This window comes from Camelus ferus, chromosome 4 (assembly GCF_009834535.1).
Source record: "Camelus ferus isolate YT-003-E chromosome 4, BCGSAC_Cfer_1.0, whole genome shotgun sequence".
In the NCBI taxonomy this organism is placed as follows: Eukaryota; Metazoa; Chordata; class Mammalia; order Artiodactyla; family Camelidae; genus Camelus; species Camelus ferus.
This window is the reverse complement of record NC_045699.1, coordinates 24,352,471-24,424,559: the sequence shown is the minus strand read 5'-3', so window position 1 is coordinate 24,424,559 and position 72,089 is coordinate 24,352,471.

Below are 72,089 nucleotides of genomic sequence, written 5' to 3'. Positions count from 1 at the left end.
AGTTCTCGACTCTACAGTTTTGCCAACTCTTCATATACATTAACATTTGCATTTCTGTAAGAAATTAAATATTTAAACTTGTGTTTTTAATTTGCTCATTATTCATTAATTGCTAATAACTTATCTTTTTTTGAATATTCTTATTTCCTACTTTTTTAAATGTCTTTCATGAATTTTGCCCCTCTTTTCTGTTGGAATATTTGTCTTCTTAATATTTTGTTGGAATTCATACATTTTCTGGACACTGATATTTTGCTAGTTAGATGTGTAGGAAAATCATTCCAAGGTGTAACTTATGTTTTTTTGTCTCTTAGTTTTTCCATCAATAAATTTTTTAAGTGAACATACATAAACATTATCTTTTCTTTAAAGCCACAAGTATAATTTCTCGTTATTATTTTCCAACCACTTACAGGACTGTTTTTAAGTTGAATTTTTTATCTACTTGGGATACATAAATGCACGTTTGTTTCTGTTTTGTCTATTTTGATCCAAGTGTCTTAGGTGTGTATCAGCATATTAATTGCCCTAGCTTTGACTATGTCATATCTGGACAGGTAGATTTACTCTCCTCATATTCTTTATAAGAAAAAGTTGAAATTTATTTGACATTTAATTGAATCCATTGGTATTTTACAAATAGTCAATATTTTATGATATAGATTCTTTAATCCAAGAACATGCTATTTATTTTTAGGTTCCATGTATTTTTATAGTCTTACAGAGTATTTTCATTCTTTTATAACTTCTCCATGAAAAGTTCATATAACATTTATTAATAGTTTGCGCTTCATTTCTTCTATTTTATTTTCTGCTTAATCTATTAACGTTGACAGATTTGTCAATTTCTCCATATAGTTCTATACTTTTTCATTATATTTAATGCTTTAGTGACACACTGTTTTGAAACTGTCATATCTTTTCACAAAACCTTTATTATTTCATAGTGATCATCTTTTTCAGTGTTTTGTTTTGTTTTTGCCTTAAATTATATTTGGCTGTTAGTAATATAATGGCATCAGATTCATACTGATTGCGCTTTGGGATGGGGTATCTTAAATACAATTTACTCTAATTGTTTTAGGTTTTTTATGTTTAGGTGTATTTCTCGTATGGACATCTTTTTAGTTTGCTTGTAGAGCTTATATGTATCATAATTGTATCTCTTGTGTTTTGGATGCAGTTCTTGTAAAAAGGCAAAGTTCAACTGCGTAAATTTGAAGAGCTAACTTATCGGGCAGTTCATGAATCTAGCAACTTTAAGGGGCTCTGAGACTGTACAAAACGGGAGTTTTTTTACAGGGAGGAGGTGGGGCAAGAAGGTATTAGCCAAAGAATGAAAAGGGCTACTTTGTGCCAGGACATCTCCTTTCGGGGGAGAAGGGAACTGGCATGGGTTTTACCATGCAGGCCACATTAGTACAACTCAGGAAATTTCAGAGTAACTGTTTAAAGGGTACATCCCTGGGAGAGGTTGGAAACTACAATTAGGTTTTGTTTTGCTGTTGTGGTGGCCACCTGGGGCCTGTTACTTATATTTTTAACTGTCTCATCAAGAAAAATTATTCAATACATTAACCAGATTTTTTCTTAGTGTATTATATAGAACAGTTTTAGGTTTACAATAAAATGAGGGGAACATACAGAGATTTCCCATACACCCCCTGCCTCCATATTTGCATAAGCTCTTCCATGATCAAAATCACTCACCAGAATGGCCATTTTGCACCAAGAATGAGCTAACTGTGACACATCATAATCACCCTAAGTCCATAGTTTACCTAGAAGTGTACTTTGGTTGTACATTAATTGGGATTGGACAAAAGTATATTGGCATATATCCATCATTGTATATAGAGTATTTTCATGGTCCTAATAATCTCTGCTTTGCCAGCTCACTTACTTCCCTCACCCCACCCCTAGCAACCACTGGTCATTTTGTTGTCTGTATAGTTTTGCCTTTTCCAGAGTGTCAAATAGTTAGAATCATTCAGTTTGGTTTCTTTCACTTATTAGTATACATTTAAGTTTCCTCTCTGTCTTTTCATGGCTTTGTACCTCCTCACTTTTAGCACCTAATAATATTCCATTGTCTGGATGTACCACAGTTTATTTCTGCATATACCTGGAGAAGCACATCCAGGTTGCTTCATAGTTTTGGCAATTATTTAAAAAGCTGTTTAAAACCATCTTGTGCCGGCATATGCACCACCGTAAGTTTTCAACTCCTTTGGTTAAATACTAGGGGCACCACTGACACATCATACATTAGGAGTATATTTAGTTTTGTAAGAAACCCTCTTCCAGTGTGGCTGTACTATTTTGCATTTCCACCAGCCATGAATGAGAGTTCTGTTGCTTTACATCCTCAGCAGATTTTGGTGTTATCAGTGTTCCAGATTTTGGCCATTCTAATGGTTATATAATGGTATCTCATTGTTGTCTTAATTTGCATTTCCAAATGTCATATATGCAGCATCTTTTCATATGTTTATTTTCCACCTACGTATATTTTCTGATGAGTAGTCTGTTGAGTCTTTGACCCATTTTTCAATCAGGTTGTTTTCTTACTGTTAAGTTTTTGAAGTTCTTTGTATGTATTAGTTATCAGTCCTTTATCATATGTGTCTTTTGGAAATATTTTCTTCCATTCTGTGCCTTGTCCTCTCATTCTTTTAATGTATTTTGCAAAGAAGAAGCCTTTAATTATGATGAAGTAGAGCCTATCACTATTTCCTCCGCGGAAATACTAGGTCTTTGGTTATTTCTAAAAAGCTATCCTCATACTCAGAGTCACTTAATTTTCTCCTATGTTATCATCTGGAAGTTTTATAGTTTTGCATTTTAAATTTAGGTCTATATTTTATTATGAGTTTTTTTTTTTTTTTTTTTTTTTGGAAAGGTGTAAGATCTATATCAGGGTTCTTTCTTCTTCCTTCTCCTTCCTTCCTTTTACTTCTTCGTCTCTTTTCCTCTCTCCTCCATGTGGATGTTCAGTCATAGTCTCCTATGTATTCCTTTTATTTATGTGGGTCTACTTGGGGCTATATATTCTACTTATAGATCTGTTTATTCATTTGTCAATACAATGAGGTCTTGATTAGCTTTTTAGTAAGTCTTGACATTGGGTAGTATCATTCCTCCAATTTTGTTCTATTCCTTCAATATTGCTTTCAGTATCTGGGTCTTGTGCCTTTCCATATAAACTTTAGAAACAGTTTGCTGATATCCATGTAATAACATGCAGTGATTTAATTGGGATTGCATTGATCTATACATCAATTTGGAAAGAACTAACATCTTGACAATATTGAGTCTTCATATTTATAAACGTGGAATATTGCTCCATTTATTTGTTCTCCGATTTTATTCATCATAGTTTTACAGTTTTCCTCATATAGAACTTGTACATATTTTATTGATTTTTATACCTAAGTATGTTATTTTTGGGTGCTGATACAAAAAGAATTTTGTTTGCAATTTCAAGTTCTACTTGTTCACTCTTGGTATACAGGAAGACAGTTGAATTGTATATATTAACCTTCTCCTCTGCAACCTTGTTATAATCACTTACTAATTCCAAGAGTTTTTTTGTTGATTCTTTCATGTTTTCTATACAGACAGTCATGTTACCTGTGAACAAGATAGTTTTAGATCTTCCTTCTCAATCTGTGTAACCTTTTTTCCTTTTCTTGTCTTACTGTATTATGAAGGATTTCCAGTATGATGTTGCAAATGAGTGATGAGAGAAGACATCTTTGTCTTGTATCTGACCTTAATGGAAAAACTTTTGAGTTGCTCACTATTATGTGTGATGGTAACTGTAGGTTTTTTGACAATAGTCTTTATCAAGTTGTGAATGTTCCACTCTATTTTTACTTCTCTGATAGTTTTTAAAATTATGAATAGGTGTTTGATTTTTGTCAGATGCTTTTTCTGCATCTACTGATAAGATTGTGTGATTTTTCTATTCTTGTCTGCTGTTGTGTGGTGGATCACGTAAATTTATTTTCACAGGTTGAGCCAATCTTGCATACTTGGAATAAATCCCAGTTGGTTGTGGTGTATAATTCTTCTTACCTTTTCAAGATTTGATTTGCTAATATTTTGTTGAGCATTTTTGTATCTATGTTCATGAGAAATAATGGTCTATAGTTTTCTTGTAGTATCTTTGTAGGTTTGTTTTTTGTTGTTGTTGTTGTTGTTGTTTTTTTTGTATTAGGATAATATGGGCCTCATTGAATGAGACAGGAAGTATTCCTTCTACTTTTACCTTGTGAAAGAGACTGGAGAGATTTGGTAGGATTTCTTCCTTAAAATATTGTTAGAATTCACCAGTGAACCCATCTGGGCTTGGTGCTTTCTGTTTTGGAAAGTTGTTTTTGATTCAGTTTCTTTAATGGATACAGTCCTATTCAGATTGTCTATTTCCTCTTCTGTGAGTTTTAGCAGATTGTGTTTTTCAAGGAATTGGTCAGTTCATCTACGTTGTCAAATTTGTGACATAGAGTTGTATATAGTATTCTGTTATTACTATTTTTTTCATCATGGGACCTATAGTTATTTACCTTTTTAAATTTATAATTATAGTAATTTTTGTCCTCTTTTTAAAATTTAGTCTGGCTAAATAAAGTGTTACTCATTTTATTGATCTTTTTTAAAGAGCAAACATTTGCTTTATTTTTCTGTTATGATTTCCTATTTTCAGTTTCATTGATTTCTGTTCTAATTCTTATCATTAATTTTCTTGTGCATGCTTTGTGTTTAATTTGCTTTTCTTTTTCTAGTTCTAAGGTGAAAACTTTGATTATTTATATTATCTCTTTCTTCTTTTCTAATATATGAATCTAATGCTATAAATTTCCCTGTAAGCACTGCTTTTGCTGAACTCTATAAATTTGGATAAATCATATATTAAATTTCTTTTAAATTAGTATATTTTTAAATTTTTCTTGAGACTTCTTTGATACATGTGTTACTTAGAACTGTATTGTTTAATCTCCATGTATTTGAGGATTTTCCAGTTGTCCTTCTGTTACTGCTTTCTACTTTAATTCCATGGTTGTGTGAGAGCAGGCAATGTATTGTATTCTTTTAAATGTGTTAAAGTGTGTTTTATGGCCCAAAATGTGGTCTATGTTGATTATTATTCCAAGTGAACTTGAGAAGAATGTGTGTTCTACTGTTCTTGGATGAAGTAATCTGTAGATATTAATTATACCCAGTCAACTGATGGTGGTGGTGTTCAAATACGTCCTTAATGATTTTCTACCTGCAGAATCTGTCCATTTATGAGGGAAGGCTTGTAAATTCTTCAATTAGAGTTGGTTTACCTATTTCTCCTTATAGTTGTATCAGTTTTTGCCTCACATAGGATTTCCTCTGTTCTTATGCGCATCCACATTAAGAATTAACATTTCTTCTAAAAAGAAAATGATTATGTAATGCCGCTCCTTTGCCTCGATGATGTTCCTTACTTCAAAGTATGATCTGTCTGAAATTAGTATAGCTACTACTGCTTTCTTTTGATTACTATTAGCAGGGTCTGCTTTCCCTCATCCATTTACGTTAATCTATTACTGTCATTATATATTAAAATGTGTTTCTCATAGTTGAGTCATGCTTTTTTATCTACACTGACAATCTTGGTCTTCTAATTGGTATACTTAGACCAATGACATTCTAGAGAGTATTGATATAGTGGGAATAATATTTACCATATTTATTGCTGTTTTTTTGTTACCCTTGTTATTTGTTCCTATATTCGCCTTGCAATGTTTTTCCATATTTTGTGGTTTTAATTGAGCACTTTATGTGATTCCATTTTCTCTCCTTTCTTAGCACACCAGTTATATTTCTTGATAATAATTTTTTTAGTGGTTGTCCTAGAGTTTGCAATATACACTTACGACTAAACCAAGACCACTTGCAAATAACACTGTACCTTGCACAGGTAGGTTGAGTACCTTATAATAACAGTATTTCTAATTCCTTCATTTCAGTCCTTGTGTCACTGCTCTCATTCAGTTCACTTATACATAAGCATGCATAAATATATCTATGATACATACATAAGCATATGTAGTTGTATGCATGATTTCAATTATTGAAAAAATTACCTGAGATCAGTTAAAAATAAGGAAAAAATTAAAACTTTTTTTTACTTTGTTGTTGAGGAGGATTGCAGTAAAAGATACAATAAAAGTCAATAAAACAGGAATAAAAGGGTAGGAAAATGGAATTGAGAAGGAAAAAATACACCACATTTCAGTCAGACTTCTTTATAGGTCCTATTTTGAAAAAGCACTGTGATTTATATTTTTTTTGCATTTCAGAGCAGCGTTTGATTAAGGACATGGATTTTGTAACCATACTGACTATATTTAAGTTATGATTGTAATTTATGTTACCTTGGAAATCACTTTAACTACTTAGAACTTAACTTCTTTATCTGCTATAAAAAATAATAATCTATGAGAAAACTGATCTCAAGGAGGGGATGGTAAAAAAATGCTATCTGACTCCTAGAATCACCTTGAGTTTGTAAAGGTTAAATTGATTAATTCATGTACAACACTTAGAATAGTTGTTGGCATACCGAAGTAACTGGCATTAGATAACATTATTGCTATTTAATTAAAGAAAATTTTATTTTTATCCTCTCAGTTTATCCTGAGTTAGTAGATAAATTAATGTTAGGGAAAGTCAGTTTACAAACATATTATGTAACACATAGGTTCTGTGAACTTGAGCATTTAACATAAGCTTTTATGAAAAATAATAAAAAATAAAGCATCAACTTGGGTGCATTTTGCAAAAAAGCGAGTAAAGTCGCAACCCCCTCTTACCCTTAATCTCCCCTACCAAATTATGCTCAATGCTCAATACCCAGGGGTTCTCTGTTGGGGTGGATGAGGTTAGAAATGGTGTTTCTTCTCTGATTGCTATTTGATGGCTACCACAGGTACCAAGTTGAAGACCTAAATACAGCATTTTAACTAACAGACTACATGCCTCAGCTTCCTGGGCTCAATTTTCTTGTCATTGATTTTATAATCAGATGTGGGTCTGTTCTTTATTTATCCTTCTGAAGGACTTTATAAGCATGAAGAAATATTAATTGGATTATTTAAACCTTAAGCCGACTCATTAGTAGCAGCACAATACTTAATATGGCTGAATTATTTATTTTGCTTAGAAAATGAAGTTAGTTAACAGCAAATATTCCTGCGTCTCTATTTTCTTAGTCTATAACTATTAATATTTTATTTTTAAATTTTTATAGTTAAAAAATAAACTTTCCATTTATTTTCTTTTATTATTATCAAAAGCACAATGTTTATAAAAATACTTAAACATTAGAGGTAAATTCCCAAAGACATTTGTCATGTTAACTTGGTGTAAAGGATATCATGTGGCACTTTCAGAATCTAAGCAAAGGCAAATTACACATGGAAGGTTCTGTGCATTCATTTATCTGTAGTGCAGTCATGGATGGAACTCATGCCAAGAGCAAGAACAGATCTATTCATATCCTGATGTGAGTTTTTCACAAATGATTGTTTATCAAAATAAGTATAAGATCAGTCATAAATGAAAACAGCCAAGAAACAACCGTGGCCATACCAAAACAACTTCTGAGAGATACAATACATCCAAATATTACTTTCTAACAATTTACTTTGGATGGATAATAAAAAGTCTTTTAAATAAAATCCACCGATCTATAGAAAAAAAACTGCATTGAAATTAATGCATGATGCTCATGATGCTCAGATTCATGAAAAACGTCACTAGAACTAGAAAATGACAAAAAGGGCCGAGAACAGTCTCAAAGGAGCACGTATCTACTTGCTTTGGTGTGTAACAATTTTGAGCGTATTCTGTATCAGATAACCTAAAACTCCACCACTAAAAATTTTTATTTTGGATTTTGAAAAATTTTGCTTTCAACTTTCTATTAAAAAATAAATGTCAGTAGTAAAATCAATACCCTAATTTGAAACAGGCTTTACATTAAAAACTGTATATGATAGTAGCTTTAATCACTTTAAATCAATATAAAAATTTTTACAGGAAAAATCTCCTTCATTTTCATGCACATAGAGAAAAGTACAAATAGGGCAAAACCCCTACAGTCCACTAGGCATCATCTTACTGTTTTGTTTGCTATGACTAAAACAGATTTTACAGTAAATGATTCATTTTTATATTTGTTTTTTCCAGAAGCAGTCATCTTTATTAAAAAAAAAAAACCTTTTAAATCAAAATAACATTGCCAGTGGCAACATTACAGTGTAAAATTTCAGTTTTCCCATGATAAAATGAAAAAGGAGTATGAGATGATACTTTTGAATTCATAATTTACTATATAATACAGAGCATGTATTGATAGTTAAATTTAGAAAAATTTAAAAAGAAAAAAAGTTTTCGTATTATCTCAGTGCTTAGATATAGTCTATTGATTTTCTTAATAAAAAAGTATTACATACACGTCTTTTAAAATCAAAAGCAGAATAGACATGTGTAGAATGAAGAGAAAAAAGTAATCTTCCTTTTCAAAAGCAGAATAGACATGTGTAGAATGAAGAGAAAAAAGAAACCTTCCTTTTCCCAAGGTCCTCTCCTCAAATGCAAGCCTGTTAAGTCTCTTGTATTCATTCTTTAAAACTATTCTAATGCTTATGTCAATACTGTCACTTAATGGTATTATTTTCTGTAACAGAATAATTACATTTCATGCTTAAAAAAGCACTTCATTATATTGTATGGATGCATCATAGCTTTTTTTAACCAGTTTATTATAAAATCAACTAATTTCTGTTACAAGTTTATATTTAAAATTTTGACCACATATTTTCAACAAAAGGAAAACTTACATGCTAAAAATCATATTATATTTTTCTTATTGTTTCTTACAATTTTGAGACTATTTTGTAATAGAGTAAAATTTACTGGATTATAATTTAGGGAGGTTGCTTGCCAGTCACATATCCTATATTATAAAAATGTATAGAGCAATATTTTATTTAGACTTTTCTATCCTGAGGTTTATATTTGAGGAATCTGATGGCTTATGAGCACAAGTATGTGAACATTTCTCCCTCCATGTTTTGATGTCACATCTTAATATGAATGCAAAACAAAATAGGCATCTCTTGTGACAGATGATCCACTTCTACATCTAAGGTCCTGGTCTTCTGTCACTCAGAGGAGCAAGGTCAAAGAGGTTGACAGTGGTTCACCTCAGATACAGACTTTACCATCAAAATGCAAGGTGTTACACAATGCTGGACATTTGTCACGAGCTGGCAAACATGTGTGCCACATTCACATTTAAATGTGCATATGAAGCATATAAAAATTGGTGAAATTTAATAAACTAATACACTGAAGAGCAAAATGATGGTAATTAGTAAAAGTGGGCGAGCTACTTATTTAGCAAAGACTTTGAGACATCAGTGATCCAGGTGATAGAGATGGAATATTAGCACACCCATTTCCAGAATTATAATTTTAAGAAAATGAATTAATAAATGCTTCAGCTTATTCTTAAGCAACATTTTAAGATTGTTCTCTTTTTCTGCCACTGAGGGTAAAATCGCCAAATAGAAAAAAATTAAAGCCTCGTCAGGAAGTGGTTTGACTCAGTAACGCATAGTTCCCTGTGATGGGGAAAACTGCAGTGCAGTCACTCGGTGCTGAAGCCGGTGAACTGGGAAGAAAGTGATACAATTTGTATCAGTAAAATTGGTATTGACTTTAACGTATGAAAAAAGTAAACTCAGACATGAGAGCATAAGCAGAGACCATTCTGGGAGCTTTTATTTTCCAAGTATCTGTAAGATTGTAAATACTGTCTTTTCCTTTTCTTAACTAGCAAATGGTGTTTTGGTTTTTTTTTTTTGCAAAACTCATTTGCAAATATAATTAATAGTCTTTCCTTTCACCAAAATATTAATAAACTAACAAAACAATTTTGAAAAGTGGAAAAATGCAAAGACTATAAATAATGTTAAAGTTTAGAGTTGATAATTAGGAACAAACTTTTCAAAGTTTCTGTCTGTTTACCTTTATATAAAATAAGTATTTTCAAATATTTATTATTATATTTTGGAATATATTACTTTTGTTTCTCAAATTTCACTAATTTAATATAATTGCTTTGTCTTATAATATGGGATATATATTTTAGGAACAGCAAAGTTCTTATTAATATTTAACTGGATCAGCTCGTAATAAGCATTGAAAAGGCAGCAGCTGCTCTCATTTTTACAACTTCTTAATTGAGATTTAGTTTAAATTGTGAACTAAGATATTTTTAGGAAAATGGAAAATTGGGAAGAGTGTTCAAGTGTTCAATTTCCCTGCTTTCTAAAATGTCAAATTAAATCATTGAGAACATAGTCAGCATCGTCTTGTATTAAAAAATCTCGTTTAAAAGGTCGTTGACTTGGAGTCCAAAGAGAGCTGTGTTTGCTGTACAATATAGTTTATAGACTAACCATATTTTGCCGTCCAAATGAACATCCCTAATTCTAAATATTCCTAATACAAATACTAAGAAAACCTAAGCAACTGGTTATATTGGTATTATTACAGCAGATTTTCTCTTACTCATGTTTCAATTATGTCCTGTACGTGGGACATGAGCTTCTTCTGGGAACAAAAGCTTCATTAACTAATTGAGAAAAAACTCCCAGATTTGTATGCTCAGAAATGTTCAAGTCAATCAATCACAGACAAACTGAAAGCGTTTTTAGTGTGATGAATGATATAACTGTAAAAGACCATGTGCAAAAGTAGTCTATATTAAAATATGGGATTTGTTCAGTATTTAAACTTAATGAACTGTACAACTGCAAGGTGGAAGGAAATCTGTACTTTCAACAAATTTTCTCACGTCAAATTGATCTTGTCTTACATGGCTTTTGTCAGGAGAACTAGAGCACTTACTGTAAACGCATTCTGAATTTCTGCCACTGAAAAAGAGAAATAATGTTAAAAAGATACATCATTTTTTCCTGTCCATTTGGTGCTTACCTCTAGATTGTTTTCTAGTGTAATTCTTGCTTTTCTCACTACAGATGGGTCTTTTCCACCCAATTGCAGCTACACTGACTAATAATGAACCTGCTCAATCTACTTAATAGAGATTATCTCTCACCAAAGCTTCAGTACACAGGATTAGCTCTTATAAATAGCCATTTACCATGGGCCTTTCTCAGAAACAAGCAGTAATTTTAATACCAGTAAATGTCCAGTATTGGAAGGTGGCAAAGAGTTAAACACTTCTCCAATGCTCAGTGTTTTTGTTTCACTCTGGTGAAATCACTAACCTTCCAAACCTGAAGGGTTTCTCTAACATCAGATCAAAATCTCTCAGTGTTAGTTCCAAGAATCTACGTTTAATCTCTCCACATACAATGTTGCTCATTATTTCCAAAATTATTTTTATATGGAATATACTCCTTAGTGGCACATCAATTATCTGGTGTTATCCTTACAAATAAGCTCTTTCTCCCTTTCCACTGTGCAGCTTTTGAAATACCGTTGTCACTTCTTTCTTCTTTCATAAACTGCACTCAACTTTCTTTCTCTAGTTGCTTTTTTCACCTCTCTTGTCTTTCCTGATAAACCCTTTATCTTTTTTCAATTTAAATTTAACTTCTGTGGAATATATTATCTTATTTTATGACATGTTAATACTTCCAAACCACCAAAATTAGGCCCTTTGTTGGACTCTCTGTCTCCTGTCATTTTTTAATGTTTTAAAACCTTGAAAGTACTCGATAAATTTATTCATGAAATGGTGATATGAGTTAATTTATTTGAAATTTTTCTTAACTTACTTGACAGTAAGATAGCATCTCCATGATATTTATTTTTAGAAATCAAAGAATGATTATTCTTACTTTTAAGAGCTCTCAACTACAAGGTTCAATCTCTTTTCATAGCAAATAGACAATTTACTCTTCCATGTTAATTAACATTCATTTAACAAGTGTTTATTTTGCTAACAGTTCTAGGTTTGGGGAATATAAAGAATAATAGAGTATTTGCTGAAAAGAAGATTATAGAAAACAGAGTAATTGAGAAAGTAGAGACAAACAAAAAATTAAATACCATTTTATAATTAAGCACAGTGTGCTTCCTTGGTATCTAGAAATTAATAGTAATCCAAACTGAGTTTTGTTTTAGACAAAGACAGGGGAAAATAAGCTTCCAGGCTAGGGAACATAGAAAAAGACATAAATGAGATTTCCAGTGCCATCCTTTAATAAACTATGTATATTTAGTGCTAAGAGAGCAAAACAGAATATGCATCTATATTTCTATGCATGTATAGAATGTGTGCATGTACAATGATATAATCAAGTTTCTAATCAAAATATATACAATACAGTATCACTTAAGATAACAAGTATCTGAGACTTTCCAGTGGTTTTTAAGAGATAACTCCGGGATATAAAGTACTATTTTATACATAGTAAGCATATACATAAGCAATAATGATACATTGTACAACACAGGAAATTATAGCCATTATTTTGTAATAACTTGTAATTGAGTTTAATCTATAAAAATACTGAATCACTATATTGAATGAGGGTATTAATTAGATGTATTTTGGATTGGTTTTAATTAGGTATATTTACATTTGGGAATGTTAAATATCCTTATTGACCCTTTTTTCATTATAAAATGAACCTCTTTATGTCTGCTAATATTCTCATTTTGAATTCTACTCTGTGATTAATAAAGACATACCAGCTATCTATACTTTTCTTCTAATCTTTTACTTTCAAGATGCTAGTGTCTTTATACTGAAAATTCATTTCTACAGCTTCATCTTGCCTTTTTAATCCTGTTAAGCTATCTCTGCTTTTAACTGGTGGTTTTATTTCTCTTATATTTGACGTAATTCTTGATAAGTTTGGTTTCCTGTTTGCCAGTATATTACATGTTTTCCATTTTTCTCCCTTCTTTCTTCCTTTATCTTTTCCTTTCTGTCACCTTTAAAATCAAAGGAATTTTCTTGTTACGCCATTCTGTCTCTTCTGTTGACGTTTCAGCTATATTGCTTTTTTTGTTATTTTTAAGGATTTCTTTAGGGAGCAAAATATATAGTCTTAATTTATCACTCTTTAGCTTGAATTGATATTTACCACCTATGTAGGAGTCTTAAAACAGTCATTTCAAATAAAAAGTTATATTTTCTTGATGGCTAAATATTTTTACAAATATACTTGTTATAAACCCTCACAAGTTCCCTTAAAATCTCATGTAGTGCAGACATATTGGTATATCTTATTTAACTGTACTTCACAGATTGCATTTTTTACAACCTGCATCTAGCAAGTTTATCGGTTCCGTTTTTCCAACAGCATTTGCTCACAATATTTTAAACTGTGTTATTATTACCATATTTGTTATAGTGATCTGTGATCTTTAATGTTACTACTATGACTTGTTGAAGGCTCATATGATTAAAGTATGTACTTTGTGTTATAGACACAATGCTGTAGCACACATGATAAACTACAATGTAGTGTAAACATAACTTTTATATGCACCAGGAAACCAAAAACTTGTGCGACTCTCTTTATTGAGGTACTCACTTTATTTCAGTGTGGTCTGAAACCAAAGCTGCAATATCTCCAATATATGCGTGTGAACTAGAGACAAAGAACCCCTACTTACGTTTGAACAATGTATATTTCAACTTCAGTAATTTTTACTACAAAGTTACATTTACAGAGATTATGCAGAGAGAGTAGAAGCAGTTTCCATAAACTTGGCAGCCAGTTTCCCATATATTTAAAATCTTACATTAGTATGATATACTTGTTATAATTAAAAATCAGTATTGATTAGTAAGTAAAGTGTATATTTTACACAGATTTTCTTAACATGAATTTGATGCCCTTTTTTGGTTCCAGGATCTCATCCAAGATAGCATAGTGAATTTAACTGTCTTGTATCCTTAGGTAACCCTAGGCTGTAACAGTTGCCCAGACATTCCTTGTTTTCAGTGAACTTGAAAGTCTCAAGGAGTCAAGTATTTTGTAGAAAATACTTCAGTTATAATTGAATGTTTTTTCTCATTTTTGGACTGGGGTTATTCAAGAAAAACCACTGAAGTGCCTCTTTCAGCACATGTATAACTGATCACTGCTGGTGTGGACCTTAATCACCTGCCTGAGTTAGTGTTGGTCAGGTTTCTCTAAAGTTGTTCTTTATCACCATTTTTTCATACTAGGCTATCTGAAAGGAGTTCAGTATTTACAGCCTATACCTGAACAGTGAGGAATTTTGCTTGACCTCCATGATAGTGGAGTATCTGCATAAATTATTTGTAATCTGCATGGGACATAAGTCTCTTACCCACTTCCCCATTTATTTATTTAAAGATCTAATTGTATCAGTATGGACTCATGAATACTTACCTTTTACTTTGGTTAGAATCCCATACTATTTTATTGATTTTATGGTTCAGAATGTTCCAGCTTTTTGCCATTAGAAACTCTTTAATTTTGTTCCTGTAATCCTATTTATTTACCCCCCCCACCCCCCCCCCCCATCATTGTGGATGTTTTGCAGAGTTTTATCTTGCTTTTTTTTAGCACTTACTTTGTGGCTCTATGAGTCGACTCAGGAACATCTGGTAGGTTTCCTGCTCCGTCCTAGAACCAGCCATTTCTCCAGGAGTTCAGTTTCATTTTATTTGAGGATCTTATCTGAAACCAAGATCTGGATGCTAGATGTGTTTGTCATTTCTGGAGTATCATTGTTTCTAGGGCATCTCAGCTAATAGAGCAAGGAGATACATGTGTGTGTGTACTAACCCATAAATAGACATGTATCTGTAAATATTTCTCTATCAAACCAGCTTAGCTATACTAAACTAGACACGATGCATACTAATATCTCCAACTCTGATTCACTGCTGTGTGGATCATCCTACCCTCTTCCTCCTGGTTTTCTGTAAAACCCCCTTCCAAAAGTGATACAGTAGCATCAAAAACTTTCACTCATGTCCCCATAGGAGAGAAAAGCCATCAGCTAGAATTCAGTGCCTATGTGTAGTTGGTTTTTTGGTTTTGTTTTGTTTTTTGTTTTTTTCGTTTTGTTTTGTTTTTGGCGTTTAGTCTTGCCTATTCCGTTCACTTTCAAAGTTACTTAGGTTAGCCATTTTCTCTTCCACCCACATCAGTGAGATAGTTTCATACATTTATAATATAGTTAAATTCTTTTATAATAGTTCACATTCCTTCATGGGATTTCTCAACATCCTAAATTATTTTTGTTTTAGTTGCATACATAAAGTTCAGTCTTTGTATTGTAAGTTCTGTGGATTCTGAAAAATTCAAGAGTGTAATGTATTGACCATGACAGTGTCATATAGAATAGCTTACCCACCAAAAAAAATTCCTGTATTTCACATATGTAGTCCTATCCCTCCCACTCCCAAAATAGCTGGATGCAACTGATTCATTTATTGTTTCAATAGCCATGCCTTTTCCAGAATGCTGTATAATTGAGATCATATAGCACGTAGATTTTTTTAGACTGGTTTATTTTTGCTCATCAGTACACATTTAAAGTCCATTAGTGTCTTTGCATAGCTTGATGGCACATTCCTTTTTATTGCTGAATTGTATTCCATTGGATAGATTAAAACATTGTTAGTTTAGCCATTCACTTATTGAAGGTCATCTTAGTGGCTTCCAGTGTTTTTGTTTCCAAAGTTGCTATGAACATTTGTTTGCAGGTTTCTGCATGGACATAAATTTTCATATAAGTTGGATAAATACTTAGGAGTGATAATGTTTTCTCATATGCTGCCAAACTGTTTTCCAAAGTGCCTGTAGCATTTGACTCTCTCAGCAGCAATGAATGAGAATTTTGTTGTTTTTCATCTATACCAGCTATTGGTATTATCAGTGTTTTGGATTTTAGCCATTTTAATAAGCATATAGTGATACTTCAGTGTTCTTTTAGTTTAAAATTTCCTAATACCATATGTTGTTAAGCATCTTTTCATATGCTTACTTGCATATGCTATGAATATTGTGTATATTCTTTGGTGAGATGTCTGTCAGATACTTTGTCCATATTTTAATGGGGTTGTTTTTATTACTGAGTTTTAAGAGTTACATATTTGTATAGTTTTATGTATTTTATAAAGGTTTTTTCTACATAAGTGGCTTATCTTTCAAGTCTCATAATACTATATTCACAGAGCAGAAGTTTTTAATTTTAATCAAGCTGAAGTTATTATTTTTTCTTTTATATAGTTCATGGTTTTGTATTGTAACAAAATTTCAGTATTTAACTCAAGGTCACATAGATTGGCCCCTATGTTTTCTTCTAGAATTTTTGTTTGTTTTATGTTGTATATCAAAGTGTGTGACCCAGTTTTATAAAAATTATCTCAAAAGTGTAAGATCAGTGTCTGTCACTTTTTTCCTTTTTTGTACCTTTGAGTTTTGTGTATGTGTGTAGTTTTTGTTTTTGCTTTTTGCATATGGACATACTTGTTCCTGCAGCATTTATTGAAAAGCCTATCATTTCTACTTTGAATTGTCTTGGGTCCTTTGTCAAAGATCTGTTGATTATGTTTGCATAGGGTTTTTTTCTGGCCTCTCTATTTTACTCTATTGACCTATGGGTCTATTCTTTCAACAGAACCATAAAGTTTTCATAATTTCCTGCTCAGACAGTCATGTGATGGGCAAATAAATATGGACTAATTTCTTCTTTTCATATCTGTATATGCTGTATTTTCTGTTCTTGTTCTGTTACACAACTGGAAAATCCAGTGTGATGCTGAAAAGGATTACAAGAGGTAACTGCCTTGCCTTCTTTCTGATCTTGAGAAAAATGTCCAGTTTCTTACCATTAAGTATACTGCTTGATTTTGTTGTTCTTAATCAAGTTGAGGAGGTTCTTCTTTATTTCTAGTTTGCTGAGAGTTTTTATGATGAATGGGTGTTGGAATTTGTCAAATGCTTTTTATGCCTGAATTGATAATATCATATGATTTTTCTTCCTTAGCCCATTATGTGGGCTATAGATTTAAAAATTTTGAACCACCCTTACATACCTGGAAGAAATTCCAACTTGATTGAGATACAATTTTTTTCAGTCACTTTTGAACTAGATTTAATACTTTGTGTGGATTTTGAGTATAAGTTTATGAGAGATACTGGTCTATAGTTTTACTTTTTTCAATGTCTTTATCAAGTTTTGGTATTTGAGTAATGCTAATCTCACAAAATGAGTTTGAAAGTGGAAGCTATTATCTCTGCTTCTGTGTTCTGGAAGATAATTATAGCTTTATTTTTGAAGGTTATTAATCATTAATTTATTTAATCAATAAAGTCCTAGTTTTATCATGCACTTATCTTAATTTCAGCATAGGTAGTTTGTGTCTTTCAAGGAACAGATCCAAGTTAAAGTAGTTTGATTTAAGTTACCAAATTTGTGGACATAGAGTTGTTCATAGTAAGTTTTTATTACTCTCTTAGTGCCCATGGGAACACTATTGATAACCTTCTTTCATTTCTGTTAATAGTATCATCTTCATTTCTCTCTTAATTAAGCTGGCTGATTTTTATCAGTTGCAATGATATTTTTGAAGAAATAGTTTTTGATTTTGTTCATCATGCCAGTTGTTTCCTGCATGTAATTTCATGGTTTCTGCTCCAGTTTTTATTATTTTTCTTCTACTTGCTTGGATTTAATTTGTGGTTCTTTCTCTAGATTCCTAAAGTAGAATCTTGATTGATTTTAAATAATTTAAAGATACATTCAATCAATGCTATAAATTTCCTTCTAAGCACTGCTTTTACTGCAGCCTACACATCTTTATAAGTTGCGTATTAATTTTAATATACTTAAAATATTTTTATTTGTCTTAAGATTTCTTTAAACCATATGTCATAACAAATAATATTGCTTAATTTCCAAATATTTGAGGACTTTCCAACTATCTGTTCTTCATTCTGGTTGAATTCAACTATGACCTGAAAAAATATTTTGTATGAATTTCTATTATTTTATATTTATTATGGTGTATATATAGTCTCTCTGGGTGAGTGTCACATATAGACTTTAGAAGTATATATATTCTGCAGCCTTTTGAAATATTCTCTAAATATCTATTGAATCACTTTTATAATGCTGTTTGTCAACTACATTCTAAGTAAGTTTATGACTGCTTGATTTATCAACTACTAAAATTAGAATATTAAAATGTCCAACTATAATAGCAGATTTGTCTGTTTCTCCATGTAGTTCTAGCAGTTTTGCTTTATGAATTTTGAAATTTTGTTGTTAAGTACATATGCATTTAGGATTGTTATGGCTTCTTGAAGAATTTATCCCTTAATCATTAAGTAATTTTCATGTTGATCCCCATAATTGTCCTTGTTCTTTTTTTTTTAAATGATTGCTTTTTTTTTTTTAACTCCTTTATTATTGTATTATTTATTTTATTTGGGGGAGGAGGTAATTAGGTTTATTTATTCTTAGAGGAAGTACTGGGGATTGAACCCAGACCTCGTGCATACTAAGCATGTGCTCTACCACTTGAGCTATACCCCCCCCCCATAATTGTCCTTGTTCTCAAGTCAGATTTGTCTGAAATTAATATAGCTACTTCATCATTCTTTGATTGGTATTAGCATTGTACATCTTTTTCCATCCCTTTAATATGTGAGTCTTTAAAATTAAAGTGAGTTTCTTTAGACAGTAGATAAGGGTTGAATCTTGATTTTTGTCTTCTGGGACAGTCTCTGCATTTAATCAGTTTATGTAGATCATTCAGATTTAAAGTGGTAGTTGCTGCAGTTGGATTAATGTCTACCATGTTTGTAACTGCTTTCTCTTTGTTAGTTTGTTCTTCGTTTCTTTTATTTCTACTCTTCTGCTTTCTTCGGTTTTTAATTGAATAATTTGATGATTCTATTTACCTCTTTTTTTGATCATTCCAGTTATGTATTACTTTTAGCTGTTGCCCTAGATTTTGCAGTATACATTTTTAACTACTCTAAGTCTGTCTTAAAATAACAAAACACTACTTCACCAGTAGTGTAAGTACTCTACAACAGGTCATTCCTAATCTTACCGTCATGCCCCTTGTAACACCGCTGCCATTGATTTTATTTATTCACGTGCTATGGATACCCAATGTATTTTTGTCACTCTCTAAACAAATAGTTATTTTGGATAAATTAAGAGTAAGGGAAATAAAAGACTTTATCTGCATTTATTTCTTTTCCAGTGCTATTTTTTTAAATGTAGATACAGATTTCTGATCTATATCATTTTTCTTCTCCATTGGCTTTAAAAATATTCTTTCTGGGCAGATCTGCTAGCTTTAAATATCCATTTTTGTTTCTGAGAAAGGATTTATTTCTTTAATTTTTGAAAAATATTTCTGGACATAGAGTTCTAAATTGCTGGGTGTTTTTCTTCCAACATTTTCAATATTTTACTCTCCTCTCTTTTTCCTTGCATGGTTTTGACTTGAAGTCTACTGTGATTCTTAACTTTTTTGCTGTATAGATAGGGTGGTTTTTGTTACCTCTCTGGCTTCTTTCAAGACCTTCCCTTTGTCTTTTGTTTTCTGCAATTTGACCATGGTATGCCTAATGCAGTTTTTTTTTTTTTGGTATTTATTTTCCCTGATGTTCTTTGTAGACCTGTAGTTTGATGCCTGTTGTTAATTTTGGAAAATCTTGCAGGACATTTGGTTCTGTCCAAGACATTAATAAAACATTCAGTCCACACCGAAAGGTCCTTAATATTTAATCACATTTGGTCCTGTCCAAAATGTCCATGGAGATACTTGATTCACCCAAAAAGGTCCCTAATGATTGGTTCTTTCCAAAACCATTTGGCATGGACCTACTATGCTCATGGGTGTTTTAGATAGGACCAAACTTCAAGGTCTTTTTCACGTGGAGCAGTATGTCTTATTGAAGTGGGAGGAAAGAGGACAGAGCACAACCACTGAAGGAATGACACAGCAGTTGAGGACAGGACAAACTGGTTAGAACCAAGACAGCGGAAGACTTGACTTCCAGTAGACCTTGAGCCTCATGGAGCACCCACAGATGCCATGACAGTTCCTAGGCTGACCATAAAAGGTCAAAAATGGTGCGGGGGGTGTTTCCTGGAAATCCTCGCCCCCTCCTCAAAGTAGTTGGAGTCATCCTCCCATTAGCATATGAAATTTCTGAGCCCATAAAACCTAACAGCTCCACACCTCCTGGTCGCTCTCACTCTGGCTCTGTCACTCTCTGTTGCACTTCATCTTCTGAGATGGCCCGCACTCTGTCTATGGAGTGTGTGTCTACTTTTACTTTAAACACCCCACACCTCTCAGCTTCTCTCCCTCTCCCCTTTCTGAGATGGCCCATGTTCTGCCTATGGAGTGCATATCTCCTAAGCCATTTTCCTTTCTGAGAGAGACAGACTGCACTCTGTCCAGGGACTGTGTATCTCTCTAAATAAACTTTTTTTCACTTTACCATGCCTTCTTGCTCTTGAATTCTTTCCTGTGCGAGCCAAGAACCTATTTCCCCCAACATCTTTGGCTCAGCCAGCCAGGAGGATTTGTCAGTTCTCAGCCTCTCACCTCCCTTGTGCTTGAGAAGCCCATGTCTCTGTCTCATGCAAGAGCGCTGCACGCACATCTCCTCTCTGCACCCCTAGCTCATTCCTACTTGTCACCTTACTCTACTGGAAGTGGGGAAGAGAAATTTGCTGGGCATTTCCCAACCATGCAGCTGGGTCTTGCATTTCTCATTGTTGCATATGTGTGGGGATTGTTAGGAAATGTCAGGAGAGGTTACCAGCCAGTCTCACACGCAGCTAAGAACCCGAACCATAGGAGCTTTACTTAGACTGTAAGGGTTTTCGCCATGGCCATGGCCACTGAGATCCCTTTGGGAGCTCCTTTGCACCGCAAGCAGTCTGTGGGCATACTTGGGTGTTGGGAGAGGGGATGTCTCTGGGCCATGTTGTTGGGCTGCCGTCTTGTAGGGGCTGCCATCCTTTGCCACCATGTGGTGTCCTGGCATCCAGCCTGCCCCCTCTGTACATCTGGGTCCATCCATGCTGCACCCTCACCTCACCCTGTTGGGGCAGGGCAGCTCAAGGTAGCTCACACCAAAGCTGGGTGGAGCACATGACCACACCTCAGAGTACATGTCCCAGGTGTGACCCTCATCCACTGCTGCCCTGCTTACTTCTCCAGGGTTGCACAGCTGGGGGTATCCTCTCAGGGTACCAGGTCCTCCATCCCACTAAGTGCTGACACAGTGCCTTCACTTCTTGCCACCATCCTCACCCCTGCACCCAGCCCTATGCCTGCTGGATGGAGTACATGTGGGAGAGTGTTGGGAGAAGGGTGCGCAGAGGCCCAGGGGCACCGCCCACTAAAGGGAAGAGAAGCTCTTACACACTACCTTAACTGGCCAGCGCCTGTTTTCAGAAACCTACCACCCTTTCAGAGAAGGGAAGCTGGGACCTAAACAGGTCCTGGAACAATGAGGATGTCCATTCCAGGGAGATACACCCTGGAACAAAAGGATTAATTATTGGCCATAGAATGCTTTCAGGAAGGTCACTCATCCTGGGTCCTGCAGGCCCAGGAGAGGACATGGGACCTCAGGATGCTGCGGTCACCATGGCTGCCACGTGGCAGGGTCGGTACCCCCACACTGGCCAGGGTCAGCGGGACTGGGTGGACAGGGACGCCTGGAACCAGTCCTGTCTTACGGAGTCCCCAGAGGACCTCCTAAGGTTAGTGCTTCTTTCTGTTGCAGGAGCGTTCATCCTGAAGGATCAGTCGGGAAACACCTCCCTGATCCCTGAGGGCTTACTGTTCGGGTGCATTCTGAGTCACTGGGACAAGTTTTTCTCTAGAGTCGTTAAAAAGAAAAAGCTTATCTTTTGTAATACAGCCTGACCCTAGCAGTAAAATTGAGGATGATGAGACCTGGCTGGAAAATGGAAGCCTCAACTATAACACCATCCTACAGCTAGACCTTATGTGCAGGCCTTTGTGGCTTTAACGTTGCTGAGTCCAAACTCGTTCTGCTCGCCGCACGACAGGCCAGTAAATCGGGAGACGAGGTGTCGGGGCAAGGAATAGTGACTTTATTAAGAAAGCCTGCACACCGAGAGGATGGCAGAGTAATGTCTTGGAGAACCATCCTGCTCTAGTCAGAATACAGGCTCCTTTTATACAAGAAATAAGGGAGGGGGTGTGGTTGATTGTTGCAGTTTTCTTGCTGCAGGCATTCTTTGTTCTTGCAGCCATCCCTGTGGGCTAGGTCATGGTGTCCCTGTAAACCTCCAAGAAAACAAAGGTTACTCTCTACTACACTAAGAGAGAACCCAGAACTATGCAGATCCTATGTTAGGGAACCTTGCTGACTGGGACCCTTTCAGGCTACACAAAAGCCCCCTCTAACGTCATCTCTGGAGGAACACAAGCCCCAGACAGAAGGCCCTAGCCCCAGTACTCTCACCACCTTTCGTCCCTCCTCGACTCTGTAAGCCTCTTTACCTTTGCATACCAGAGGTGCGGCCAGAACTTTGCCCCTCCAGGAAGCTGGGGGCCGTACAACTTCCTGCCAACTCCTCTCTACTCTGGGAGGCACCGTGGCTGCACACCTTCCCTCTTCTCCCTGGGTTTCTCTTATGTCCTCCTGTCCTGACTTCTTAGATACTTGAGCCTCCTCGCCTGCTTTGCCAGCAGGTTGAGTGCTACCTTTCTTACTTCTGTGAAGAGCTACCCCTCCCCAACACAAAGACCATATCTTGAGGGTAGATTTTTGCCTAGTATTACTGCCTTGTGGCACTCCAGCCCCACCCTTCAGCTCTATTTGTTTCTTTTTTTTCTTTCAGAGATAAAGGTAATCCGAATTAATCAACTCAGGGCCCAGGTCTCCTCCCTCTGTAAGATTAGGCCCTGGGCTCTGGTCACTTTTTCTCCCTTTGGGTCATTGGATCTTGCAGTTAGACCTACTTTGTAAAAGAGAAGGTGAATGAGGGGAGGTCCCGCACATCCAGAAGTTCATGACCTAATTCCAAGATCCAGGTCTAAAGAACCGTCAGGTGTGCCTGGCTCACACGCCTTCAGAGAGCTTTCTTCCCCAACAGAAGCTCTGTGTTTTAGATGAGCCCTTGTGGGTCCACCTCCCCAAGGTCCCACAACCAGGAACTCCTACTCCCTCAACTCTGAGGGGGACAGCCTTCTGGGCCATCTAGCATTAACACCCCATCTGGGCAGCTGGGGACTCCAGACCCCCAAGAATTAGCTCATGGATTTGGCCTTTGGAGTATTTAACAACAGTTAGGGTTGAAGAGGCAGAAAGGATTCAGGGACAACAGTGAAAGTCACAGTTTTTGATGGCAGCCCTAACCCCAGCACCACCGCAGGGTAACCCTCACTTGTGAAGACCCCTGGTGAGGACAGGATCCAGGATGTCTGAATCAGAGCCATTGTCTCACTGAGAAGGAACTTATCTTATGCCCCATGTTTGGGGAAAGTCCACCAGGATCCTGGCCAATATGCAGATGAGAAGGCCCCTGGAAGTGGGACTGTCCACACTCCTGAAGGGGGCTTGGGGCTCCCAATACCACGATGGCCAAAAGGACCCAAGACTGACAGCCTGGGATTCTCCCTGGCTCCCACAGGACACCTGGTCATTTCTCCAGAGGAGCCTCGGGTAACCCTTAATGTAGCAGGGAGAAAAGTTGTTTTTTTTATTAGATATGGGGGCTGCCTACTCTGTGCTGACTGATTTCCCTGGACCCTTGTCCTCCCAATCCTGTACAATAATGGGGATCAATACAAGGCTCCAAACTAAGTGCTTACTAAGAAATTTACTTTTACACATCAGTTTCTGCTGGTGGTTGAGTGCCCCATCTCCTTGTTGGGAAGGCACTTGCTTGCTGAATTCCAGGCAAGAGTCCAATTGAGAGACCCTTAATGGGGAAGGCACCCACCAAGAAAATGACTGCTCTTGGCCATGGAAGCCTGCCTTAGTCCCAAGCCAGAGGATGTCTCCATTCCTCCTCATACTGTTTCTCAAGTGAACCCCACAGTCGGGGACACTGAGGTCCCTGGCAGAGCTATGTTGTCAGGCTAGCTTTAGAAATGAGACTGCCTGAGGCTGTAGGCAAGCCTCTTCACTCCGAAAGCTGAACTGAGATTTATAATTAGAGAATTTCTAAACCCAGGAAGGATGCTCAAAAATGTTTCAAATCTAGTCTTTACAGAACCAGAGGTGTGGCTCCAGAAATAATCCAAAGTCCACCAAACCTTTTGCCACTCCCCAAACCACCCCTACTTATCTTAAGAAACTTGTAAGTATTGAAAAACCTTTTCTGACATAAAGGGGACAAAGCCATCCTAGGAGTGACTTGCTTTTCTCCTCAAGCCTTTGAGATGCATGTTTTGCCTGGTCTTCAGGTAAAACCCCATGTCACCAACTTTTTAAAATGCCAATTTCGAGAAAGGGGGTAAGTAATTTGGAACTTGACTTGTTAAGGATGACTAGAAATGTTGTGTCTTAGTCATCTAGACACGTGACTTTGTTTCCATCTGCCAGAAATCTGATTAGAATCCAACCTCTTGAAACTGATGAGTCTCACATTGTACCTGTTTCAAGGCTAAAATTTTGGAATGGGAACTGATGAGCCTCTGTGTTTCTGTGTTTGTACGTATCTATATATGTGTTATAGATGTGTGGCATTGCCAAAACTAATTCGTAAAAGAGCAGTATTTAATTGACTAAAGGAAATTAAGTGCTTATGTAAATACTTAGATATATAAACATAACTGGCCAGAGTGAATTTCAGGTTCACATGGTCTGGAAAATATTCAGTACTGAATCCATATCTGGCACAGAAGCTACCTTAAGTTTGTTGGTTTGATTAATATAGATATACCTTATCTTTAGAGTCATCAGTGTTAAGTATAATGCTTCAGTTGTACTTAGGAAGGAAAGTAAAATTAAAGCTACTAAATGAATAAGGGAAACATTTCAAGATGCCAGAAAGTAAGATGTATGTTTTCAGTAAAAGAAGGTATAAGGAATGGAATTGCATTCTGTTAAGGGAGAAGAAAGCAGATTTTGTCCTAAAGCTGTTTGCTTCTGAATGGGAAAGAAAAGAAGGGACAAAATAATATGGATACAGAAAGTTGTGGAAGGTTTGTGGAGGAGGAACCCTGAGCGTCTCAGAGAAATATTAAATGAACTAGGGTTATTTTGTATGTTAAGTTAAATGTAATCAGTCATAATTCTGGTGGATGTGGCCAAGTTTCTTCATTGATTACATTGTAATTCGGTATTTAACCATGCCTTTTTAAAGTCTTTTTTCATTTATAGACATTTCTCTGGTGCTAGTGCCAAAGTGCTTCATCTTCAAGAAGATTCATAAGAAGGCTATGGAAGCGGTTACAACAGTTACCACATCAAGATGACGGCTATGTGAGGATTCCGCCGTCTAACTCAAAACAGGCTGTCCTCCTGCCCCTGGGACCCCTTAGATCAGGCCCACCCCTACTCAGCCCTGAAGTAGCTACAGAAGACTGATCGCCGCCCCTCTGCACCTCCATAAGATTATGGGAGTAAAATCTCGGAGAGGGGAATGAAGTGGGAGGAAAGGGTGCAGGGCACAACCACTGAAGGAATGCCACAGCAATTGAGGACGGGACACACTGGTTAGAATCAAGATGGTGGAAGATATGATTTCCAGTAGACCTTGAGCCTCCTCGTGCACCCACAGGTGCCATGACAGTTCCTAGGCTGACCATAAAGGTCAAAAAGTAGGCGGGGGGGGGGGAGCATTTCCTGGAAATCTTCACCCCTTCCTCAAAGTAATTGGAATAATCCTCATACCATTAGCATGTGAAATCCGAGCCCATAAGACCTAACAACTCTGCACCTCCTGGTCGCTCTCACTCTGGCTCTGTCATGCTCACCTTCTGAGATGGCCTGCACTCTGTGTATGGAGTGTGTGTGTCTGCTTTTACTTTAAACACCCCCATCTCTCAGCTTCTCTCCCTCTCCCCTTTCTGAGACGGCCCACATTCTGCCTATGGAGTGTGTATCTCCTAAGCCATTTTCCCTTCCGAGAGAGACAGACTGCACTCTGTCCGTGGAGTGTGTATCGCGCTAAATAAACTTTCGCTTTACCATGCCTTGCTCTTGAATTCTTTCCTGCACGAGGCAAGAATCTATTCTCCCCTAACATTGTGGATGTTTCGGACAGGATTGCACGTCTGCTAACCTTGAACACTGTTAACAATTACAGTTCTAGTGTTTCTTCTGGGCTATCCTCTCTTTTGTGGAGAGTTACGTCTACGTTAAGCTTTTGGAATTGTCCCTTCAGTGTCTGAATGTTCTGTTCTGTTGCAGTTTTTCCTGTATTTCTCCTTTTTGTATTTCTGTTTGGGAAGTTTCTGTTAACCTGTCTTCAAGCTCAATGATTCCTTCCTCAGACATATCTGTTTATGTATCCATCAGACGCATTTTTCATTTTTGTTACCTTCTTTTTTTTTTAATGATTATAGTGTTTCAGATTTTTTAAGAGCTTATATCACTTTTTAGCGTATATATGCTTATACAGTGCAAACTTTTTATTTTAAAATATTAATGACATATTTTAAATTAATTTTATGATAATTCTTACATCTGAGTCATATTTGAGTCTGATTCTCTTATTTGTTTTACCTCACCGTGACTTTTAGGAAGCCTTATAATTTTTCTCGTTGAAAGCGGGACCTGATTACTGAGTGACAAGAACCAGGGTAAATAGGTCTTCATGTAAATCTGGTCAGCAGTTGGGCTGCTTTGTGATGTTAACTATGAGTGCCAGGGGCTTCAAATTCATCTAGCTTCTTTGTTTTTGTCTCCCCGTGATAACTTTGGACTTGCCTAAGTGCATATCCTCCAAGTGGGTCTGTGTTTCATAGCTCTTTTATCTGGAATTCACTGTTACTCCACTGGCGTCTTGGTTTGGTGGTAGGGTGTGGAGGCAGGGAAGCATTTTGAAAATATTTTGATTAAACTTAATCAATTTTATGGGTCTGTGTGTCCTTGGTTGTGATCTTGGTAAGTGTTTCTTAGCTTTCCCCCCGCAGGGCCACACTGAGCTAGAACGGGAGAAGTGCCTTTCCCCAGGCAGAGGAGGGCTCTAGAGAGAAGGCGTTTGTTACGGAGAAGCTTTTTGGAGGTATTTCACAAATACTATTATTCCTCTTCCTGTGTCAGAGCCATAAAGGATCTTTCCTGAATTGTTACCATGAGAATCTTTGCTTTGTAGCAGAGAAAGGTCAGCACACCGGTGAATTTGCTCCTGGTTCTTATCAGTACCTTAAACCCACTTAGGGTCTCTGAGTGCTCCTAGGGGTCTTCAGATTTTCCTGTTCCCCTTTGAATCTTGACAGGCCCTGCATACTTGCACCGTGGAGGGGGCAGGTGTGTATCAAGTCTCCAGTCCTACACGCATTGTTTCCCATGAATATGTCTTAGAGACCGTGGGGGAAGAATAATAAAGTGCAGACTAACTTTGTGATCAGTGTTTCTGCTGACTTTAAAATGTCAAAGTAGTTCATTCTAAGATTTAAGAAAATTCATCTGATTCTTCTTTTAACCTTCATGATGGACTCCTCTACTTATGTCCTGACAAAGGTGAATCAGCTTGTATTCCCAGTCTCCACAGAGATGTTCGTCAACCTTTGCAATTCAGTTAGCATGGTTACTTTGCAACTTCATATGTCTCTTGGGCTCAAGACCAGTGATTTTATAGACTAGGTTGTTCTATTACTAAAACAGAAGACATTCTCTTGAAGCTTTTTATCCTTAAGAATATATGTATTCACAATTTTATGTTTCAACAATATGTTTTTCCTGTATTTTGACTAATTTCCCCTGTTTCTGCACATAACCATTTCCAAGATCCATGTGTTGTATCAGCTTACACAATCAGTTTGACTACCCTGACTACACATACTAAGTGGAAAATACCCTCAGTGTGCCCTCTTTAGCTGTCCTTGGCGACTCATAGAATAATTATTTTAGTGTTACATTTTCAAGTACCTTTATAATTCTTTAATTTTGTCCCAACTGGCAGTTTCAGAATGTATGCTTATTTATTTTAGAAAAAAATATCTCAGGAATTGTGTTAAATGCTATGAGCATTTAGCAAAGTAACCGTAAATCCTTTTTTTCTTAAGGGGATCTCAAATAAGTCTAAGAGATTGACAGACAGCTTCAAAATAATTTAACATATGCTAAAAGAGTGACATGGACTAAGGAGTCTTATTTCTGTTCGAGGATATAAGGGAGCTCTAGACAGAAGAGAGCATCCCAGGGCTTAGTTATTCTAGCATTTCTCACTGGTTAAAATTCCAAGCCTTTATTTAAAGCTTTTAGTTTACACTACAATCATGTCGGAACTAGAAGATACAGTTGTTTAGATGATGGTCATTGGTTTATTTCATGACTAATGTTATTAATCTTTATTAAAGACAGTCATCTGACACTTGAAGATTAGCACAGTTTCCTTATTGAACATAAATGCAAACACTTAGTTTGATAATCAGCATTTCAACTACCTGTGAAAGATCTGATACTTTTTTTCAGTGTTTCTTGACTGTATCAATAAGGTGTGATTTATTTGAAATTAATAATAAACACTGGCTAATTTTTAACTACAGTTGAATGAGTCATACATTAATTATGAGACACAATTCTCACAGCCATGTCTAATCTCGACCCACCACCATGGTTTAGTCCAAACTCCTTAGTTCTGCCACACTACGTCATTCACCACAGTGGTGACAGTTGTTATTTTTCACTTTATTGGGAGATAAAACAATCACTTTGAGCCAGATAGGCTGTCATTTCTCATTATTCTGGGTTAGCATGATATGCCGTACAAAATTAACCAACATGTTATAGGAGACACACAGATCATGAGTGGTTTCATGGTAATAATCAATATAAATCTGGTATTTGATTCTGGAATCAATTACTGCCAAAGACATAGGCCCAGGCTTCCAGCAAGGGGATGTACTGAACTCTTGTGAGTCAATGCAAATAAAGAATGATAAGTCTTAAGACTCCATAGATGTCATATAATCCTGTGGTTATGTGTCTCAGAGTTTAAATCAGTATGACTTTAAAAGAGTAGAAATGTCAGAAATGCTCAAATTTAACCATGAATGATGAAAATGTGAAAATAGGTTTCTAGTAATAACTCAGAGAAATCTAAAACAACCTGTGTAAAAGAAAAGTAAATACTATAGTATGTTAAAACAAGGATTTTGTGGAATAGAAAAGTGTGTGTGTGGTATATGTGTGTCATTGTGTGTTTTGCCTTATGTATTTGGAAGGGTGACTACCAAAACGTTCAAAAATAAAAAGTCAGCAAGAGAGTTTCTGGCTTAAAATAACATAACCATGCTATATTATAAGTGGAGTACTACAGCGAGAGAAATGTTAACTATAGGTTTCCAGTCCAGTTAATATTTTGACATAATTTTAGAAATACAAGAAGCTGAAAAATAGTACAGAGTTCTCGTGTATGCCTTAGCCAACCTTCCCCAATTATAACAACTTACATAACTGTAATACATTTAATGGAACAAGGAAACTGATCTTGGTAAAATACTATCCATACATTATTCAGATTTCATCCATTTTAAAATTTATTCTTTTAAAAAATTCAGTGCATGGTGCTATGAAATTATGTTATGTGCACAATCAGGATTCATTATTGTGTCACTACAGAGAAACTTGATTATAGTATCCCTTTATAGTCCAACTCTCTCCGCAGCCCTAACTCTTAACACACTCATCTGTTCACCAGTAAAATTTTGTCATTTTAAGAATGTTATATACATGGAATAATATATTATGTAATCTATTGAGATTACCTTTTTCACCTAGCATAATGCTGTTGAGATCCATCCAATTTGTTGTATGTATCAATTTCTTTTTTTGTCGTTGAGTGATAGTCTATCATATGTGTGCACCACTGTTTTCATTTGTTTGATTTTTTTTTATCTCTTGGGCTATTAAAATGAAGCTGCTATGAACATTTCTCATAGAATGTTATTTCCTTTGATCATATTATTTCATTTTTCTAGAGAAGATACTCAGGAGAATGATTGTGAGGTGTACATGTATACCACATAAGAAAATACCAAACTAATTTCTAGTGTGGATGTACAAGTTTACATTCACAACAGAAATAAGTGAGAAACTCAGTTGCTCCATAGCCTCCTGTGCACCTGGTAGCGTCATTACTTTTTCCTGTAGCCATTCCAGTAGAGATGAAATGGTACTTAACTGTGGCTTGTACTTGCATTTCCCGAATGCTAATGATGCTCAACATTTTCTCACATGTTTAATTACTATCCATATATCCTCTTTGGTGAAGTGTGTACTCAAGTCTCTTGCCAACTTTTATCTGTCCATTTATATGGTTTATGTTGAGTTTTGAGAGTTTTATGGAATAGTCTGGATACAAGTATTTTATCACATATATGATTTGCAAGTATTTTCTCTTGGTCTGCCAGTCTTTTTATTTTCTTAACATTGTCTTAAGCAAAAAAGTTAATAAAGTTAAATTTATTCAATGTAATTTCTATGTGGACCCCATAAAACATCCTATGGTAACATTTTATGTAAGAAGTCTAACACTAATCTATAGACAGCTAGGTTATCTGGTACGTAATATATACCTATGTAAGCTACCTGAAGTCATAAAGATTTCTTATTTTTTTCTTACAGAACATTTATAGTTTACTTTTTAATTTCTTCCAGCAATCTATTTTGATTAACATTTTGTATTTGACTCAAGGTGTGAATTGAAACTTAAGTTTATTTTTTCTGTATAAAGTTACAATTTTTCTAGCTCCATTCAGTAAAAGATTAAAAAATAGAAAACCCTTGGGTTGCTTTCTGTATTGAATTACCTTTACACCTTGTCAATATTAATTGACAGAAATGAGTGTGTAAATAAACTTCTGAACTTTATATTCCTCTATACTGATATATCTTGATGCAACCACCAAAACTGTCTTCACTTAGGAACAGCTTTATAATATGATGTGAAGTCACCTAGTATAGTTATATAATTTTGTTCTTTTTTTAAAAAGTTGACTCAGGCTCCTATTTGAATCCTTAGACTTTATGGTTCTCTTCCAACACACCCCAAGACAACTCTTCAAACAAGTCCTGTAGCAACAAAGCCCAGATTCACAGAAGATCAATTGAGAATCCTCATTGATGCATTCAACCAAAACCCTTCCCTAAGTTATGCTACCAAACAAAGACTTGCTTGAGAAACCAACATCAAAGAGTATACAATCCAGATATGGTTTCAGAATCAAAGAGCTAGGCAGTGGATTCCAGAAAAGATCCGAACCTGAGAAACAGAATCAAACCAAAACCCAGCTCACCCTGAGGAGAAGATTCAGTGCAGACAAGGGAAAGCGCCTCGCATCAAGTACACTCCCTTCCAATTATACACCCTCAACAAGGCATTTATGTGCAACCATTATCCTGAGAGTGATTCCATAGAGAAACTTGCAACAGAAATTGGGGTCTCAGAGACAGGAGGTAAATATTGGTTTCAAAATAAGAGATTTAGATGCCATATATAAAGGAAAAAAGGAATTTAATGAGGCCCTAAAACAAAGACAAAATCAAGGACAAGATCTCCTGAGATGAGAGTGTTCATGGTATAGAAAGCACGCAGAATGGCACCAATCTCACTAGAGAAAACTATTATTCTCTGGAGCCAGAGCAGGGTGAATAGAGTCAGATTCAGTGTGTTTTAAGTCATCAGCCTGGGCTCCAAATCTTAGTCTTCCTGGGAACATACCTTGCTGAACATCCCTTCTAGCTTCTGCAGAGGCAGAGCCTTTTGGAGATGGGAAGCAGGACTTGAGGCAGAAACAGATGAAAAGCACCACACAGCCCTACTGTCTGAGCCTGGCTCCAGACTTCAGCAGATCTTAAGGGCAATGAAAATAAACTTATTAATACCACTTTTCAGTCGTCATAGTAATAACTCAGGCAAAAATCATCAATGCATGTGCAGTATTGTGATTTTTAGTGAGAAATATACGTTCAATCTTTATTTCTGGTAAAGCCCCTAAAAGCCCTTGGATTTTCCTGTGCTGAGACCAATAAAGGTGTTTTTTATGTTTAAAACAGCAAAAATAATTAAAGATGTTTATATATATTTTAGAATAAGCTGATCAATGTATTATTATTAAAAAAAAAAAAAGCCTGCTGGGATTTTCACTGAAATTGCATTGAATGTGTAGATAAGTTTTTTGACAAATTTAGGGGGAATTGACATGTAAATGATACTGAATGTTTTGATCCCTGAAAATACCTCTTAGCAATGTTTTCCTGCTTTCAGTATGCAAGTCTTTGCACATCTTTAATTTATCCTTAAGTATTTCAGCTTTTGATGACATTTTAAGTTCTCACTTTATAATTGTTTTATATAGAAAATAATGGATATGTATATGTTAATGTTGTATTGTGCAATCTTGCTAAACTTGCTATGTCTAATAGCCTTCTTGTAGGACCCACTGTGTTTTCTACATAGATGATCTTGTGTTCTGTGAATAACATTTTTACTTTTTTATTTAAAATCTAGACAGCTTTATTTATTTAATTTTCCCCATTTTACTGAATGGAACCTCCAAGACAATACTGAAGAGAAGTGATGAACATGGACATTCTTGTGTTGTACCTGATCTCAGGGGAATGCCTTTAGTATTTCTCTCATCAGATACGATGCCAGGTATAGGTTATTTGTAAATGTACCTTTATCACATTGATCTACTTCTAGTTTCATGAGATTTTTATCAGGAATGAATACTGAATTTTACCAGATGCTTTTTCATCAATTTTTTTTTTTAAGTTTATTAGCACGGTGAAATGCATGAGACAATTTAGAAAGTCAATCCAACCTTTATTTCTGGGAGAAACAAAACTTAGTTATGGATTCAATTTGGTAAATATTTTAAAGTATTTTTATTTACACATTCATGTTAACTTGGGATATTGGTCTGTAGTTTTATTTTAATATCTTTCTCTGATATTGGTATAAAAGTAATGCAAACTTTATAGAATAAACTGGAATGTGTTCCCTTACCTCCAATATTCACGGAAATTCTGTGTAGATTTATTACTGTCTCTTCCTCACATATTTGGAAAAAAATTGTTCAGTGAAGACTTCTAGGCTTCAAATTATCTTACTGGAAGCTTTGTTTTGTTCTTTTTGTAAGAAATAGGATGTAGTCAAGCATTACTGAGAAATTCGCATTTCTTCTTGAATGAGCTTTGATGCTTTGTGTATTTTAATAAATTTATCTAGGTTGTCAAATTTATTTAAATAAAGTTTGCATAGTATTCTCTTGAAATAATATATATATATATATAAATAGAGTTTGTAGTGATGTGACTTCTCTCATTCTTGACATTTTAATTAATGTCTTATATCCTTTTTTGGATTATGGATTTAACTGATCTCCTGAAAAAAACCTAACATTTGGTATGATTTAGTTTGTGTATTTGTTTTCTTTTTCTTCAATTTCTTCTCTGATTCTTTATTTTTTTCCTGCTTGTATTCTGTTTTATTTATTTATTATTTCTCAAGGTAGAACCTGTGTTCACTGATTTCAGACCTCTGTTTCTTACTAAGATAGGGCTTATTGTTACAAACTGTCTTCTCATAACTACCTTAGTAACATTCCACACATAGTTATATGTTGTGTTTTTAGTTTCATCCAGGTTCAAATATCATTTCCAATTTCTTTTTACATTTCTTCTTTGAGCCGTATGTTACTTTGAATTGTTATTTAAGTTTTCAAATATTTAGAAATATCCCAGATAGTTTTCTGTTACTGATTACTTAGTTTAATTTAATTGTAGAAAATATGGTTTGCATAATATAATCCCATATATAATGGGACATATTTTATGCCAGTGTTGTGTTTGAGGTGGAGTGTGCAATAAATGTCAGTTCTATCAAGTTGGTTGCAAGTATTAAAGTATTCTATATATCCTTCACTGATATTTTTTTCTAATCTATCAATTATATTAATTTTTTTAAATCCCTGAGTATACTTGTGGAATTACCTATTTTTCTTTGCAGATATATCAGGTCTACTTAATTTCTTTTGAAGCTCAGTTATTATGTGCACAGTTATTTTAGATTCATATATCCCTACATATGAATTGTTGCCTTTGTCAATAAGTATCCACTTTATCCTTGCTAATAGTATTTGCTTTAAAATCTGTTTTATCTGATGTTAATATAGTCACCTTAGCTTTTAAATTAAGATTAGCATGACAAACTGTCTTCCATTTTTTAATTTAAATCTATCTATGACTTTATATTTCATGTCAGTTTCTCTTAATGAGTATAGAATTGATCTTACTTTTGTATTTATTACCAAAGTCTTTTCCCTTTAATTGGGCTGTTTCAAACATTTACATTTAATGCTACCATTGAAGTAGTTGTATTTAAATCTATGCTCTTATTATTTGGTTTTCATTTGTCACGTCTATTCTTTCTTTTTCCTTCTCCTTCTGACTTCTTTTCTGTAAATTGCTTAACTTCTATATTTTCATTTCTTTTCTTTTTTGACTTACTAGTGCACATCTCTAATACTTTGATATTTTGGTGGTTACTTCAGGGTTGGCTGTATGTCTTCAACATATCACAATCTTCCTTCATAAGATATACTTCATGCATGGAACAATATACTTCTTGTTGGCTTTTTGCTATTACAGTCATTCATCACACTTCTACATATAAAATAATCAATTTTCTAATCAAATAATTGTTCTTGCTCCTTTGTGAAATGTTCTTCACTCCTTTGTGTCATTGCACATTTCTATTTGGTGTCATTTTCCTTCTGCTTAATGACTTGCTGTAATGGAGTATGGCTGAAGATGGACATTTTCAGGTTTTGTGTGTCTAAAAAAATTACTTCTCTTTCCATTATTTTTGAAAGATACTTCATAATTGATATAGATCTCTAGGCAGACATATTTTTAGAGTTTGGATACTGTTTTTTGTTTTTTTTTTACTGTTTTCTGATGAGCAATCCACTATATTTCTTACATAACATACAGAAGATTTAAATTGTCTTTTTGTTCTTGGGTTTATTTTAAGATTTTCTTCCAAACCATGAATACAGTATTGGATTTCTTTTATCTGTGTCTTATTACAGTTTTCTGAGTACAGGTCTTTTACCTCTCTAAGTAGGTTTTTCCTATTTATTTTATTCTTTTTGATGCAGTGGTAAATGGCATTGTTTCCTTAATTTCTCTTTCATGATACTAAAGTATAGAAACACAATGAAATTTCTTTCTGATAATTCATTGTTAGTGTATTGGAAAGTAGCATATTTCTGTATATTTATCTAGTATTTGGCAGCTTCATACCAAATTCATTAATGAACTCTAGTAGTTTTCTGGTGGGGTCCTCAGCATTTTCTATGTCTAATACAATGTCATCTGCAACCAGGGACTGTTTTACTTCATTCCAGTTTGGATTCCTTTTATTTCTTTTTCTTCTCTGGTTGCTGCAGCTAGGACTTCCAATACTATTTTGTATAAAAGTGGTGAGAGTGGGCATCTTGGTCTTATTCTGTGTCTTAGAGGGAATGCTTTTAGCTTTTCACCTTTGAACATGATGTTAGCTACGGTTTTGTCACATATGGCCTTTATTATGATGAGGTGCGTTCTAACTTTGCTCACTTTGGGGAGAGTGTTTGTCATAAATGGATGTCACATATTGTCAAAAACTGTTTCTGCATCTGTTGAAACAATCATGATTTTTACTCTTTCATTTGTTAAGGAGGCTTATCACATTGATGTTGCAAATACTGAAAAATGCTTGCATCCCTGGGATAAATCCCTCTTGATCATGGTATGTGATCCTTTGAATGTACCTGTTGGAATTGGTTTAGTAATATTTTGTTGAGGATTTTTAAACCTATATTCATCGGTGATACTGGGCTATACTTTTTGTGCAATATCTTTGTCTGTTTTCATATCAGGGTGATTGATTCTGCCCTTGTAGAATGAGTTCAGAAGCATTCCTACCTCTCTAATTTTTTTTGAATAGTTTGAGAAGGAAGGGTGTTAACTCATCTTTAAATGTTTGGTAGAGTTCACCTGTGAAGCCATCTTGTTCTGGACTTTAATTGGTTGGAAGTTTTTAAATTATTGATTCAATTTTATTGCTGTTAATTGGTTTGTTTGTATTTTCTATTCTTTTGCTTTTCAATCTTGGGAGATTGTATATTTCTACTTTGTCAAGTTTTTCTAGGTTGTCCATTTTGTTGGCTTATAGTTGTTTGCAAAATTTATATTTTTAAGAAATATATGTTCACTATAGGCCAGCATCTGTTACATATGCTTTTTAAATATTAACTCAATTATAAATGTGTTTAGTTTGACATACACATACAGTTATGGTTAAGTGCTTATAAAATATGTGTATGTTTATTTGTTTGTAATGTATAAATTTTACAGTCATCAGGCTGTAGTTTTTACATAAATATTTAGAGAGAAAGACATGGGGAGAAGAGATTTTTTTGTAGCTTCCTTGGAAAAACTTGCTGGGAATAAGAGCTCTGAAAGAAGACAAATGGAGAGAAATCAAAATGTAATTTCTTGAAAACCATGTAAGGAAAAAGAGTAATGAATGAGAGACAGAGTATAATAGTGTCACCTCTGGCCAGTTTCAGGTAGTAGGTAGGCTGTATTTTCCACTGGCCTAAGCAAAAAAAATCATCTCTACTGTCAGCTGAGTGGTGGGAACAGGAGCCCATCTACAGAAGATTAAGGTAGGAAGGAGACTGCAGTAGTTTCACAAAAGCTGGGTCTGCAAAGACTGATATAACATGAGAAAAAGAAGATATTGGCAGCTGAGTAGAAGCAGATTGGCAAGTTTCTTGGGAGAAGAGTGACAAGAATAGGATAATGCCTATAGTGCAGAATACTCAGAGGTTACAAGCAAAACTTCAGAGAGAAAGTATTTCAAGTGTGGAACAGTAGCACATAAATCAGTGAAAATAGAACTCCCTCACACCCTACACAAACATAAACTCAAGGTGGCTTAAAGATTTAAATACAAGACATGACATCATAAAGCTTCTAGAAGAAAACAGTAGCCAAAACGTTCTCTGACATAATTTGTAGCAATATTTTCTTAAGCCAGTCTCCCAAGGCAAAAGAAATAAAAGCAAAAATAAACAAATAGGATTTAATCAAACTTATAAACTTATGCACAGCAAAGAAAACAATAAACAAAATAAGACAATCTATGGTATGGAGAAAACATTTACAAATGATGCAGCCAATAAGGAATTAATTTCCAAAATAAACAAAGAGCTCATACAACTAAATATCAAACAAACAAACAAAAAAAAGGTCTAACGATTCAGCAATGCAATGAAAAAACGAAAGGCCATTATCAAAAAGTCTACAAATAATACATCCTGAAGAAAGTGTGGAGAAAAGGGAATCCCCCTACACTTTAGGTGAGAATGTAAATTGGTACAACCACTATGGATAACAGTATGGAGGTTCCTTAAAAAACTAACAGTAGAGTTACCATATGACCCAGCAATCCCACTCATGGGTACATATCCAGAAAAGACAAAAACTCTAATTTGAAAAGATAGATGTACCCCAGTGTTCACAGCAGCACTACTTACAATAGCCAGGACTAGGAAGTAACCTAAAGGTCCATTGACAGATGAATTTGCAAAGAAGATTCCACACAATGGAATACTACTCACCCTTAAAAAATAAAATAATGCCCTTTGCTGCAACATGGAGGAACCTAGAGTTTATCAGACTAAGTGAAGTAAATCATACAGAGAAAGACAAATATTAAATGGTATCACTTATATGTGGAACCTTAAAAATAGTACTAATGAACTTATTTACAGAACAGAAAAACACAGACATAGGAAACAAACTCACGATTATGAAAGGGGAGGAAGAAGGGATAATTTAAGGATAAATTAGGAGCATGTGATTAACAGATACACACTATCATATATAAAACAGATAAAACAACAAGGATTTACTGTACAGCACAGGGAACGGTATTCAGTATCTTGTAATAAACTAATAGAAGAAAATCTCTTTCTATATATAGTATTTTTTAAATGCAGTTATATTTCCAAATATTTTTACATCTGAAAGTAACACACTATTGTACATCAACTATACTTCAATTTAAAAAAATTCAAGTATGTTCAGGGTACAGGGTTTAGTTTTTCCAAAACAGAGGTTAAAGTTGTGCATATAGTCCCCAACAGAATATTGCAAGTAATGGATTACTTAGGGGAGGCACATGTGATGAATTCTTCTGAATGTCCTTGGAATGGGACAAATGAGTCTCATGAATCAAGTGTGGTAGGATTTGCTAATGTCTGAAAGCAGGTTCCTTTGACTTTTCCAGAATTTTCTTGCAAAATTTAAAAAGGATTTTTCAAAGAAGATAATACCAGTATTTCTGTGTTTAAATTGTTTATGGCTGTTAAGTGAGGAGGCAAGCTATATTTAATTTTTAAAATATTAAAAATTAATTGCTCTATAACTATGAAGTATAATTTAGGTAAAATATCTATAGGTCCATAAAGTAGCCAAAGTATCTTTCATCAATCATAGTTTCTCTGTGCTTAAATGTAATCTGCAATGTGTTTTGCGGGCTTGGGTATTAGCTAACTGCATTTCATAATCACACTAAAATCCCCAATGTAGCTTTTTCCTTAGCAAGAAAGAAAAAGTGTCTATTTTCTTCATTTTTTTTAAATCAGAGGCATTAGGGAAAGAAAGACCAATGAATCACTGGAGCCTTTATGTATATCATGTATATATATAGAGAAAGAGAGAGAGAGAACTATTCAGCCAGCTGTCAGAGCCTGTGCAGCTGAGAACCACAAATGAGCTGACCTACTTGTGGTTTGGTGCAATGTTCTCTTTTCCATCTCGGTTAATTATACCTTTAGAGACGACTCAGATGTGTGTGTGTGTGTGTGTGTGTGTGTGTGTGTGTGTATAAACATCCTCTGTTTTTTCTCAGTTGTTTTGATGACCTTATATTGTGATTCTCCTTTTAATATAAAGCTATTTTTGCTTTGAAGAAATTTTAAGTGTTTTTTTTTTTTTCATTTAGAACTACTGAATTTTCTGTGTCAGAAAAGAAAAGTCACTCAAGTAGGGGAAATGGCAGTCAAGTTTCTGCCAATTTTATCAATGTCATTTTGCTCCCAGGAGAGATGATTTTCTCTCATTCACAAATGTCAAATACATTTCAGAGAATAAGCTTATACAGGTTGAAAAATAGAAAGCATGTGAGTGTCAGAAAAGGGGACATAGATTCTCTTCCATCATTATTGTTGAGCTAGTGTTTTAGTCTTTTTGTGCTTCTATATAACTCTAAAATGGTTGTGCCAGTTTCACATTTATACCAAAAAAATTATTAATAAGCCTTGTTCTGAAATTGAGGTTCCCACCTGTAAACATCTTAACTGATAATATGTATGAAATACATATAAAATAATATATGAATATAAAATATATATATGGAATGTATATTTCATGGCCTCAGGGCAAAAAGTTAGGCACTTACAAAAAGTAGAATTTCGCAGAGAGGGCATCTAACGTGGCACATCTGTGCTCAGCACAGTGCTGCTCACAGAGGAGATAATAAAAGTAGGAAGCATGTAAAATGACAATTATTAAATATATTTACTATTATTAATCAACATTTTTCTGTACTCAGCAATACTTTAAAAAATCAGTGATGATTTCTACAGTAGTCAGGATAATAATGTAAGCTTTATTGTAAAATAAGCTTTATTTAGTAGAATACTAAGTCCCCCAAATCTTTATGAATTAACAATATAAGCTTTTATTGTTCCTTCATTTAAAGTCAAATGCATGCTAACATGCCCTCCTCCCTTTTGAAACTGGCTGATTTTGAAAACATGGATCAGGAACCTGTCATGAAAGCTAAAAATATATATATATATAATGTGACTTTCATTAACTATATGTACTTGAGACAAGAAGTAATAGTCTTGTCTACCTTTTTTTTTTACCTTTTTAAAGCATTTTATCCTTAAAAAATTTTTTATTGGTGTATGATTAATCATTATAATTTACAATGGTTAATTTACAATGTTGTGTTAGTTTCTAGTGTACAGCATAGTGAGTCAGTTATATATTTATATATATATTTATATTTCATATTCTTTTTCATCATAGGTTACTACAAGATATTGAATATAGTTCCCTGTGCTAGGAACAGTAGGATCTTGTTTATCTATTCTGTACACAGTAGTTTGTGTCCGCTAAATTCAAACTCCCAATTTATCCCTCCCACTCCCTTACCCCCATGGTAACCATAAGTTTTTTTCTATGTCTGTGAGTCTCTTTCTATTTTGTAAAGAAGTTCATTTTGTCTCACTTTTTTAGATTCCACATATGAGTGATATATGAAATTTGTCTTTTGCTGTTTGATTTACTTCACTTAGTATGATAATCTCTAGGTCCATCCTTGCTGCTGCAAATGGCATTATGTCATTCCTTCTTTTTTTTTTTTACTAATCCTTTTTATTATTTTTTAGTTTTGTGGTAACATCTGAGTTGGATTTTCTCTAGAGTATTGTAGAATATTAAAGACCAGTAAAATAGACATAATATCAGTTTTTTTTAGTTGGCTGGGAAATTGAAATTTATGGTTTTCTTTCATGAGTGGTATCAGTCTAACCTTCTGTAATGTTTATTTCCTCATCTCCCTTTGAGCTCATTATTTTATTCTTTTTTTTTAACATCTTTTATTGATTTATAATAATTTTACAATGTTGTGTTAAATTCCAGTGTAGAGCCCAATTTTTCAATTATACATGAACATATATATTCATTGTCACAGTTTTTTCTCTGTGAGCTACCATAAGATCTTGTATATATTTCCCTGTGCTATACAGTATAATCTTGTTTATCTATTCTACGTTTTGAAATCCCAGGCTATCCCTTCCCACCTGCTGCCCCCTTGGCAACCACAAGTTTGTGTTCTATGTCTATGAGTCTGTTTCTGTTTTATATTTATGTTTTATTTGTTTTCTTTGTTTGTTTTTGTTTTTTTTAGATTCCACATATGAGCGATCTCATATGGTATTTTTCTTTCTCTTTCTGGCTTACTTCACTTACAATGACATTCTCCAGGAGCATCCATGTTGCTGCAAATGGCGTTATGTTGTTGGTTTTTATGGCTGAATAGTATTCCTTTGTATAAATATACCACTTCTTCTTTATCCAATCATCTGTTGATGGACATTTATTTAGGTTGTATCCATGTCTTGGCTATTGTAAATAGTGCTGTTATGAACACTGGGGTGCTGCTGTCATTTTGAAGTAGGGTTCCTTCTGGATATATGCCCAGGAGTGGGGTATGTCATTCCTTTTTATAACTAAGTAGTATTCCATTGTGTATATATACCATATCTGTTTTATCCAATCATCTGTTGGTGGACATTTTGGTTGCTTCCATATCTTGGCTATTGTAAATAGTGCTGCTGTGAACATTCAGGTGCATGGATCTTTTCTAATTAGAATTTTCTCCTGATATATATCCAAGAGTGGGATTGCTAAATATGATAATTCTATTTTTAGTTTTTTAAGGAACCTCCATACTATTCTTCATAGTGGCTGTACCAATTTACATTCCCACCAACAGTGTAGGAGGGTTCCTTTTACTCCACACCCTCTCCAGCATTTATTATTTGTAGACTTTGTGATGGTGGCCATTCTGACTGGTGTAAGGTAATACCTCATTGTAGTTTTGATTTGCATGTCTGAAATAATTGTGATGTTGAACATCTTTTCACATGCCTGTTGGCCATTTTTATATATCTTTTTTAGAGAAATGTCTGTTTAGGTCTTCTATCCAGTTTTGGGGGGGTTGTATATGTATATTTTTATTGAAGTATAGTTCATTTAGAATGTTGTGTCAATTTCTGATGTACAGCACAATGCTTCAGTCATATGTGAACATACCTTTTATTTTCATATTCTTTTTCATCATAAGTTACCACAAGATAGCAAATATAGTTCCTTGTGCTATACAGTATGAACTTGTTTATCTATTCTATCTATATCAGTTAGTATTTGCAATTCTCTAACTCTTAATTTATCTTCTCCCACACTCCTCCCTCCTTGGTAATCACAAATTTGTTCTCTATGTCTGAGAGTCTTTCTGTTTTGCAAATAAGTTTGTTTGTCTTTTTTTTTTAGATCCTACCTATAAGTGATATCATTTGGTACTTTTCTTTCTCTTCCTGGCTTATTTCATTTAGAATGATGATCTCCATGTTGCTGCAAATGGCATTATTTTATTCTCTATTTATGGCTCAGTAGTATTCCATTGTATAAATATACCACAACTTCTTTATCCAGTCATCTGTCAATGGACATTTAGGTTGTTTCCATGTCTTGGTTATTGTAAATAGTGCTGCTATGAACATTGGGATGCATGTATCTCCTTGAACTAGGGTTCCTTCTGGATATATGCCCAGGAGTGGGATTGCTGGATCATATAGTAAGTCTGTTTTAAGTCTTTTGAGGAATCTCCATACTGTTTCCCATAATGGTTGCACAAAACTACATTCCCACCAACAGTGTAGGGGGGTGACTTTTATCTACAGCCTCTCCAGCATTTATGGTTTGTGGACTTCTGAATGACAGCCATTCTGATTGGTGTGAGGTGATACCTCATTATAGTTTTGATTTGCATTTTTCTGATAATTAGCGATACTGAGCATTTTTTCATGTGCCTTTTGGCCATTTGAAAGTCTTCCTTGGAGAATTGCTTGTTTAGGTCTTCTGCCCAGTTTTGGATTGGGTTGTTTGGTTTCTTTTTTGTTGTTGTTGTTATTAAGTTGTAAGAGCTGTTTATATATTCTGGAAATTAAGCCCTTGTCAATCTCATCTTTTGCAAATATTTTCTCCCATTCCATCAGTTGTCTTTTTGTTTTGCTTATGGTTTCCTTTGCTGTGCAGAAGCTTATAAGTTTAACTAGGTCCCATTTGTTTATTTTTGCTTTTATTTCTATTGCCTGGGTCAACTGCCCTAGAAGAACATTGCTGAGATTTATGTCAGATAATGTTATGCCTATGTTTTCTTCTAGGAAGTTTATAGTGTCTTGTCTTATGTTTAAGTCTTTAGCCATTTTGAGTTTATTTTTGTGTATGGTGTGAGGGAATATTCTAATTTCATTGATTTACATGCAGCTGTCCAGTCTTCCCAACACCATTTTTTGAAGAGCCTGTCTTTACTCCATTATATGTTCTTGCCTCCTTTTTCAAAGGTTAATTGACCAAAAGTTTGTGGGTTTATTTCTAGGCTCTCTATTCTGTTACATTGATCAATGTGTCTGTTTTTGTACCAATACCATGCTGTTTTGATTACTGTAGCTCTGTAGTATTGTCTGAAGTCTGGGAGGGTTATTCCTCCAGCTTCGTTCTTTTTCTTTACATTGCTTTGGCAATTCTGGGTCTTTTGTGATTCCATATAAATCTTAGGAGTATTTGCTCTAGTTCTGTGAAAAATTTCCTGGGTAATTTGATAGGATTGGCATTAAATCTGTATATTGCTTTGGGTAGTATGGCCATTTTAACAATATTAATTTTTCCAACCTAAGAGCAGGGGATATCTTTTCATTTCTTTAAGTCATCTTTAATTTCCTTAGTCAATGTTTGGTAATTCTCTGCTTTTAAGTCTTTCACTTCCTTGGTCAGATTTATTCCTAAGTATTTCATTTTTCTGTATGCAATTTTAAAAGGGATTGTTTCTTTACTTTCCTTTTCTTACATTTCATTGTTAGTGTAAAGAAATGCCACTGATTTCTGTAAGTAAATCTTGTATCCTGCTCCCTTCTAATCTTGAGAATTAAAGATATGAGCCTACTGAGGTGTAAGATGATTCAAAAAGGGAGCTTTGCTCTATACCTAGGAAAATAAACTGGTTTGGTAAACTCATAGCATTGTTGTAATTCCTCAGAGAAGTATGTTCTCTAAAATAAAGGTTCACAAACAGTTATATAAAATGAACTGGTTAAACCATATACACCTACAACCACACACATGTACACACACACAAGCATGGATACATAGGTTGGTATTTTAATAATTTGAGGCACATTAACCACTTTATACCTGAAACAATTTTTAATTGCAAACATAACTAAAAAAAATCCTCAAAACTTTAGTTCTCTGAGACACGACTTACACCTATATTAGTGATTTAAATTTGATTCAGTTGTCAAGGGATATATTTTCTTTTGAGTTACCAGTATTTATCTCTATATCCTTAGATTTTTTTATTCATTTTTTTTTGCCACAAATTTTGCAAGCTTAGAAACTACATTTCCTAGAGTCATGTTCATCCAGAGTTCTTTAGAAGATTTATGTTGTGTCCTTGAGAAGCACTAGTTTGAGATTTGGAAGGGAATTGGAATCTTTTTAGCTCCCTCACCAGCAATGATGGTGGCAGATATGTGGGTTTCTCAGGGTCACACCTTGCAGTGTCCTATGTCCCTTTAGATCATCCACTTTAGAATGAGACACAGTAAGCAGCGTATCCAGAAGTTTGTTGAATGTTTCTGAGTTATTAGAATCAAAAACTCTCTTGAAGAAATATAATTATAATATATAAAATAAACAAGCTTATGCTGTATAACACAGGGAAATATATTCAATATCTTGTAGTAGCTTATGGTGAAAAAGAATATGAAAATGAATATATGTATATTCATGCATGACTGAAGAACTGTGCTGTATACCAGAAATTGACACATTGTAAACCGACTATGCCTCAATCAAAAAAAAAAAATGTAATTGTGATAGTCAGAGTAATGACTACCTCTGCACACACGTGCATACCTCAATTCCCAGAACCTGTATGTTATTTTACATGATAAAAGGGACTCTGCAGTTGTGATTAAGATTAAGGAAATTAAGATGGGAGATCATCCTGGAATATCCAGGTTGGCTCAGTCTAATTACATTAGTCTTTGAAAGCTGTGAACCTTTTCCAGTGTGGTCAAAGGGAGATGTAAATATAGGGGAGGGGGGCTAGTCAGAGATGCTGTAACTGATAGCTTTGAAGGCAGAGGGAGGGGGCTTGGAGCCAAGATACGCAGGCAGCCTCTAGAAGCTAGTAAAGAGAAACAGATTCTCTCCCCTGGAGTCTTCAGAAAGGAATGCAGCCATGTTCACATTATAGCCTGATGGAACCTGTGGTGGATTTCTCACTTCCAGAACTATAAAACAAGTTTGTGTTTTTAAGCCACTGAATTTGCAGTGATTTGTTATGGCGATAGGAAACTAATAGGGTAATTTACTATATCCTAGACAAAAGTAGATACTATGAACATCTTCAGGGATTAAAAAAATTGCATATTGCTGTTTGAATATTCACTTTATGTATAAATTTGATTCTGAATTTATATTTTAGTGGATATTCTGTTATTTGGTGATTTTTCATAGTTTATAATCATCCCCGATTATCTGTTAATATGCCAGAATATGGGTTTCGGAGCAAGGGATGAGTGAGGTCTTCATAAAAGAAGAATCTACAAATAAACAAGAAAGTATCCTTCTCTTTGGCATGTGTCACTGAGTCAAGAGGATTCCAGCATTTCTGGTGGCCCAGTATCCTCTCCTTTCTTAAGTATACGGCTCTTCATTTCTCCAAGTATTCAAAGCTAGATCCTCCATTCACCAGTCATACTAGCTGAATGTCAGGATGCTTCTGCCAACTTAGCAGCAGAATTAATATTAATAAATTATATCATCAAATAAATCACCTTTTCCATGTAACAACTTAATAAACTGCCAGCAGGTCAATTAGCGTTTACTCATAGTTGACTTGTTCTGGAATATCCTTTTATTCCCAAGTCACTTGAAAAGACAAGATGTTTTTGTTAGTTAATGCCCAGTGTAATTACCTTCCCTTGAAATATTGATTTTTACATCAAGGAAGATAAATGCTGAAGTATTGGCAGCTGAGTGTTGTTTTTATAGAGCCTGGCGTTTTACAGATGGAAGAGACATTGTGCTATCACTACGCTATCACTTTGGTGCAATTTCAGTATGGACATTGCTCTCCCCAGCAGTATAGTGCACCTGAACTTTTAACATCGTGGGTGAAGTGACGTCAAAATCTTTACATCTGGATTAAATAAACGTGTAATCCTACCTATTTATACACCAGGCATATCTCATACTTTTTTTTCCCCCTGGGGAAATTTATACTTGGGAAAACTTACAGGACTCTTTTAAAATGGCATAGCACCAAATTTTTGAACTTCCTGAAATCTGTCTGGTAACTACATGTATATATCTATCTCGCCTTTATTAATCTTGGTAATGATATTGGAAAAAATCAAGTGATTGTTGAGGCAATGCCTTTTATGACCCCTGTTCTTTCCGTTGTATGTGTGTGCATGTCTATAGAGATATGTGTGTGTTTTCCTCTGTGGAGAAATGGTTATGAATAAAAATCTTGTGTTATTTTATTGGAATTAAAGTATTATTTTCTTGGGATATTTAGTGAATAACACAAAAACTACGTTTTTTTTTTAAAAAGTCAATGAACAATCATACAGATATGGAGGGTTTGTAATCAAAGTTTCTTAGAAAATGAGATGCGGAGAATGAAAATTTGCATGCTTAGAACTTTATATTATGCTATCTTTAAATTAATGTTTCTAAGTGTTGTAATAAGCATTTTTATGAGTCAAAGTAGCCTGGGTAAATGGACATGAGCAAGATGGTTCCCCCAAATGACATCTCTAGAGTCATGTTGATTTTTGCTCCATAATTCTACCTATTTATAAGACATCTCTTCTTGGCTGATTAATAGGTATTTTAATTTTACTTAGAGTCACCATATTATTTTCACATTCCAAAAAATTTATTTGCTTCTATGTTCCCTATCACAGTGAATAGCACCATCAAAAGATGGCATCAATTTTAACAGACCCTCTACCTCATCTTTGTCCATTCCTACCATAACCCTTGGAAGCCCTGCCAATTCTGTGCAAGGCTTGAGTAAGGTAAACTTTGCCCAATTCTGGTCCAGAATCCTGGATTCTGCTTTCCTAAATGCAATTGTCAGTGGTTCTTTGAGACGTCTGGCAAAGGCTTCTCAGGGTTATTCCTTGAAGTACAGTGTGGATCCCAGTCATTTCAAAGACTTAGAGAATGCTGATCCAACCTTGGAAATCTCTACAGGTTGCTCCCCTGATTCTCAAAGGCCATCCTTTTCGGAACATCTAATATATCTCCTCCCGTCAGTTCAAGTGTTTTGAAAAAGTCTGTTCTTTCAGATTGTTTTGCTTCCCATGGTCCCTTCTTAGGACTCATTCTAACCCCACTACAATCCTTAAGGCAGATAATCAAAAAGTTTCAGTTAAAAGAAGATAAAAAGAAAAGAACTGAGAGTGAAATAAGAAACTTAATATCTCAAAATATGTTTGGGTGCAAGTGTGTGTGACTTTGTTTAGTGCAAAGTTTGTGTGTGTGTTTTTTTCTTTTCACATATTGTATGTCTTCCAGTTTTGGGAAGATTTAATGGAAGATGGCAATAAGTTGATCTTTTTAAAAATAAAAAACAAATGCCAAAAAAGAAGTTTTTTTTTTTTTTTTTCCTCTCAGAAGCTTATTGCCAATCTGTGTAACAACTATTCAGTAACAATTTTATATCAAATGTTAAGGTACAGATATATACGTATAGGTATAAAATACATACATATATTTAGCTATCAGAGTGGGTTTTTTTTTTTAACCCATGATCCCTACCTAGAAGGTCTGTGAATATGATTTATGGGATTTGTGAGCTCCTTGATAGTATATGGCACATGGAAATTGTGTATTTCAATTATTTTAGGTCTAGTGACTATAGTTTTAATCAAAATCTCAAATGGCCCATAAAAGCCTTGACAAAAAGTATTAGACTTTCTCAAGTTCCCTGGGTTATATATGACAAAGTATCCAAGGAAGTAACTGTGCCATTCATTCTTTCAAATAGTGAAATGAGGAGGAAATAAATTTTGGATTTTCCAACATAGAAGGGAACAAATGGTGTGCTTTACGAAAGCTGGTATTAATTAGGCAAACACATTGATTGTGTTTTCCATTAAACTGATGAGAATGCTGAAATGCTTCTCGAAGAACTGAACGCGTCCAGTTCGAGTACTAGAAAGGCAGAGATAAATTAGATAGAGAACACCATAATCTCTCTCATACCCAGCTTATTTTTAGGCCTCCAAATGATTTACATTTACTTCTCTGTGAATTAAAATTGTCGGGTCGTCGTGAAGTCCAGCACCAAGGGTGGCATCCCCTACAGGGTGGGTCCTGGGGAATTGTCCATGGAAATGTCCTCACACTCTTCTGTGGGATGCAGTGTTTTTACTTTAAACAGTAACTTATTAAAGCAACTTTCACATCAAGCCATACATACTTTTAATAGAAATTAACCTGGTTATGTCTAAGTATTCTATTTCTGTTGATATCTTTATTTTATGTCCTATTATCATAGTAATATTACATACAATTCCCTACATTTCAAAACATTTAACTCAGAGGTCAGAGTGTAAGCAACCCGAAAGATCTGAGTGCAGATACATGCTCGTATTGTGAGTTTTAGGTGACATAAAACTTACCTAAGTAGCAAGCTTACCTGAATTAACACTAGAGAGTTTGAATCAGGAAAAGCAAAAAGATAGGAAACAGCAAGAGAATATATACAGGTCAGCAAAGTGTTTCCCGTTAATTTTGTGATGCTTGACATAAATAGGATGGTGAGGGAACAGGTTCCGTCTCCTGTGGGTGCGAACCATTGCCAGCAGGAGCTCTTCAGTGCCAAGGCGGGCCTAGCACCTGACACATTGATCGTTGAGGATACTGCCTCCGGTTTATTCTTATGATAATGGGCCTTTGTTTTTGAAGTTGGGATAAAGTATGAAAGATATAAAATACTCTGGATCCTAGGGAGGACAGAAGTAACTTCAGTAGAGAAAACAGAAAATGAAGAGTACATGAAAAGTTAAGGTTGAATTTGGTAACTGATGAATCTGTCTGTGCCTAAGCTAAGGTCTAAGAGGGAGGACTTTGTGTTCAGTCGTACATATGCATGTGTATAACTGTCAGAAGGGGTTTTAGCTGATGGATACCAGAAAGTGATGAAATGTTCTTGTATTAGTAATAACATTTTTAACCATAAAATTATAAAAACTTTTACATGTAGATATGTAAAATATATACATTTGTATAAAATATGTGGAAATATATATGTATGTGTACATATATAATTAATAATATATGTAACATGTACCTGAATTATTTGTCTGCAATTAACTACGTTTGTATTTGGGTCATCCTTATTTAGTTTGCTTTAGTTTTCTGCTTCACTTGATCTGTAACTTTTTTGACAGGAAGAGAGTTTTTGCTTCCTACGCCAAGCACCTCATAAAAATTCAGTATATTATTTTGATACTGTTTATAACCCCAGGTGAAAACATTCCTCAGAAACATTATTGTCTTTGGAGATGAATTAGTTTTTGCCATAAACTGAATCCCAAACTAATATATATTAATTAGCAGGGTTTTATTTTAACAAGTTGTTTGTCTATGGTGTTTTACTCATAAGCATATTCTCTTTTTGAATTTCTTCTCTCTTCCTTCCATCAAGCGATACATTTCTTTCATTTTTAGCATCACGGGTAGATAGTAGCTTTATAGAATTCATCCTTTTGCAAGTGAATGACATCGTTGCTCATCACAAGCAATCATCCACATGTGGAAACACTCCCAGGATCAGTGAGTGAAAGTAGACTGCCTAGAAGACAGTGGCATCAGAACTAAGGAATCTGTTCTGTAATACATGCAAATCTGGCCCCAAATGGTGTAATTAAATCCCCTGTTTACAGTTATGGCATGGCATCCATAGATAAGCACCTTGGTGAAAGGTTTCATTTCCTTTCTACCATTTATTAACCTCTCTCCTTTTTCATGCCCAAAACAGAACTTTCCAAATTTTTTCACCCTGTACCCTCCTGGAGAAGTGCCAAAATGTTCAGTCTACTGGAGTCAGTTGTTACAGAGTTAGCCTACAGTGACTGATACCGTCTTACAGATACTTCGTTTTTCAGTGTGCCTTGTTTCTGTCCTCAGCAAGTGGAGTACTATTTCAGTTCCTTGTATCTAGATTACTCAGGAATTTCTTTGACCATTGCAACATGGTTAGAAGTCATTTCCAAGAAAGGGCCTCGAGAGGAAATTTGGAAATTCTCTTCTGACCTTGGAGGCCAGCTGCCTTGTGAGGTAGCTTGTGGAGAGGCATAATTAGGTGTCCCAGCCAACAGCACTACCCCAAAGCCATACTTGTGAAGGAGATGGCATGTTATCATCACCAGCGACCCTGTAAGCAGCCAGTATGAGTCCTCCTGACCCCATGGGAAGCAGGGAAGAGGTATTTTAGCTGACAGCCACACAAATTAAAAAAAAAATACTTTTTTCTTTGAAGTGGTTTTGATTTACAATGTTAGTTTCAGGTGTATGGCAAAGTGATTCAGTTATACATACAGATATATATATATATATATATATATATATATATATATTTCAGATTCTTTTCTATTATATGTTATTACAAGAAATTACAAATATAGTTCCCTGTGCTATACAGTAGGTCTATTGTTTATTTATGTTATGTATAGTAATGTGTGTCTGTCAATCCCCCAATTTTTTTTTATTCTTTTTTTTTGGTGGGGGGAGGGAGGTAATTAGGTTTGTTTGTTTGTTTATTTATTTATTTAGGAGGCAGTACTGGGGATTGAACCCAGGACCTTGTGCATGCCAGGCATGCACTCTACCATTTGTGCTATACCCTCCCCACCCCCAATTTTTAAAACTCTAGAATCATGGGGATTAATGAACAGATTAAATGTTAGGGTGCATGTATATATATATACAGAGAGAGAGTTGATATTCCTTTCACACAGTCAGAGTAAGAGAAGGAATGGATGTTCCTTCTAAAATTTGTTGTATAAATATATAATTATTTTAATAGATTTAGGATAATTCTTCCCTCAATACATAATAAAAAACAGCAGAACACCATTAGATTATTGGTATTTAATAGCTGCTGAAGTTGCATCATTAATAACATTGTTAAACATTGAGTTTGTACAAAATTATTGCTATGTAAATAAAACATTTATCAACACTTATGGATATTATATTGCCTATGGTACATGTTAACTTTTTTTCAAGAGGAATACTGAATGGATTCACATAGAGATTATTCCTGGAGGGTTGTTACATATATATTTTTGATATGGATTAGCAATTAATTTTATTTTGGCATGTTAACATATGGAATGTTGCAATTTTAGTAGTTCTTTTATCAATTCTGATGGAATATTCCAATTTTTTAAAGTAACTTTTTTTACAACAATTTTAAGTTCTACAACCGCACCAGCAATATTGAGCAGAAGTTTCAGAGTTTTCACATACCCCTGCCCTTAACCTGCATAGCTGCCTCCATTATCATTTCCCTTATCAGAGGGGTACGTTCATTAGAGTGATGAACCTACTTTGGCACAGCATTGTCACCCAGAGTTGATCATTTATATTAGGGTTCACTCTTGGCCTTGTACTTTCTACGGGTTTCAACAAATGTATTGACATGTATCCAGCATTATACTTTTATACACAGTAGAATCACTGCCGTAAAAAAGCCTCTGTGTTCTTCCTATTAATTTCTCCCTTCACATTATCCATTGGAAGCCACTAGTCTTGTTACCATCTCCATAGTTTTGCTTTGCTAAAATGTTGCCTAATTGAAATCGTACATTATGTAGCATTTTCATAGGCTTCTTTCAGTTAGTAGTAATCATTCAAGTTCCTCCAAGTCTTTTCATTGCTTGATAGCTCATTTCTTTTTAGAACTAAATACTATCCTACTGTATGGTTGTATGGGTTTACCACAGTGTATATATAAATCCCTACTAAAGATCATTTTGTTTGCTTCCAAGTTTTGGGAATTATGAATAAGGCTGCAGTAAATGTATGTGTAGGTTTCTGTGTGGACGTAAATTTTCAACTCCTCTGGGTAAATACTGAGCATGATTGCTGGATCACATAGCAAGAGCATATTTATCTTTGTCAGAAACTTCCAAACTGTCCTCCAAAGTGGCCATGCCATTTTGCATTCCCTCCAGCAATGAGTCAAGAGTTCTGTTGCTCCACAGTCATGACAGATTTGGAAGTGTCTGTTCTGGATTTGGACCTTTATAATATGTGTGTAGTGTTATCTCATCGTTTTACTTTGCATTCCACTAATGACAGATTATGTGGAAAATCTTTTCATGTGCTTATTTGCCATCTGTATATCTTCTTTGTTGAAGTGTCTATCCATATATTTGGCATATTCTGTAATGGTGCTCTTGTTTTCTTGTTGTTGAGTTTGAAGTGTTCTTTGTATATTTTAGATAACTGTCCATCAGGTATGTCTTTTTAAAGTATATTTTCCCAGTCTGTGATTTCCTCCTCATCCTGTTGATACTATTTATTGTAAACCAGAAATGTATAATGTAATGAAGTCCAGTTTAGCAGCTATTTTTTTTAATGTATGGTGCCCTTGGTGTTGGATCTAAAAGGTCACTACAAAACCCCAAGTTATCTAGACTTTTCTCCTAAATTATCTTCCAGGAGTGCTTTGGTTTTATGTTTTCCATTGATATCTGTGATCTATTTTCAATTTTTCTGATGGATGTGAGTTCTAGTGTAGATTCTTGATTCTCCATTTTGCATGTGGATATCCACTTGTTCCAGCACTATTTTTTGAAAAGACTATCTCTTCTCCATTATCTTTATCCTTATCAGTTAAAACTGTATTTATGAAGGTCTGTTTCTTGGCTCTCTACTCTCTTCTTCTGATCTATTTGTCTATTCTTTTGCCAAAACCACACTGTATTGAATATTACAGTTTTTCAGTAAGTTTTGAAGCCAGTTGCTGTCGGTTCTCTGACTTTGTCCTTTTGCTTCAATATTGTGTTGCCCATCTGGTCTTTTTCATCTCTGTATAAACTTTGGAATTAATTTGTTCATATCTACAAATTTAACTTGCTGGGATTTTGACTCAGAGTACACTGGATCTATGAATCAAGTTGAGAAGAACTGACATCCTGACAAAAGGGTTATCCTGTCCATAAATATGGAATATCTCTCCATATATTTCTCACTTGAGTTGTTTCATCAGAGTGTTGCAATTTTCCTCATATACGTCTTGTACACATTGTGTTAGATAAAAGAACTTGATTTTTAGGGTGCTAATGTGAATAGCACTGCGTGTTTGAATTTTATTTTTACCTGGTCACTGATAGCCTCCACCTGCAAAAACAGGATAGGACCTCAGGTGGTTATCCAGGCCAATGTCCATGCTCTACAGATTAGGAAGCTGAGAACCAGCGAAGAGGAGCTGCCTCATCAAAGCTTGATTTGAGAGCAGGAGCGGGAGACAGAACAAGCACTTACCTCTAGATGGATGGATGGATGGATGGATGGAAATATAGACAGCCAGATACAGTATTTGCATAGCCAATGAAGTGGTACACACATATTTTTATGCAAAGTTTTATGAGAAAATACATATTTACATATTTATATATACTTCTATATAAAATGGCAGTGTAATGTATAAATATTTATATATTTTTATCAGATACATATGTTTACATGCAGTTAAAAATATTGTACCAATTCATGGGTAGTGCAAGTACCTTAAAATAACAAAATAACCCTAACTCCTCCCTCCCTCCTGTCCCTTGTGTCATTACTGTCATTTGTTTCATTATACATAATTGTGTGTGTATATGTGTGTATGTTTATAAAAAGTACAGTATTCAATCTGTTATTACTGTTATAGTTTGGAACAAACTATTACCAGTGGGATCATTTAAGAAAAAACAATGTTTCTTATATCACCCTAAATTTTTCCTTCTCTGATGCTTTCCTTGCTTTATGTGGATCTTAATTTCTGACCTATAGCATTTCCCTTTTATCTAAGGAACTTTTAACATTTCTTGCAAGGCACATCTAGTGGTAAACTATTTCCTCACTTTTTCTCTGATAAATTCTTTATTTCTCTATTTTTGAAGGTAATTTCACAGGGTACAGACATCTGTTTTTTCCCCAAATATTTTAATATTTCACTCCATTCTCTTTGTTTTTACATGGTTACATAGGAAAAGTTCATGTAATCTTTTTTTTTTAACTTTTTTTTTATTGAGTTATAGTCATTTTACAATGTTGTGTCAAATTCCAGTGTAGAGCACAATTTTTCAGTTATACATGAACATACATATATTCATTGTCACATTCTTTTTCACTGTGAGCTACCACAAGATCTTGTATATATTTCTCTGTGCTATACAATATAATCTTGTTTATCTATTCTACATATGCTTGTCAGTATCTACAAATTTTGAACACCCAGTCTGTCCCTTCTCAACCCCCCTCCCCTGGCAACCACAAGTTTGTATTCCATGTCATGAGTCTGTTTCTGTTTTGTATTTATGGTCCTTTTTTTTTTTTAGGATCCATGTATGAGTGATCTCATATGGTATTTTTCTTTCTCTTTCTGTCTTACTTCACTTAAAATGACATTCTCCAGGGATATCCACGTTGCCACAAATGGCCTTATGTTGTCATTTTTATGGCTGAATAGTATTCCATTGTGTAAATACATTATTTACTCCTTTACAGATAAGATTTTTTTTTGACTTTGGCTAATTTTAGTTTAGTTTTTATGTACCATTGATTTTCTGTAGTTTGAATATGATATGACTAAGTGTAGGTTTTGCTTTCATTTGCATGTATCCTGATTGGTGTTATATGAGCTTCCTGGGCATGGGGTTTGATGTTTGATATTAATTTGGGGAAAATCACAGTAATTATTATTTCAGATATTTATTCTGTTTTTTTCTCTTTCCTGACATTCCCTCTAAGTCTATGTTACACATTTTGGAGTTTTCCTACATTGTTCTTGGATATTCTGTTATTTTGTTTGTTTTTTTTTTTTTCTTTTTTCATAGCTTTTCACTTTTGGAGGATTGTATTCTAACATATTCAAGCTCAAAGTTATGTCTTCATCTGCGTCTAGTCTACTAATAAGCCCACTAAAGGCATTCTTCATTTTTCTTATAGGGATTTTGATTTCTAGAATTTTTTTTTTTTTGGCTTTTTTCTTAGAATGTCCATCTCTCTGCTAATATTGCCCATCTGTTTTTGCACATTGTCTAATTTAAGCATTAATAAAAGCCTTAGCATTTCCATTATAGTTTTAAAAAACTGCCCAGTTCGGCCATGCCAATATGTTTGCCATATCTGCATCTGGTTTTGATGCTTGCTCCAGCTTTTCAAACTGTGTTTTTTGCCTTTTAGTATGCCTTGTAATTTTGTACTAATAACCAGACAAAAAGTACTGTGTAAAAGGAACTGCTGTAAATAGGCGTTTAGTAATACTGTGGTAAGGTGTGGGGGAAGCAGAAGAATTGTGTAGTCCTGCGATTGGAGGAGCCTGTTTCTCTGGCCTCTGAGCTTCACAGTACCTCCCAGGTTTGGTTCACCCCCGCAGGTGGGGCAGAATGGCTAGAGTGTGCTGGGGCTGGCTATTTGCCCATGGGAGGCTTGCAGGGGCACAGTTAGGTGTTGCCCTTGGCCATGTAGAAAGCGGGGAGGAGCTGGAGTGGCCTACTTCCCTTGTGCTAATTGGAGGACGAGAGCTCCGTGGAGCTGAGTACATCCCTTTCCCCAGGTTGGGTAGGCTCTGGTCAAACTGTGTCCTGGAGACAGGCCTTGTTAGGAAAAACAGAATGCTCTTTACTTTCAAAGAGTATTTCAGAATGGTTACTTTTCCCTTCTCCCTGCTGAAAGGATGACGAGAACTTCGTCAAGCTCCTGAAGGAAATATCCAGAAAAGTGTAAGGGGCCCCATATGACCTGGTCTTCTGGAGGTTTTAACCCTGAGACTTTTCCCGTGTCTGTCTCTCCAATTTTGAGGACAGTGGTTTTCCTTTTAACCTCACTTCTCTTATGGACCTACGAAAAGCTGTTCATTTTCAGTTTGTTCAGCTTTTTTTCATTTTGTTAGGATGGAATGGAGACTTCCACATTACTTACAAGATGCCAGACTGCAAACTGGAGGTGTTTTCATGTTTTTTTTTTAACCACCTGAGAACTTCAGCACCACATGAATAATGTACATAGGTGTTTGCTTCAAACCACATCTTTTATATTTTATATATTTAACCTAGTTGAAAATAGTGTCAATATAAAGTATGAGGTGTGAAAAATACTGTTTTCTCCCAGATTTTAGCCAGGTTTCTTTGTAGCTTCTATTGAATAACTTATCTCTTTTCTCCACTCATGTTAAATGCCACTTTTGCTGTTAGGAGAGGATTTTTTCTTCCACCTTCCCAACAGCTCCCCACAGTTTTGCCTGAAAATGTAAGAAAAATTACAATAAGCCCAAACATTGATTTAGAACAGAATGGATTTTGGAAAACAAAATCAGGAACACTACATACTTCGGCTTACAAAATTCATTTGTTATTTCTTGTAGTAAATTTCTGTCCATTATATTTATTGTGTCTTATTTGTACAAGTGTTTACATTAAGAAACACATGCATATGTGTGTACTTTAACTGCCCATGTTTTTTAAATGGGACAACCATTGGTTTTAATTCTTGTCAATATTTGATCTACTGTTCACATTTTAAAATTCAGTTATGTGAAATGTAGTTGTTGGTTCCATTTTATTGCCTTAGAAACACACAGTCATTTTCACTAAAAACTGAGGGAAGTAGATACACGTAACACAGTCTCGTATTTTCCTTCTTAAACTTTAAATTAGAATAATCTGTATTCTTTGTTAAGATCTGAGTGTTACCTGAAGAGAACTTCTGAGACTCCTAATAGAGTATATATCTCCTCTAGTAAATAAATGTATATCTAAAAAACATTATGGTATATAAACTTATAAACTGTTAGTAAAACTCATATAAGTTCAGAACCATAATAGTTTAAATAAACTCTATTCTAACGTTTGAGCTAATGTCAGAAGGTAAAATATTTCAATATCAGACTTCTAAATTGCCTACCGTTAACTACATCAGAACACTTCATGGAAAACTATGTTGATTAGGCTTCAGCAGAGTTAGACTTATTCCTTGGCTGCTCACTGCAGTTTGGGGTAAGCTGGCATTCTCTGTTTAACAATTATCTGTAGAGCAGCTGAAATCTTGGCATCACCAGAAAGTATCTATTTTTCAAGCCTATGAAATATATCTTGGTGCTGTTTATTCCCAGCCTCACACCACTGCCAGGAAGGTTTGAAAGCCAGAGAGAATGATTACTTACAGAATTCTGGCGAATGCAGTCATGTAATCCAACATTAGTATTTGACATCTGGAGAGTGCAGATGAGGCTATGTAATTGCTTATGAATCGGTAAAAAAAAAAAGGCGGAGTGCCAATTTGGGGATAGTATATGCTGGGGGTTAAACTGGGTTTGAATTCGGAGTCAGACGTTAGCAGCTGTATAACATAGGAAAATTTATCTCACTGTTTCACCTCTCTTTCCCACAGTTTGCTCACTTAAAAGATACAGGAAACACCATATCCACCTTTCCTTTTTATTTTAAGGAGTATGAACTATAACGGGAGTAAAGCTTCTAGTAGGTAGTCAGAAAGTCTAAGCTCAGAGTAATATTAGGAGCAGTAGGAGAACTCTGGTCTGTGGTTTTGTTAGTATGAAATTTTCTCGAATACATTTAACTCTTTAATTGGTTTAAATGCACTGTAAAGTATTCACAGCACACAGGCATGTAACAGTACACATGCATGTGAAAGGAACAAGGACTGTAAGAGTCCTTGTTATCTGACTACATTAATAAGACTGTTCTGGATTCGCTCTCTTTGTAATTGGGGTAAAATTCACATAACATAAAATCGACCATTTTGAAACGCATAATTTTGTGGCATGTAGTGTACTCACTATATAGTACAATGATCACCGCTGTCTAGTTCAAAACGTTTCTATCACCCCTAAAGGAAACTCCTCACCTGTCAAGTGGTAGGTCTTCATTCATTCTCCTCCCAGTCCCTGTAATACATGAATTTACTTTCAGTCTGTATCGATTTACGCTTTCTGGATGTTTCATATAAATAGAATCATGCAATACAATATGTGATTTTTTTCCTGTTTTGCTTCTTTCACTTACCGTAAGGTATTCAAGGTTCATTCACAGTATAGCATGTATCCATATTTCATTTCTTAATAGGTGAATAAGATCCCATTATAGAATACAGTGTATAGAATTTTCCTATCATCATTTGATGGACATTTGGGTGTTTTCCTTATTTTGCTGTTGTGAATAATGCTGCTGTTAATGTTTGTGTACAAGTTTTTGAATATCTTATAAAAATAATTTTAGAGATACACATGAGAGAGTTGTTGGATCTTGTGGTAATTTTTTTGGTTAAATTATTAAAAAACAAAACTGATTTCTATAGAAGCTTTGCCGTTTTATATCCTCACCAGCAATGTACAAGTGTTCCAATTTTTCCTTGCCTAGGTTTTTTTTTTTTTTTTTTGATCTGGGTTCTTTATTATTGCCATCCTTTTCTTTATCACTGAAGTACAGTCAGTTACAATGTGTCAATTTCTGGTGTACAGCACAATGTCCCAGTCATGTATATATGTACATGTATTCATTTTCAAATTCGTTTTCATTAAAGATTAGTACAATATATTGAATATAGTTCCCTGTGCTATACAGAAGAAATTTGTTGTTTTTTAATCTACTTTTAAATATAGTAGCTAACATTTGCAAATATCAAACTCCCAAATTTATCCCTTGCCACCCCTTTTCCTTCAGTAACCATAAGATTGTTTACTACGTCTGTGAGTCTGTTTCGGTTTTGTAGATGCATTCATTACTGTCCTCTTTTTTTCTTTTTTTAGACTTGACATGAGTGATACCATGTGTTATTTGCCTTTGTCTGACTTACTTCACTCAATATGATAATCTCTAGGTCTGACCCGTTGGTTCTTCAGAGGCATGTAATTTAATATCCACGTAAATGTAACTACATATTTGTAAATTTTCCAGTTATCTTCTTGACGTTGGTGTCTAGTCTCAAACCAGTGTAGTTAGAAAAGATGTTTGATATGATTTCAGTAGTCTTAAATATATTAATAGTTGCTTTGTGCTTTAAAATATGATCTATCCTGAAGAATTTTTCATATGCACTTTAGAAGAATGTGTATTCTCCTGATGTGGGGTGAAATGTTTTGTATATATCGCTTAATCCATCCGGTGTAATGTATCACCCAAGGCCAACGTTGCCTTATTGCCTTTCTGTCTAGATGATCTATTAGTTGATGTAAGTAGGGTATTAAAGTACCCTATTACTGTATTGCTAGCTGTTTCTCCCCTTAGGTCTCTTAATACTTGCTTTATATATTTGCTGTATATATTTAGGTTTACATCTGTTAGGTCTATAGTAGTTACAAATGTTATATCGTCTTGCTGGATTTTCCTTTTTATTATTACTTAATACCCTTCTGTGACTATGACATTTTTAAATCTATTTTGTGTGATGGCAAGTATAGCTACCCTAACTGTACCCGTTTCTATTTTCATGTTATATCTGTTTCTGTCCCTTCAATTTCAGTCTTTGTGTGTTCCGTCAAGTGAGGTTAGTCTCTCTTGTAGGGAACATATAGATGGGTCATCTTTAGGTAACCATTCAGCCCCTCTGTGTGTTTGATTGCAGAATTTAGTCCATGTACATTTATGTTAATTATTGATAGGTATAGACTTATTGCCATTTTGTTGTTTGCAGGGTGCTTTGTATGTAGTTCCTTTATGTTTGTGTTTTCTTCTCTAGCCTTCTTCCTTAGTCATTTGATGACTTTCTTTTTTATTTTTTTATTTTGGATTAGTACGTATGCTTTTTTTTTTTTACATTTTTTAATTGAGTTATAGTCATTTTACAATGTTGTATCAAATTCCAGTGGAGAGCACAATTTTTCAGTTGTACATGAACGTACATGTATTCATTGTCACATTTTTTTTTTCGCTGTGAGTTGATGACTTTGTTTATTGATGTACTTAGATTCCTTCCTCTCTCTCTTTCATGTATCAACTCTAGGGTTTTGTCTTGTGGATACAATGAGGCTTACATATAATAATTTATATCTGTAACACTCTTAATTTCATAACAACTTAAATTTGATTCCATTCTTAGGGCTTAATATTTTTACTCTCTTGCTTTTCCTCTCTTTTGATTTGATTTCACATTTTATATATTGTTATCTTGTGTACCCATTAACTATTTTTCTGTTGTTGTTAAAGTTAATTTTACTACCTTTTGTGTTCGACTTTTACACCAGCTTTATTAGTGACGAATCCACTGTCTTTGCTATATATTTTCCTTTCTAGTGATATTTATTCTTCCAAATGTTTTCTTATTAGCAACTAGCGTCGTTTCTTTTCAGCTTAAAATCTCTTAAACATTTCTTGAAAGGCTGGTTCAGTGATGACAAAGTGTTTAGCTTTTGCTTGTGTGAAGGGAAAAGTGTTGATCCCTCCTTCCATTCTCAGTGATGGTTTTACCAGGTACAGTTTTTTGGTTGGAGGTTGTTTTCGTTTTTTTCCTTTCTGCACTTTAAATATGCCATGCCAATCCCTTCTGGCCTGCAAACTGTCTCCTGAGAAACCTTCTTAAAGTTTTATTGGGGTTCCCTTTTATGTAACAAGTTGTTTTTCTCTTGCTGCTTTTAAGTTTCTCTCCTTGTCTTTAACTTTTGAAAGTTGAATAATGTCTCCTGGTGGGGGTCTCTTTGGGTTCGTCTGCTAGAAAACTCTGTGCTTCCTGGATTTGGATGTCTAGTTTGTTCCTCTCTTTAGGGAAGTTATCAACCATGATTTCTTCAAAAAAGTTTTCTGCTGCTTGCTCTTCTCCTTCTGGGACACCTACAATGCAAATGCTATTCTGCTTGATGTTGTCCCATAGTAATCTTAAGCTTTCTTCACTTTTTTTTTTTTTTATTCTTTTTTTTCCTGTTTGCTCTCTGTTAGGTCAGTGCCACTGCCTTGTCTTGAAGTTCAGTGATAGTTTTTTCTGCTTCATTTAGAAATAAATCCTGAGGGGAGAGAGAAAGAGATTCCTCTCTACCCTGGAGAGAGAGATGTGGTATGAAAAGACAAAAATTGTGGTATGATTGTAGATAGATAGACAGACAGATGATAGATATTTTCTGTCTTGAGCTTGATACTATATTGTTAAGAGCATCATTTCAAACTGGCTCTGTTACCTACTTGTCGTATAACATTCAGCAACATAGGTAGTTTATTAGCAGTCTCCTTTTGTGAGAATGGGGGACTCAGTATCTAGCATGGCTAAGTTATTTGTAGGAGCAAGCAATCATCCTGCAGTGACTATCTTATAGTACTGTGCATCTGGGCAACTATCTGTATTACTCTTAAGAAATACAAGCGTGATTTCCACTATAATTTTTGTTAGTTATATTTAACATTGTAGTAAAATGCATACTCAGCTGTATCATTACATAGTTAAGCAAGTACTAAACTATACCTGTGCTTGTAAAGTCCTCATAATCGGCTCCATTACCAACATTATTGTGATTTTATATCATAAAATCTTATCACAAATATTAAATATATTATGGAAATGTCACCAAGTGTATAAATCCTATTCTTCAGAAACTTGTGTCTATTATTTTTGCAAAGCTGGGCTCCAGATCTTTGAAAGAATCATAGGTGTATTAAAGAAAGTTGAGAACCACTGTGGAGAAGCCTTCCCTGAGGTAGGCTATGTAAGACAACATTATATGTGGAATTGGAAAGGCTTGTGTATGAACGCTTTTTAAGCCATCACCATTTCTGTATGTTTGAAAACCAATTCAACGTGTGAACCAGTCTTGTATCATTTCTAAATAGGAATGATATTTATCGTTTACCTCACAGGGTTGTATAATCATCAGCTGAATTAGGGAAATACATTTTGTGCTTTGATACAAATTCTATTCTTTTTCTAAAATGAGCTCTATCTACTTGGATTTAAAATATAGTCAGACTGGATCAAGGCCTCATCCTGAGTGCAGTCACTTACTAGTTGTATCAGTGAGAGCACATATGGAACCTATTGATTTTATCTGTAAAATGCAGTTCATTTTATTTTGTTGCTGGATTGAGAGGATTAAATGAGATGGGCTAATACGTAACAAAGGCCTGTCTGTCAATAAAGAGGCATCATTGTTATGGCCATTTTTTGTAATTACAGTTGCTGATCTAGTTACCCACCCATGACTCTTGGTACTGTGTAGTAGTTAATGTACCTAATATTTGACAGTGGGCTTCAGTCATATCTTCCTAGGCAACCGGATACAAGGCTAGGCAATGCCCCGTGTCTTGTGCTTCCTCAATCCCCTCTTCACTAACGTAAAGAAGCAAGGCTATACCTTGTTACTATGTATTCAAGAACAAAATAATTTAGAATTACCAGTTTAAAAACACTCAACACCCATGGTTCCATTTTGCTTACATTGACTAATGGTGAAAATAACGTGTATCGACTTCAGAGGATGTGGCTCAGGTTCATTATTTTCACTCTGTCAACAGGCAGCACTCGAAAGCTCATCTGAAATGTGCGTCATTATCTCCACGAGTGCGGTGTTCTCTTGCATATTCTTTAATTGGAATCTTGGATAGAGATGATAATAGCTTTCTGCTTGAGGTTAAAATGATTCCCTTTTCAGTCGTTTGTGTGAGCTTTTGGCTTCTCAACACAAAGCAGAAGTACGTATTTGTGAAATCCAAACCGTCTTTTGAAAATCGTAATTTGGCGAAAGCGCTGCGGGTGGACCTGGAGACGGTCTTCCCGCCCGGAGCGGCGGTGCGGCGGTGCGGGAGGAGCGACTGCGGCTCCCTCGCGGAGAGCCGGAGCGCTGAGGGGCGCTTCAGATCGCAGCAGGAGTGCTTTCACTTATCATAAAGGAAGTTGCATCCCTTGTGGGTACTACATGCTTTGCTCTGTGAGTCCTGGAGGAAACACAGAATGTGGAAAAGGGGACTTGTTTCTAAAGGCAATGTTTAAAACCTGAAAAACAACATCTCTGTTGTTTTTTGCAGAGTCGAAATGAAAATTATGCCTCTTTAAATGCCGCATTCTGAGTGTTTTGGGGAATGGATCTTATTAAATGCAGCAGAATACGTCAGACACAAACCCTGCGGTCCGTTCTGCTCTGCCAGTGTTATGTGATGGTCACTGTGCAGTCAATCACTGGCCTTTCACAGCAGTAAGAGTTTAGATTAAAAAATTAACTTAGTATCAGAGTACAAAAATAATGAGTGTTTTTCCCTGCAGTGTCAATCCCCGATGCCTCTGTGGTTAGTACTCTGAGGAGTAACTGCACTGTGCTCAGAGATGTATTGCTAAGTTCTTAATTTAGTAGACAGACACCTGAAAGTTCTGTTCTATGAATAGGTCATAGACTATTGAGTCAGGGAAAAAAAGAAACATTTAAGTAATGAAGATCTATAATAAATGTATTCAGGGTAATATTATACTCTATTAATGGTCATGTTAGGCGGTCCAGTGAAATTTAAACCGGAGTAAAACTGTTAAAAGATTTTAGGAGTCAGTAACCTAGCTTCATCCTGATTCTAAAGAAAAAGGTGTTCCTGTTGACATGATATGCCATTTCTGAGGTTTGTGGCATTTATGGTGCTCATAAAACTGTACAACCATAAAATATCAAAGAAGTTTTACAAAATCAGCCTCCAGGAACAATTTAAAATCAGCTGGTTAAATGAAACTGCTTTGGCAATTTTTTTTAAGACACATGAGAGGCAGAGAGGAGGTTAAATGGGGCTGCACTCTCTCTCCTAACTCCCCAGATGTCATGGTTTCCTGAGTCATTCCTACCTATTGGTCCTCAGGTTTTATTTTCCTCTGTATCAGTCTTCTCTGGGAAGTAATTTATTTGAAAAATATATTGTAAAAGCTACATTTTTACCTAAGTCCTTTAGCATTGCTGCTTTGCCAGTAGTCAGGTTCAACAAGACCAGGAAACTTACAGTCTGAAATGAGGCATTAGAGCAAAATTAACCCTCTCAGCTTTGAGGGCATTCCCAGCTCAGAGACTTCAGGCTTGTTTTTTACTGTTTTGCCACTGCTGTTAAAGAATTTTGTATAAATATTCTGAATCTGCTGTTGTATTACTGAAAGAAATATTAGTGTGAAAAGATAAATTCCATATATGCAAATATATATCTATTTAACAAAGAATGAGAAGATATTACAACCTAAGAAACATACTGATTATGACCAGCAAAATTAAAATATACTAAATGTCTTGTAATAATTAAAACTGGATATATTCAAATGGCCGCAGTCAATGCAAACTTTGTATAAAAATTTCTAATTTTGAGAAGTCAGAGAAGATAAAATGGTTTATTCAGTGTGATGTCAAATTTGTTTAAATGCACTTAGGAGGGTAAATATGATTTTGATTATTTCAGGTTTGTAGGAATTATACCATTAGTTTTCTTACCTGCATTGGTAATAATTTCCCTGTATCATACATTAAAGAAACAGTAAAAAATTATATAAATAGGTGATTTTAAGGTAAAAAAAAAAAAAACCCTCAGAAACAGCTAATAAGGGTAAATGCTATGTTATCTTTGATTCTTTCAAAATGTTACCCATGCATGCTTACCAACCATACCATTGAATTAAGAAGTTAAGAGTTATGGGTATTGCTTTCTATAAAATTATTTGAAACATGTTGTAATGACAAAAGAGAAAATCTCAGTGATTCTGTACAAATATTACCAATTACATATAGTTGCAGTATTATTTCTGTTAGTCATTAAAGCAAGTTAATGTCATGATTCTTTAGTACAACTTGTCTGGTTACACACACGCATGCACACGTGTACACACACACACACACACACACAAACTACCTAATAGGGAAACCAGATATATTTTCACATACATATGGTACATAGCCAGTGTGGAGGAGACGTTGCCTGGAGGCTATGTAGATTTCAATGTAGTGTGAAAATAATGCATAGTTTTTCAGAAATGTCTTGTTTTGTATGTTGGCAGTTGTGTTTTTTCCAGTAGATTGAATTTTGAATTTGTCTTGAAAAGTATACTTTTGAGAGGAAATTCTAATACGTACACAATAACTTACTACATGTGAGATGCTGGTGATTTGGAAGCTACTGTTGTGTGATGCAGGATTATGCAGTGATTTCAAAAATGATTTTTCCCGGTGAATAGCTTTTTAGGCAAGAAAGACAAAGGTTTGCCATCAGAGTTTTCAAAGAAGAAAGATATCAGTGGAATGTAATTAAATAAAATGAAAGATAGAGCAGAGCAATTCTTATTTTGCTGAAATATATCCATAAAATTGGTTTAAAACTATTTGAAGATTTATTCTAGTTAAGATTCACTTTCCAGCTTATGAACTTTGATGCCACTAGAGTTGATATGAAGAGAATAGAGTTTATATAGATGTATTTTACTCACTTGTGGTAACTTCAAACTTCTCAATTGCAATATCATGAAAGCATTTTAAGGTAGAAGCCTATTTAAAGGTATTTAAAATGTTTGAAGGTTTCACACTTTTGCCTGTTATGTATTATATTTAATTAAAAAAAATCTCTTTAGTGTTTCAGGGCAGACAGCATTTTTATTATTTCGCCAATGAGGAGACAATCAGGAACGGAGAAGTTGACTTGTGGCTGATCCAGGAAGCCCACAGAATACCAGAAGTAAATAAATGAATGTTCAGAAGTGCAAATTAGAGTAAATTTATGAACATTATTTTTTCATAATGCAATTTGCTGTAAGTAATTTATGCCCATGACTAACCAATTATGAACCAAATCGAAGGCTATGATTATAGTGGCAAGAGGAATTTCTAGTTTATATGTAAAAGGAAAGATTTTTATGTAACTGAAAAGGATTCGAATGTAATCTCAACTTGGAGTCTGCTTAGACATACAATGGCATGTGTTTCTAAGTTAGTGATTTGCATCTCGTATTTCTGTGACTACATGGTTCAAATGTAATGATTTTATACTTTTGGGGGGGAGGGATAGTCATAGTTTCCTCTCTCCAGAATTTGAGATTCTTAAGTGGTAGGGCCATGCGTCTTGTCTGTACGTCTCATGTCAGAAAAAGGGAGTGACATGTTGGTTCTGCAAAACCTGGTAAGTACATTTGAGAAATTAGTTGCATGTTTTCACTTGTTACTATGTTCTGGAGCCTTTACAAAAAACAGACATGAAATTTGTTTCATTTTTTTTGAGCTGCAGTTCAGTTTTCTGTAAAATGAAGCTGCAGAGAGAGAGGATGTACCAAGGTCCTCCCCAGGTGCCGTGTGGAATCACGTATGTGAGCAGTAGAGCAGCGTCTACCCCAGGGTGAAATGACTTTAGATGGCACAACCTGTCACTTTATTGGCAGCTTACAGTTGTTAAATGTCAGTAATTTCCATCCCCTCATTAAATCCGTCCATCCAACCACTGCGGCCAATGTCCTCAGTGGCTCTCAGTGTGTGAATCACTGGGCGTGGAAGCTGCGTGAGTTGATGAAGGCCACTCCCCCAGTAAGTGGGAGCTAAGCACAGGGAACCCCTGGTTGTTCCGTCCAAGGCCAGGTCTTTCGCTTCTATACTATCTTCCTTGTGTTTATTTTCTGATTTTGAATGACACTTGTGTATAATGTTTCCCACTGTCTCGTATTCGCTTATCTTCTGTGGCTATTTTATGTGCATGCAGTTGAGTCCCTCATTCAAGATTAAGTACCTTGTGAATGGAGAACATTTTTATTCTTTGTCTGTGTCTTTCCTAGTGTACTTCTTGTATTGTTCTGCACACAGTAGTGATGTAACTGAGGCTGATTGGAGTCATGTGTGATAAAAGTGTTACTCGTTTGATCAGTTTTATGTTTAGAAATTGTTTTGCTTGGAATTTTTAAATGAACTTAAGGAGGTGAAACTGAGCAAATATCGGGAAAAAACTTCCTCTTTAAAAGAAAATAGTAGGTAGCCCGTAGTTCGTTACTAGGTTGTTGAATTTGATGCCATTAAAATGTGGTGAAGCACGCGTTTTTGAACTAGTTGGGCTAGTTCATTTAGTTTCAGTGACTGGAATTTGATAGGACCCTTTTAGTCTACTTGGGACTTTAATGGTATTCATGGAAAAAGAGACTGAATTTTTTTTTTAAGGTAGTGAGATGTCAGTTTCCTTAATAACTTGTTTTCTCTTTTGTCCTTCACTGTTTTCCATTGTTTGCCTCAGAGACAATGTGAAGTAATGAAATCATTAGAGGCTATTGAGCAAGCAGTTGGAGACGTCAGTGAAAAGTCAGAATGAAGATAACTAGAGCAACATTAATTTTAAAAGTATTTTATTTTCCTCAGTGTGTAGTTTATATCAGAGAAAGACTGCATGTTTATAAGAGCACTCATCCGATGATCTCTTGGCTCATTCATGGAGGGAGGGAAGGAAGGAAGCAAGGAAAAGAAAGAAAGGGAGGGAAGGAAGGAAAAAAGTCTAAATGTTGTATCTCTTTAATTTTATTTTTTATATTTCATTTTTCTTAATAGACTTTATTCTTTTAGAGCACTTTTAGGTTCACAGCAGAACTGAGCAGAGAATTACAGAGCTTGCACAGAGCCCTATCCACCGTCACATGTGTATTTCCCTACCCTCAACATCCCTCATCAGTGTGGCTCAGTGGTACAATCTGCGAACCAACATTATTATCAAAGTCCATAGTTCATGTCACGGTTCACTCTTGATGTACATTCTATGGGCTTTGACAAAAGCATGACATGTAGCCACCACTACAGTATCACACAGAATAATTTCATTGCCCTAAAGGTCCCTTGTGCTCCATCAGTTCATTCCTTCCTCCCTCTCCCTAAGCACCTGGGAACCACGATGTTTGTATTGTTTCTGTAGCTGTGCTTTGTCCAGAATGTCATTTTATTGGACTTGCACAGTTTGTAGCCTTTTCAGACTGGCTTCTTTCATTTAGTAATATGTCTTTAAAGTTTCTTCCATGTATTTTGTGGTTTGATAGATCTTTTTTTTTTAACTGAACATATATTTTTAAATTTACATATATGTACTGTTCATTGTTTCCAAGAATGTGTAGAGCTTTAAGTTTTGAAAATTACATAGTTGTCAAAGGAAGAGAGCCCACCACAAAATAAGAAGTAAGTCATAAAGATATATACACCCTGCTGTTAACAGCAACATTATTTATAATTGCAGAGATATGGAAGCATCCTAAATGTACGTCAATATGTGAATAGATAATGAAGGTGCAGTGTGTATATATACACACACATATATATATACACAGATATATATATATATATATATATAATGGAATACAACTCCCCCATAAAAAAGAAGTCTGTTTTTCCATTTGTGGCCCTTCATTCTTTTTTTTTTTTTTTTTTTCACTTCAAAGATCAGAATTTTATAACCGGGAGAGACATTTCCATTATATGAAACCCCACAAAATATGTCAAAATAAGTTTAATTAAAGAGGTTATCTATCCTCTAAAAACTGAAATGACATAAAGAAATAAAGACAGTTCTTGTGCTCTTGGATTGGAAGCATCAACACTATCAAAGTGGCCATAGTGACCAAAGAAATCCACAGATACAATGCAACCCACATCTAAATAGTTGTGACATTGCTCACAGAAGTAGAATAAATAATGTTGTATCCTTGGTAAATGTAAAGACAAATCTTAAAAACCATCGGGGATCCTTGAAATATAAAGGGAAAGCACAGAGGGTATCTGCAAGGTAGACTGGTTTTTGTGCAGCAGCCTGTGGGCAAGTGTAGGGGGTAAGGTACACAGCAAGAAATGTGCAGAGTTTTGAAAAGCAGATAATGAAGTAACAGTGGAACAGTTTTCCTTGTCATGGATGTGTTATATTATATGTCCCATTGAAGTAAGATGAAGTTTTTGGCAGAGTAGTAAACATAGAGATAAAAAACATCATTTGTCTTTAGCAAGAGTGTATGCTGGGCTTCACTTTTATTCCTGGAAATAAGTTACTTCAATGAATGCATCTGAGAGTGGGAGCCACACTTCCAAATGAGTGGATTTCCTAGAGTCAAGTCTTTGTAACACTGGAAAATGATGTGTGTGAAGGGCGTTCTTGATAGGAAGTTTTTGGTTTTTTGTTTTTTTGTTTTTTGAGTGAAAGATTAAGGTTTGTGATTAAACAAAAAGATGAATTAGTGGTAAGTGTTAATCGTAAGGGTCAATCAGCATCCATCAAGTCTAGAGAATTCTGTTGGGGAAATCAGAATAGTAATTCAGAGCTTTTGGGAAATTTCATAAATATAGTAGTAAGCAGGAAGGTATGCAGGAGTCTCAGTGCACTTTGGTTTAGAATGAAATTTGAATTTTTTTAGGTTTTTTTTTTGGAGGAACCTAGAACCCAGCATAGTGCCTGAGTTGAAGAGATAAAGGTGAGTATGGAGGTAAGTCAGGTAGCTAGAGAGAGGCTGTAGGGTAGTGGTAGAGCATAGGGCTAGCAGGCAGGAGGTTGTAGGTTCGATTCCAGGCAGGCAGGCAGGCAGGCAGGCAGGCAGGCAGGCAGGCAGAGGAGGTAGGAGAGTAGGAGAGTAGGAGAGTAGGAGAGTAGGAGAGTAGGAGAGTAGGAGAGTAGGAGAGTAGGAGAGTTAGGAGAGTAGGAGAGTAGGAGAGTAGGAAGAGTAGGAGAGTAGAGAGTAGGAGAGTAGGAGAGTGGAGGAGTAGGAGAGTAGGGAGGTAGGAGAGTAGGGAGAGTAGGAGAGTAGGAGAGTAGGAGAGTGGAGAGTAGGAGAGTAGGAGAGTAGGAGAGTAGGAGAGTAGGAGAGTAGGAGAGTAGGAGAGTAGGAGAGTAGGAGAGTAGGAGAGTAGGAGAGTAGGAGAGTAGGAGAGTAGGAGAGTAGGAGAGTAGGAGAGTAGGAGAGTAGGAGAGAGTAGGAGAGTAGGAGAGTAGGAGAGTAGGAGAGTAGGAGAGTAGGAGAGTAGGAGAGTAGGAGAGTAGGAGAGTAGGAGAGTAGGAGAGTAGGAGAGTAGGAGAGTAGGAGAGTAGGAGGTAGGAGAGTAGGAGAGTGAGGAGGAGTAGGAGAGTAGGAGAGTAGGAGAGTAGGAGAGTAGGAGAGTAGGAGAGTAGGAGAGTAGGAGAGTAGAGAGAGTAGGAGAGTAGGGAGTAGGAGAGTAGGAGAGTAGGAGAGTAGGAGAGTAGGGAGAGTAGGAGGAGAGTAGGAGAGTAGGAGAGTAGGAGAGTAGGAGAGTAGGAGAGTAGGAGAGTAGGAGAGTAGGAGAGTAGGAGAGTAGGAGAGGAGGAGAGTAGGAGAGTAGGAGAGTAGGAGAGTAGGAGAGTAGGAGAGTAGGAGAGTAGGAGAGTAGGAGAGTAGGAGAGTAGGAGAGTAGGAGAGTAGGAGAGTAGGAGAGTAGGAGAGTAGGAGAGTAGGAGAGTAGGAGAGTAGGAGAGTAGGAGGTAGGAGAGTAGGAGAGTAGGAGAGTAGGAGAGTAGGAGAGTAGGAGATAGGAGAGTAGGAGAGTAGGAGAGTAGGAGAGTAGGAGAGTAGGAGAGTAGGAGAGTAGAGTAGGAGAGTAGGAGAGTAGGAGAGTAGGAGAGTAGGAGAGTAGGAGAGTAGGAGAGTAGGAGAGTAGGAGAGTAGGAGAGTAGGAGAGTAGGAGCAGTAGGAGAGTAGGAGAGTAGGAGAGTAGGAGAGTAGGAGAGAGGAGAGTAGGAGGAGTAGGAGAGTAGGAGGAGTAGGAGAGTAGGCGAGTAGAGTAGGAGAGTGGAGAGTAGGAGAGTAGGAGATTAGGAGAGTAGGAGAGTAGGAGAGTAGGAGAGTAGGAGGCGTAGGAGAGTAGGAGAGTAGGAGAGTAGGAGGTAGGAGAGTCAGGAGAAGGGTAGGAGAGTAGGAGAGTAGGAGAGTAGGAGAGTAGGAGAGTAGGAGAGTAGGAGAGTAGGATAGGAGAGTAGGAGAGTAGGAGAGTAGGAGAGTAGGAGAGTAGGGAGAGTAGGAGAGTAGGAGAGTAGGAGAGTAGGAGAGTAGGAGAGTAGGAGAGTAGGAGAGTAGGAGAGTAGGAGAGTAGGAGAGTAGGAGAGTAGGAGAGTAGGAGAGTAGGAGAGTAGGAGAGTAGGAGAGTAGGAGAGTAGGAGAGTAGGAGAGTAGGAGAGTAGGAGAGTAGGAGAGTAGGAGAGTAGGAGAGTAGGAGAGTAGGAGAGTAGGAGAGTAGGGAGTAGGAGAGTAGGAGAGTAGGAGAGTAGGAGAGTAGGAGAGTAGGAGAGTAGGAGAGTAGGAGAGTAGGAGAGTAGGAGAGTAGGAGAGTCTCTGCTTCCTTCCTTCCTTCCTTCCCTCCTTCCCTCCTTCCCTTCCTCCTTTTCTCCTCTCCTTCCTTTCCTTCCTTTCTTCCTTCTTTGCTGCCTTCCTTTTTGCCCCATCCCTGCTCCCACATCTACCAGCCCAGCAGCCAGGCCTGTTTATGTGCCCCTTATAAATTACTAGATTGACTCTGAGCTGGAACCATACTCATCAATTGATACCTTTTGGACTTGAGTGACCTAAAAATTTTTTCAAGGCAACTTGCGACCCTTCTTTATGCCACACGGTGTGCCTGCTGTGAGGGACGCAGAGCGACCACACAGGGAAAGCCAGCAACTACTTTCAAAAGTCTGACCTTTGTGCACCTCACGCCTTACGATAAGCCTGCCTCCCTCCCATCCTGCTCATGGCGCTGAAAACACTCTCCAACCGTCTCTTCAGAAACCTGTC